The sequence below is a fragment of the Mesoplodon mirus genome (assembly GCF_964341445.2).
Source record: "Mesoplodon mirus genome assembly, chromosome: 8".
Taxonomy (NCBI): domain Eukaryota; kingdom Metazoa; phylum Chordata; class Mammalia; order Artiodactyla; family Ziphiidae; genus Mesoplodon; species Mesoplodon mirus.
In genome coordinates this window covers 66,896,520-66,968,608 of record NC_138984.1, presented here as the reverse complement: position 1 = coordinate 66,968,608, position 72,089 = coordinate 66,896,520, and positions in this window count along the sequence as shown.

The window sequence follows — 72,089 nt, the reverse complement described above, 5'->3', positions numbered from 1 at the left end:
TTTAGTAACGTATTGTTTAGTCTCCATGTGTTTGTGTTTTTTACGTTTTTTTTTTCTCTGTAATTGATTTCTAATCTCATAGCGTTGTGGTTGGAAAAGATGCCTGATATGATCTCTGTTTTCTTAAATTTACCAAGGCTTGATTTATGACCCAAGATGTGATCTGTCATGGAGAATGTTCCATGTGCACTTGAGAAGAAAGTATAATCTGCTGTTTTTGGATGGAATGTCCTATAAATATCAATTAAATCTATCTGGTCTATTTTGTCATTTAAAGCTTGTGTTTCCTTATTCATTTTCCATCTGGATGATCTGTCCATTGGTATAAGTGAGGTGTTATAGTCCCTCATTATAATTGTGTTACTGTCGATTTCCTGTTTTAGAGCTGTTAGCAGTTGCCTTATGTATTGAGGTGCTCCTATGTTGGGTGCATATACATTTATAATTGTTAGATCTTCTTCTTGGATTCATCCCTTGATCATTATGTAGTGTCCTTCCTTGTCTCTTGTAACAGTCTTTATTTTAAAGTCTATTTTATCTGATATGAGTATTGCTACTCCAGCTTTCTTTTGATTTCCATTTGCATGGAATATCTTTTTCCATCCCCTCGCTTTCAGTCTATATGTGTCCCTAGGTCTGAAGTGGGTCTCTTGTAGACAGCATATATACGGGTCTTGTGTTTGTATCCATTCAGTGAGCCTGTGTCTTTTGGTTGGAGCATTTAATCCATTCACATTTAAGGTAATTATTGACATGTATGTTCCTATTACCATTTTCTTAATTGTTATGGGTTTGTTTTGTAGGTCTTTTCTTCTCTTGTGTTTCCCACTTAGAGAAGTTCCTTTAGCTTTTGTTGTAGAGCTGGTTTGGCGGTGCTGAATTCTCTTAGCTTTTACTTGTCTGCAAAGCTTTTGATTTCTCCATCTAATTTGAATGAGATCCTTGCCAGGTAGAGCAATCTTGGCTGTAGGTTCTTCCCTTTCATCACTTGAAATATATCATGCCACTCCCTTCTGGCTTGTAGAGTTTCTGCTGAGAAATCAGCTGTTAACCTTATGGGAGTTCCCTTGTATGTTATTTGTCATTTTTCCCTTGCTGCTTTCAATAATTTTTCTTTGTCTTTAATGTTTGTCAATTTGATTACTATATGTCTTGGCATGTTTCTCCTTGGGTTTATCCTGCCTGGGACTCTTGTGCTTCCTGGACTTGGGTGGCTATTTCCTTTCCCATGTTAGGGAAATTTTTGACTCTAATCTCTTCAAATATTTTCTCAGGTCCTTTCTCCTTCTGGGACCCCTATAATGCAAATGTTGGTGCATTTAATGTTGTCCCAGAGGTGTCTTAGGCTGTCTTCATTTCTTTTCATTCTTTTTTCTTTATTTTTTTCCACAGCAGCGAATTCCACCATTCTGTCTTCCAGGTCACTTATCCGTTCTTCTGCCTCAGTTATTCTGCTATTGATTCTTTCTAGTGTAGTTTTCATTTCAGTTATTATACTGTTCATCTCTGTTTGTTTGTTCTTTAATTCTTCTAGGTCTTTGTTAAACATTTCTTGCATCTTCTCGATCTTTGCCTCCATTCTTTTTCCAAGGTCCTGGATCATCTTCACTATCATTATTCCGAATTCTTTTTCTGGAAGGTTGCCTATCCCCACTACATTGAGTTGTCTTTCTGGGTTTTATCTTGTTCCTTCATTTGGTACAAAGTCCTCTGCCTTTTCATTTTGTCTTTCTGTGAATGTGGTTTTTTTCCCACAGGCTGCAGGATTGTAGTTCTTCTTGCTTTCGCTGTCTGCCCTCTGGTGGATGAGGCTATCTAAGAGTCTTACGCAAGCTTCCTTATGGAAGGGATTGGTGGTGGGTAGAGCTGGGTGTTGCTCTGGTGGGCAGAGCTCAGTAAAACTTTAATCCACTTGTCTGCTGATGGGTGGGGCTGGGTTCCCTCCCTGTTGGTTGTTTGGCCTGAGAGGACCCAGCATTGGAGACTACAGGTTCTTTGGTGGGGCTAATGGTGGACTCTGGGAGGGCTCACGTCAAGGAGTACTTCCCAGAACTTCTGCCAGTGTCCTTGTCCTCCTAGTGAGACACAGCCACTCCCTGCCTCTGCAGGAGACCCTCCAACACTAGCAGGTAGGTCTGGTTCAGTCTCCTATGGGGTCACTGCTCCTTCCCCTGGGTCCTGATGTGCCCACTACTTTGTGTGTGTCCTCCAAGAGTGCAGTCTCTGTTTCCCCCAGTCCTGTCTAAGTCCTGCAGTCATATCCCACTAGCCTTCAAAGTCTGATTTGCTAGGAATTCCTCCTCCCATTGCCGGACCCCCAGGTTGGGAAGCCTGATGTGAGGTTCAGAACCTTCACTCCAGTGATTGGACTTCTGTGGTATAACTGTTCTCCAGCTTGTGAGTCACCCACCCAGCAGTTATGGGATTTGATTTTATTGTGATTGTGCCCCTCCTACCGTCTCACTGTGGCTTCTCCTTTGTCTTTGGATGTGGGGTGTCTTTTTTGGTGAGCTCCAGTGTCTTCCTGTCGATGATTGTCCAGCAGTTAGTTGTGATTCCGGTGCTCTCACAAGAGGGAGTGAGCACACGTCCTCTACTCTGCCATCTTGAACCAATCTCTCAAACTTGCTTTTAACAGATAATTTGTATAATTTATTGGAATGTAAGAGTTTCAAAATGTTTTGTTATCTCCAGTGACTTGGTGTAAACTGGATGGTGATGGGCCAGAAAATGATTCTCCCAGCCCCACAGAACTCACCACGTGGCTCACACCATGACTGAGGTGAAGGCAGCTTAAATGTGTTTGACTCTCGTGCAGTTTGTCATTCTGAAATAATTATAATAACCTGCAGATTTGAAGTGTACTCTGTTCAGTGGGTGACAGATCTCTTACTAAACATATTTCTTCATGGAGCAAATTCCTAGCAGGGTTTATATTTCTTAACTACTCTTTATAGTAAACATCAGCCCATAATGGTTGCATTTGCATGTCAGTAGTAAAAGTTGTTTGTGTGTGTGTAAACACAAAAGTACATCTCTACTTTTTTTTTTTTTTGAAACCACATTTTAATTTATTGATTGCATAAATTTATGCTACACAGGCATATCACAAATCATCTAGTTTTGAATATTTAGATTACTTTCAAACTTCACTATTTTATTATTATTTTTTTATTTTATTTTATTTTTTATTTTTTTTATAACAAATTTAATCAGTTATACATATACATATGTTTCCATAACCCCTCCCTTTTGCGTCTCCCTCCCACCCTCCCTATCCCACCCCTCCAGGCGGTCACAAAGTACCGAGCTGACCTCCCTGTGCTATGCGGCTGCTTCCCATTAGCTATCTACCTCACGTTTGGTAGTGTATATATGTCCATGCCGCTCTTTCACTTTGTCACAGCTTACCCTTCCCCCTCCCCATATCCTCAAGTCCATTCTCTAGTAGGTCTGTGTCTTTATTCCTGTCTTACCCCTATGTTCTTCATGACATTTTTTTTTCTTAAATTCCATATATATGTGTTAGCATACAGTATTTGTCTTTCTCTTTCTGACTTACTTCACTCTGTATGACAGACTCTAGGTCTATCCACCTCATTACAAATAGCTCAATTTCATTTCTTTTTATGGCTGAGTAATATTCCATTGTATATATGTGCCACATCTTCTTTATCCATTCATCCGATGATGGACACTTAGGTTGTTTCCATCTCCGGGCTATTGTAAATAGGGCTGCTATGAACATTTTGGTACATGTCTCTTTTTGAATTATGGTTTTCTCAGGGTATATGCCCAGTAGTGGGATTGCTGGGTCATATGGTAGTTCTATTTGTAGTTTTTTAAGGAACCTCCATACCGTTCTCCATAGCGGCTGTACCAATTCACATTCCCACCAGCAGTGCAAGAGTGTTCCCTTTTTTCCACACCCTCTCCAGCATTTATTGTTTCTAGATTTTTTGATGATGGCCATTCTGACTGGTGTGAGGTGATATCTCATTGTAGTTTTGATTTGCATTTCTCTAATGAGTAAAGATGTTGAGCATCCTTTCATGTGTTTGTTGGCAGTCTGTATATCTTCTGTGGAGAAATGTCTGTTTAGGTCTTCTGCCCATTTTTGGATTGGGTTGTTTGTTTTTTTGTTATTGAGCTGCATGAGCTGCTTATAAATTTTGGAGATTAATCCTCTGTCAGTTGCTTCATTTGCAAATATTTTCTCCCATTCTGAGGGTTGTCTTTTGGTCTTGTTTATGGTTTCCTTTGCTGTGCAAAAGCTTTTAAGTTTCATTAGGTCCCATGTGTTTATTTTTGTCTTTATTTCCATTTCTCTAGGAGGTGGGTCTAAAAGGATCTTGCTGTGATTTATGTCATAGAGTGTTCTGCCTATGTGTTCCTCTAAGAGTTTTATAGTGTCTGGCCTTACATTTAGGTCTTTAATCCATTTTGAGCTTATTTTTGTGTATGGTGTTAGGGAGTGATCTAATCTCATACTTTTACATGTCCCTATCCAGTTTTCCCAGCACCACTTATTGAAGAGACTGTCCTTTCTCCACTGTACATTCCTGCCTCCTTTATCAAAGATAAGGTGACCATATGTGCGTGGGTTTAACTCTGGGCTTTCTATCCTGTTCCATTGATCTATCTTTCTGTTTTTGTGCCAGTACCATACTGTCTTGATTACTGTAGCTTTGTAGTATAGTCTGAAGTCAGGGAGCCTGATTCCTCCAGCTCCATTTTTCGTTCTCAAGATTGCTTTGGCTATTCGGGGTCTTTTGTGTTTCCATACAAATTGTGAAATTTTTTGTTCTAGTTCTGTGAAAAATGCCAGTGGTAGTTTGATAGGGATTGCATTGAACCTGTAGATTGCTTTGGGTAGTAGAGTCATTTTCACAATGTTGATTCTTCCAATCCAAGAACATGGTACATCTCTCCATCTATTTGTATCATCTTTAATTTCTTTCATCAGTGTCTTATAATTTTCTGCATACAGGTCTTTTGTGTCCTTAGGTAGGTTTATTCCTAGATATTTTATTCTTTTTGTTGCAATGGTAAATGGGAGTGTTTCCTTGATTTCACTTTCAGATTTTTCATCATCAGTATATAGGAATGCCAGAGATTTCTGTGCATTAATTTTGTATCCTGCTACTTTACCAAATTCATTGATTAACTCTAGTAGTTTTCTGGTAGCATCTTTAGGATTCTCTATGTATAGTATCATGTCATCTGCAAACAGTGACAGCTTTACTTCTTCTTTTCCAATTTGGATTCCTTTTATTTCCTTTTCTTCTCTGATTGCTGTGGCTAAAACTTCCAAAACTAGGTTGAATAAGAGTGGTGAAAGTGGGCAACCTTGTCTAGTTCCTGATCTTAGTGGAAATGGTTTCAGTTTTTCACCATTGAGGACGATGCTGGCTGTGGGTTTGTCATATATGGCCTTTATTATGTTGAGGAAAGTTCCCTCTATGCCTACTTTCTGCAGGGTTTTTATCATAAATGGGTGTTGAATTTTGTCGAAAGCTTTCTCTGCATCTATTGAGATGATCATATGGTTTTTCTCCTTCAGTTTGTTAATATGGTGTATCACGTTGATTGATTTGCGTATATTGAAGAATCCTTGCATTCCTGGAATAAACCCCACTTGATCATGGTGTATGATCCTTTTAATGTGCTGTTGGATTCTGTTTGCTAGTATTTTGTTGAGGATTTTTGCATCTATGTTCATCAGTGATATTGGCCTGTAGTTTTCTTTCTTTGTGACATCCTTGCCTGGTTTTGGTATCAAGGTGATGGTGGCCTCGTAGAATGAGTTTGGGAGTGTTCCTCCCTCTGCTATATTTTGGAAGAGTTTCAGAAGGATAGGTGTTAGCTCTTCTCTAAATGCTTGATAGAATTCGCCTGTGAAGCCATCTGGTCCTGGGCTTTTGTTTGTTGGAAGATTTTTTATCACAGTTTCAATTTCAGTGCTTGTGATTGGTCTGTTCATATTTTCTATTTCTTCCTGATTCAGTCTTGGCAGGTTGTGCATTTCTAAGAATTTGTCCATTTCTTCCAGGTTGTCCATTTTATTGGCATAGAGTTGCTTATAGTAATCTCTCATGATCTTTTTTATTTCTGTAGTGTCAGTTGTTACTTCTCCTTTTTCATTTCTAATTCTATTGATTTGAGTCTTCTCCCTTTTTTTCTTGATGAGTCTGGCTAATGGTTTATCAATTTTGTTTATCTTCTCAAAGAACCAGCTTTTAGTTTTATTGATCTTTGCTATCGTTTCCTTCATTTCTTTTTCATTTATTTCTGATCTGATTTTTATGATTTCTTTCCTTCTGCTAACTTTGGGATGTTTTTGTTCTTCTTTCTCTAATTGCTTTAGGTGCAAGGTTAGGTTGTTTATTCGAGATGTTTCCTGTTTCTTAAGGTGGGATTGTATTGCTATAAACTTCCCTCTTAGAACTGCTTTTGCTGCATCCCATAGGTTTTGGGTCGTCGTGTCTCCATTGTCATTTGTTTCTAGGTATTTTTTAATTTCCTCTTTGATTTCTTCAGTGATCACTTCGTTATTAAGTAGTGTATTGTTTAGCCTCCATGTGTTTGTATTTTTTACAGCTCTTTTCCTGTAATTGATATCTAGTCTCATAGCATTGTGGTCAGAAAAGATACTTGATACAATTTCAATTTTCTTAAATTTACCAAGGCTTGATTTGTGACCCAAGATATGATCTATCCTGGAGAATGTTCCATGAGCACTTGAGAAAAATGTGTATTCTGTTGTTTTTGGATGGAATGTCCTATAAATATCAATTAAGTCCATCTTGTTTAATGTATCATTTAAAGCTTGTGTTTCCTTATTTATTTTCATTTTGGATGATCTGTCCATTGGTGAAAGTGGGGTGTTAAAGTCCCCTACTATGATTGTGTTACTGTCGATTTCTCCTTTTATGGCTGTTAGTATTTGCCTTATGTATTGAGGTGCTCCTATGTTGGGTGCATAAATATTTACAATTGTTATATCTTCTTCTTGGATCGATCCCTTGATCATTATGTAGTGTCCTTCTTTGTCTCTTCTAGTAGTCCTTATTTTAAAGTCTATTTTGTCTGATATGAGAATTGCTACTCCAGCTTTCTTTTGGTTTCCATTTGCATGGAATATCTTTTTCCATCCCCTTACTTTCAGTCTGTATGTGTCTCTAGGTCTGAAGTGGGTCTCTTGTAGACAGCATATAGATGGGTCTTGTTTTTGTATCCATTCAGCCACTCTGTGTCTTTTGGTGGGAGCATTTAGTCCATTTACATTTAAGGTAATTATCGATATGTATGTTCCTATTCCCATTTTCTCAATTGTTTTGGGTTCATTATTGTAGGTATATTCCTTCTGTTGTGTTTCTTGCCTAGAGAAGTTCCTTTAGCATTTGTTGTAAAGCTGGTTTGGTGGTGCTGAACTCTCTCAGCTTTTGCTTGTCTGTAAACGTTTTAATTTCTCCATCAAATCTGAATGAGATCCTTGCTGGGTAGAGTAATCTTGGTTGCAGGTTTTTCTCCTTCATCACTTTAAGTATGTCCTGCCACTCCCTTCTGGCTTGTAGAGTTTCTGCTGAGAGATCAGCTGTTATCCTGATGGGGATTCCTTTGTGTGTTATTTGTTGTTTTTGCCTTGCTGCTTTTAATATGATTTCTTTGTGTTTAATTTTTGACAGTTTGATTAATATGTGTCTTGGCGTATTTCTCCTTGGATTTATTCTGTATGGGACTCTCTGTGCCTCCTGGACTTGATTAACTATTTCCTTTCCCATATTAGGGAAGTTTTCAACTATAATCTCTTCAAATATTTTCTCAGTCCCTTTCTTTTTCTCTTCTTCTTCTGGAACCCCTATAATTCGAATGTTGGTGCGTTTAATGTTGTCCCAGAGGTCTCTGAGACTGTCCTCTGTTCTTTTCATTCTTTTTTCTTTATTTTGCTCTGCATCAGTTATTTCCACTATTTTATCTTCCACCTCACTTATCCGTTCCTCTGCCTCAGTTATTCTGCTATTGATCCCATCTAGAGTATTTTTTATTTCATTTATTGTGTTTTTAATCGATGCTTGATTCATCTTTAGTTCTTCTAGGTCCTTGTTAACTGTTTCTTGCATTTTGTCTATTCTATTTCCAAGATCTTGGATCTTGGAAATAGAATCTTGGATCATCTTTACCATCATTATTCTGAATTCTTTTTCAGGTAGAGTGCCTATTACCTCTTCATTTGTTAGGTCTGGTGGGTTTTTATCTTGCTCCTTCTCCTGCTGTGTGTTTTTCTGTCTTCTCATTTTGCTTATGTTACTGTGTTTGGGGTCTCCTTTTTGCAGGCTGCAGGTTCGTAGTTCCTGTTGTTTTTGGTGTCTGTCCCCAGTGGCTAAGGTTGGTTTAGTGGGTTGTGTAGGCTTCCTGGTGGAGGGGACTAGTGCCTGTGTTCTAGTGGATGAGGCTGGATCTTGTCTTTCTGGTGGGCAGGTCCACGTCTGGTGGTGTGTTTTGGGGTGTCTGTGGACTTTTTATGATTTTAGGCCACCTCTCTGGTAATGGGTGGCGTTGTGTTCCTGTCTTGCTAGTTGTTTGGCTTAGGGTGTCCAGCACTGTAGCCTGCTGGTCGTTGAGTGAAGCTGGGTGCTGGTGTTGAGATGGAGATCTCTGGAAGATTTTCGCCGTTTGATATTATGTGGAGCTGGGAGGTCTCTTGTGGACCAGTGTCCTGAAGTTGGCTCTCCCACCTCAGAGGCACAGCACTGACTCCGGGCTCCTCAATTTGGGATGATTTGTTGTCTATTCATGTATTCCACAGATGCAGGATACATCAAGTTGATTGTGGAGCTTTAATCCGCTGCTTTTGAGGCTGCTGGGAGAGGTTTCCCTTTCTCTTCTTTGTTCTCACAGCTCCTGGGTCTCAGCTTTGGATTTGGCCCCGCCTCTGCGTGTAGGTAGCCGGAGGGCGTCTGCTCTTCGCTCAGATAGGACAGGGTTAAAGGAGCAGCCTCTTCGGGGATTCTGGCTCACTCAGGCCGGACGGGAGGGAGGGGCACGGAGTGCGGGGCGAGCCTGCAGTGGCAGAGGTCGGCGTGACGTTGCACCAGCCCGAGGCGCGCCGTGCGTTCTCCCAGGGAAGCCGCCCCTGGATCCCGGGACCCCGGCAGTGGCGGGCTGCACAGGCTCCCGGAAGGGCGGTGTGGGCAGTGACCTGCGCTCGCACACAGGCTTCTTGGCGGCGGCAGCAGCAGCCCCAGCGTCCCACGCCCGTCACTGGGCTCCGCGCTTTCAGTCGCGACTCGCGCCCGTCTGTGGAGCCCCTTTAAGCAGCGCTCTTAATCCCCTCTCCTCGCGCACCAGGAAACCAAGAGGGAAGAAAAAGTCTCTTGCCTCTTCGGCAGCTCCAGAGTTTTCACGGACACCCTCCCGGCTAGCTGTGGCACATTAGCCCCCTTCAGGCTGAGTTCTCGCCGCCAGCCCCAGTCCTCTCCCTGCGCTCTGACCGAAGCCCGAGCCTCAGCTTCCAGCGCTGCGCGCCCCGGCGGGCTAGCAGACAAGCCTCTCGGGCTGGTGAGTGCCGCTCGGCACCGATCCTCTGTGTGCGGATCTCTCCGCTTTGCCCTAACCAGGTATGTGGGGAGTTTCTTGCCTTTTGGGAGGTCTGGGGTCTTCTGCCAGCATTCAGTAGGTGTTCTGTAGGAGTTGTTCCACGTGTAGCTGTATTTCTGGTGTATCCGTGGGGAGGAAGGTGATCTCCGCGTCTTACTCTTCCGCCATCTTACCCGGAAGTCTCTACATCTCTACTTTTATATTTGTTTTCCTTGTATCATCTAAGATTCACTCATCTTGAAAGGATCAGTGATGCAGAGTAATATATAATCAAAATAATAATAATTTTATTAATTTCAGGGGTAATGCCTGGCTGATTCATTCATATGGTGATTTAAACATTTTTTATTATCTGGATAACTTCAATTGCCCATGTTACAACTCCAAGCTCAGAAGAAGGAGGTGTGAATTTAGGAGATATGGCAGATAAGCTGCCAGTGATTGATAACTAGCATGTATTCAACTAACAAAGTAGACATGGTGACTTACCATTTCCTTTAGGTCTTTAAAAATGCTTACTTTGAACGTTTCTTCCTGATTATTTTTTTCCAAAATTTTGGAAAGCCTCAGTGTCATGATGTCTGGCCTGCATATTAACAACCACTTCAAAATCATATATACACGAACAGTTGCACTGTGGTTTTGTGAAAGGTTTTGAAGAATAATAAAATCTAGGCCAATCATAATTTAAAAAAATCATCCTTATGTGTATTTTCTCTGCTGCCAGAATTTCAGAGATGTTACATAAAGTGAAAACCCTATAGGGCTTCTGGTTACCATCAGACCTTTGGAATTTCAATAGAAACCAGAAACGGTCTGTGTAAAAAACTTTGTAATATTTTATGAACATGTTTAACTTCCTAAAATTTTTTTTCAGAAGGTGTGTTTATTATTTCCTATCTGACTTTCCTCAGAATGTAGCAGTAAAATTCTGAAAATGAGAAGAGTCCATAATTTTTAGCCCAGATCACCTTTCTAAGTTCTAGACGCACAAATACAGCTGCCCATGTGCTGTGTCCACATGGGCGACTCTCAGGGGTCTCAGGGCCACAACCCTCAACGGGTCTCTTGATTCCTCCCACAACTCTCACTGATACCTGTCCTACTCTGGGCATCCCCAGCTGAGAAAAGAATGCTGCTAGCCCCACAGCTGCCAAGCCAGAAACCTTATATAAACATTTGTATTCAAGTATAGTCTACTGAGCATAAAGAGCATAAAATGTATACATGTGTCCAGTCAGAATGGCCATCATCAAAAAATCTAGAAACAATAAATGCTGGAGAGGGTGTGGAGAAAAGGGAACGCTCTTGCACTGCTGGTGGGAATGTGAATTGGTACAGCCACTATGGAGAACAGTATGGAGGTTCCTTAAAAAACTAAAAATAGAACTACCATATGACCCAGCAATCCCACTACTGGGCATATACCCTGAGAAAACCATAATTCAAAAAGAGTCATATACCACAATGTTCATTGCAGCTCTATTTACAATAGCCAGGACATGGAAGCAACCTAAGTGTCCATCGACAGATGAATGGATAAAGAAGATGTGGCACATATATACAATGGAGTATTAATCAGCCATAAAAAGAAACGAAATTGAGTTATTTGTAGTGAGGTGGATGGACCTAGAGACTGTCATACAGAGTGAAGTAAGTCAGAAAGAGAAAAACAAATACCGTATGCTAACACATATATATGGAATTTAAGAAAAAAAAAATGTCATGAAGAACCTAGGGGTAAGACAGGAATAAAGACACAGACCTACTAGAGAATGGACTTGAGGATATGGGGAGGGGGAAGGGTAAGCTGTGTGACAAAGCGAGAGAGTGGCATGGACATATATACACTACCAAACATAAAATAGATAGATAGTGGGAAGTAGCCGCATAGCACAGGGAGATCAGCTCGGTGGTTTGTGACCACCTCCCTAGAGGGAGGGTGGGAGGGAGATGCAAGAGGGAGGAGATACGGAGATATATGTATAGCTAATTCACTTTGTTATAAAGCAGAAACTAACACACCATTGTAAAGCAATTATACTCCAATAAAGATGTAAAAAAAATGTATGCATGTGTTTGAAGCATACAGTTCAAGAAATCTCTACTTATGAATACACTGGTGGTCATTTTCAAGATACCAGAAGGCTCCTTTGTGACCCTCTGGGAGTCACTGATTCCTTCTGCTCTATATCTAAACGTTCAAGTCATGACTATTCTTCCTCCACAATTTTTCTTGACTCTTTTCCCTTTTCTCCATCTCCACTGTTCTCACCATGACCACCAATAACCTGGACGACTCCAATAACTTGTCTCCACACTTCCGCTTTTGCCAACTCCTTATCTCTACAGAGTGATCTTTAAGAAACCATAACCATGATCATTGCACTCCCCTTCTTCATGATCTTCCCTTTATATTTAGAATAAAATGGAAACTCATTACTGAGGCTTACAATGAATGCCCTTAAAAGTGGTCCCTTGTAACTCTTCCAACCTCTGCTTCACTGTAACCCAGGCCTCCTAGGTTCCCTTCCCCACCCCCAAATCTACCCCTCAGCCTCCACCACAACTTCCACCGTTTCTTTAAAAGCCCTTAAGGTCTTTTACACAGGCTGTTCCATTGGTATAAATGTTTTTCCTCTTCTTCCTTCCTCACTTCCACTCCATACTCACACCCACCCCTACACACTCTCTTCACATGGCTGGTTCTTTCTTATCCTTCTTTCTCAGATTAAATACCTCCTGGTCATAAGGTTTTTTCCTGTCTCCATCTAAAGGGCAGCCCTCCAACTACTCTCAGAGAGCCTTTTCCTTTACAGCAGTTTGCAATTTATATATTGAAGAGTTGCTTCTAGTTGTATATTGCCTAACTTCTCTGCTAACTGAGGCTCCATTAGGGAAGGACCAAGGATGCTATTTCATTCCTTCCTCCCTAACAACTAACAATGCACCTTACATGCAATAACTACTTGGTAAATAATTGTTGAATGAACGAATAAATCAATGAATGTGTACTTGTCTCTGAGAATAATGAAAAAGGGGAGAACTGAGAGGAAACAGAGGCTGGTATAGACAGCCTCTCTGAGAAGTTAAACCTGAGAAAGAGGTTATTGTTTTTTTCTCAATTGGATGCATTTCAGAAATGGATCCTGGGAGATCCCCTATCTTCCTGAGCCAAGTATCATTCTAAGGAATGTCTCCCTAGGACATCTCTGGAGAAGAATTCAGCTGGCAAAAGTCAGTTTCTCTCCTGGTTGACTCCTATGCCTTTTGACCCCTCAGCCCATCTTATTCCATAGGGTCTGGCACCAACTGGGGAAAGATTTTTGCAGACATCTCACTGGTTCATTTCTATAATTCCTATAGAATCAGTAGATGATCCAAATCCTGGAACACAGGGAAGCTCAACACAAAGGATAGGATGGGGTGGGGAGGCTTAAAAGAGAGCTGGTAGGAAATATTTTTGGAAAGAGTATGAGGTTGGATTCTTTAAGTAGTGATTTTTAATCTTATTTTCTTTTGCACTGCAATTCACATCTGATAGTGTCAAGCCTTAGTAAGATTTTGTAAATACATTACCTGGTGCTTATTGTGCTTTGGAAAACTCAGGGAGGATATTGAGTCAATATATACTGTAGTGCCTAGCCATATAAGGCAGAACAGCAACAGCCTGGAGCAGGGTTGTAATGTGGAAAGAGGAATCCGGCAAAGATGTTCAGAGCAGCAGATCAGAGCAAAAACTGACAAATCACTACAGGATGGATTTGTCCGACATGTCACCATTCCTTAGGAGGTGCAGAAATGCAATGCAAAGAAAGCTGACATCCCAGGGCTGTAGAGAACAGGGCACATTCCATGTCAGTTGGTATTAAATAGCTGAGTGATCCCTGAAGCCTGGAGAATGTGGGGACATTTGGGTGTCTCTCCTTTGGTCACATGACTTAAAATTCTCTCACTCAGCCATTCCTACCTCAGAGTAGATCTCAACTCAGACAAATCCACTGCATTTTACGCTGAAAGCTGATTCATTAAAAGTGTGAAAAATCTGGCTGAGTTACTGGACTACTAATTGTGAACACTTTGGACTGAATTAGCTCAATTTTCTTTCCTCAAAATGCTTTACGTGATCCGTCAACTTAGGAAATGGGAAATTTAATGGGTATGCAGGGGGATAGTGTAGGGAAAGGTCATTTTGGCCCCAGCGCTCTGTCAGAGTGTATGAGGGTGACAGGGCTGGGGCGCTTAGGAATCAGTTACAAAAAGGGACTGGATGTTTAGGGTCTGAAGAAGTGAAAGACGATTGGAGAATGAGAGGTGAGATACTGCCACAAAGAAATTCTGCTGACTTTGTAATTTTGCTTTTCCTATATTCAATCATCTTTAAATGAGCCAGTGATGTAATTGGACACAGTTGTTAAAATAGTCCAAATAAAGTCAGCCCCACCACATGTGAATATTTCAGAGGAGTGAGAGGGAAAGAGAAGATGTGAAATACGTGGCTGGACTCCTCAAACCACTGGCAGAGCCTGCTCTGCAGGTTTGATTTGAGTTCTGAACAATAAGGATGGGGTTGTTTCCCTGGCTTTGTTGGATAATTAGCCTAAATCATCTGTTTATTTCGTGAAATACTGTGCCTCGATCTAAGAGGAAATACTTTAAAACATTTCTTTCCAAGTAGAGATGCCTATGTGTGCTGTATTTAGTTGGAATATGAGCTCAGTGAAAACAGGACCTACCTCTATATTCATGATTTAGAACAGTGGGCAATGTTTATCAGGGATCAGGGGCTCACCATGTGCCTGGCCCTGTGCTAAGAACTCCACTTGCATATGTCGTGTCATCCTCCCTACAGTCCCTTGAGGTGGGTACCCACAGATGAATAAAGAGATGTTCTGAGAGGTTGGGAGTTTTCCTGACCTACCTGAGTCCTCACTGCTAGTAAGGGATCAGCCAGATGTTGAGTAGGTCTGTATGAGTCCACAGGCCATGCACTACCCACCAGGCTTTACTACATCAGTAGTAGCAGCCATCACTGCCATTATGTACCATTGGTATATAGTAAAATGATCAAAAGGACGAGAGGGCCTTTAGTGCTAGAAATATTAACCAAGTGGATTGTCATTCATTCACAGTCACACATGGTCAATCGCAATTACATACCTGATTATGATGAGATGTGAAACGGTGACCTAAGCCTGAAGTCATCACTCGGGGTACTGGTCCCGGCTCCTGCTGTGAGGTCTCAGACAAGTGATTTAGGCTTCCTGGGCCCAAGTCTCCACCTCATCTGTGATATAAAGAAATTAGATGATTTTATAAACAGTAGAGCTTTTTCAGCTCTAACATTCCAGGAGTCTACAAGTCTTATGAGAATACAAATCCCTCCCTTCTGTAACACATGGAATTAATTTGCAGCATGTACTATGGCAAACTCCGAGGGTGCCTGCCTGATGACGTAGCTCTTGTAAATGGACCTGGGCCAAAGAAAAAGAAAAAGGTATCAGCTGGCCACTTGGCAGCAGAGGAGAACTTGCAAAAAGGTGGACAAGAAAATATTTTTTCTACCGTTGCTCTAACACATTTCCCTTTGATGTCTTTCCTCTCACAGATTATCTCAAGGTGCAAGCCTCTGGGGTTTCTAGATGGAATCCACATCCTGGCTGGTCACAGTTCTCCCAGTGACCAGTCCTCTGTTAGCAAGTCCCACACCTGGGAACGTTTGCCAAGAAGTCTGAAGTGCAATTTGTATGTGCCTGTGTTTATTTTTTATGAATACCTTTATACATTCTGAGCTAGGGAGCCTTATTCTCTCATAGATAGGGTTGCCGGGTAAAATATAGAATGTCAAGTTAAATTTGAATTACCAATAAACTAAGAATAATTTAAATGTCCCCCAAATTACATGGAACATACTTATACTAAAAGATGATTCTTTGCTTATCTGAAATTCAAATTTAACTGGGTGTCCTGTATTTTTATTTTCTAAATATGGCAACCATATTCACAGAAGAAAGGATATTTTATTTAGCTTTTTGGGTGGGATTTCTGTCCAAGGTATTATAAACTGGAACACCAACAGTTTGGACTTCTATTTATTATTTTGCCCATCTTAAGACTCTGGTGTGAAAATCTGCTATGATATCAGTGCGTTTTCAGTGGGTGTATTTGTGTTCAAATTTCTCGAGTTATAAGTCTCTCCTTTTTAAAGGAAAAAAATCCCCCCACACACAATGTGAAACATTCATAAAAGTAAAGAGATCCTAACCATTGATATGAGAACTTCTGAAGGAGGTAGCATATTTTGGCCCACATCTGTGTCTGTGCTCTTTGAACTAATTGGGAAATATTGTATGCTGGCAGGCTTTAATGGAGAAATGTGTTTCCCCTTTAGGGTGATTTGTCTAATTGGCTGTAGAAATGCTTTTTCTCTGATTCAGAAAGCTTTTTCCCATTTGCTAATGGTACAGCCTTCCCACGTTCCCCCACTCCCAAAGCCGAAGCTACCCTGAGCTCACTGAACTCTGTTCAGGATTCTGTGATAAAGCCAAATGAGGTCTCAGACCTGAATGCAGCTTGAAACAAGGCATTTCACCTTTCTGGGCTGCAGTGACCCAGAAAGTGGAAATGTTTTAGAAGAGAGCATCTCTGAGCTCCCACAGTCTACCATTTACTGGTCCAAAGAAGAGATGAGCCCGGGGAGCATGAAGAGGGTAAACCAAGAAAGTAAAAATAAGGTTTCAGTTATGGTTTTTTTGTTTGTTTGTTTTGTTTTGTTTTGTTTTGCGGTACACGGGCCTGTCACTGCTGTGGCCTCTCCCGTTGCGGAGCACAGGCTCCGGACGCACAGGCTCAGCGGCCATGGCTCACGGGCCCAGCCGCTCCGTGGCATGTGGGACCCTCCCAGACCGGGGCACGAACCCGCGTCCCCTGCATCAGCAGGCGGACTCTCAACCACTGCACCACCAGGGAAGCTCCTACGGTCTCATTTTGAAACCCCCTTTCTCAGACTCTTTGGCTATGGTGAGACTGAGTTACCCAAAGAATTCTTCTATATGTTTTCCTCGTTCAATGATAAATACCTTCTGGATTCCAAAGAATTTAACATTTTGCAATTAAAACATAAAATTTAGCTATAACATTAGAGAGTCGAAAGAGATTTTTCATCTATGTGGTCCTAAATATCTAGGGTTTGAATCCATCTTAATGTTTCGGTAAAATGTTCCGGCTGATGCTTGGCAAAGGAAAGGTGAAATCCATGAAGTCACACAAATGAACAGAGAATCGAGTTCAGGTAACTCTATTAAATATGGAGAGCCAGACAATTGTTTAGGTCAGGAAGCAAATGAGTCATAGTGACTCATATTTTCACATCATTGCAAATCTGTTCTCAGATCAGGTTCATTTCTAGTCTATGACCTTCTTTATCCTTCACACCATAGATAGGACAGTGATGTCATAACAGGATGCTGCAGAAAAACAGGTGAAAATAAACACTGATGTCCTTCATCCGCTTAACAGTCAAACCTCAAAGCAAAAAGAAGGTGTGAGTCTCGTTACTTCCTTTCAGAGGGTGAAATCAAGGCTATTTCATTGTATTTTCCATACATCTATGTTGGTGAGAAAATGGTTTTGGTTTCAAACCCAAAGGCATATGGTTAATGTCACTGCAGAATAGTTAAAAGCATGTAATAATACTTCCTAGAAATAAAGATTCTATATTCTGCATCTATAGCAATGATTTGTAGCTCATGTTTCATCTAAAAAAGAAACTTTATTCATTTGCTTAAAAGTGTATTATTAGGACTTCCGGGTAAGATGGCGGAAGAGTAAGACGCGGAGATCACCTTCCTCCCCACGGATACACCAGAAATACAGCTACACGTGGAACAACTCCTACAGAACACCTACTGAACGCTGGCAGAAGACCCCAGACCTCCCAAAAGGCAAGAAACTCCCCACATACCTGGGTAGGGCAAAGCGGAGAGATTCCCGCACAGAGGATCGGTGCCGAGCGGCACTCACCAGCCCGAGAGGCTTGTCTGCTCGCCCGCCGGGGCACGCAGTGCTGGAAGCTGAGGCTCGGGCTTCGGTCAGAGCGCAGGGAGAGGACTGGGGCCGGCGGCGAGAACTCAGCCTGAAGGGGGCTAATGTGCCACAGCTAGCCGGGAGGGAGTCCGGGAAAACTCTAGAGCTGCCGAAGAGGCAAGAGACTTTTTCTTCCCTCTTGGTTTCCTGGTGCGCGAGGAGAGGGGATTAAGAGCGCTGCTTAAAGGGGCTCCACGGACGGGCGCGAGTCGCGACTGAAAGCGCGGAGCCCAGTGACAGGCGTGGGACGCTGGGGCTGCTGCTGCCGCCGCCAAGAAGCCTGTGTGCGAGCGCAGGTCACTGCCCACACCGCCCTTCCGGGAGCCTGTGCAGCCCGCCACTGCCGGAGTCCCGGGATCCAGGGGCGGCTTCCCTGGGAGAACGCACGGCGCGCCTCGGGCTGGTGCAACGTCACGCCGACCTCTGCCGCTGCAGGCTCGCCCCGCACTCCGTGCCCCTCCCTCCCTCCTGGCCTGAGTGAGCCAGAGTCCCCGAAGAGGCTGCTCCTTTAACCCTGTCCTATCTGAGCGAAGAACAGACGCCCTCCGGCGACCTACACGCAGAGGCGGGGCCAAATCCAAAGCTGAGACCTAGGAGCTGTGAGAACAAAGAAGAGAAAGGGAAACCTCTCCCAGCAGCCTCAGAAGCAGCGGATTAAAGCTCCACGATCAACTTGATGTACCCTGCATCTGTGGAATACATGAATAGACAACACATCATCCCAAATTGAGGAGCCAGGAGTCAGTGCTGTGCCTCTGAGGTGGGAGAGCCAACTTCAGGACACTGGTCCACAAGAGACCTCCCAGCTCCACATAATATCAAACGGCGAAAATCTTCCAGAGATCTCCATCTCAACACCAGCACCCAGCTTCACTCAACGACCAGCAGGCTACAGTGCTGGACACCCTAAGCCAAACAACTAGCAAGACAGGAACACAACGCCACCCATTAGCAGAGAGGTGGCCTAAAATCATAAAAAGTCCACAGACACCCCAAAACACACCACCAGACGTGGACCTGCCCACCAGAAAGACAAGATCCAGCCTCATCCACCAGAACACAGGCACTAGTCCCCTCCACCAGGAAGCCTACACAACCCACTAAACCAACCTTAGCCACTGGGGACAGACACCAAAAACAACAGGAACTACGAACCTGCAGCCTGCAAAAAGGAGACCCCAAACACAGTAACATAAGCAAAATGAGAAGACAGAAAAACACACAGCAGGAGAAGGAGCAAGATAAAAACCCACCAGACCTAACAAATGAAGAGGTAATAGGCACTCTACCTGAAAAAGAATTCAGAATAATGATGGTAAAGATGATCCAAGATTCTATTTCCCAGATACAAAATCTCGGAAATAGAATAGACAAAATGCAAGAAACAGTTAACAAGGACCTAGAAGAACTAAAGATGAATCAAGCATCGATTAAAAACACAATACATGAAATAAAAAATACTCTAGATGGGATCAATAGCAGAATAACTGAGGCAGAAGAACGGATAAGTGAGGTGGAAGATAAAATAGTGGAAATAACTGCTGCAGAGCAAAATAAAGAAAAAAGAATGAAAAGAACAGAGGACAGTCTCAGAGACCTCTGGGACAACATTAAACGCACCAACATTCGAATTATAGGGGTTCCAGAAGAAGAAGAGAAAAAGAAAGGGACTGAGAAAATATTTGAAGAGATTATAGTTGAAAACTTCCCTAATATGGGAAAGGAAATAGTTAATCAAGTCCAGGAGGCACAGAGAGTCCCATACAGAATAAATCCAAGGAGAAATACGCCAAGACACATATTAATCAAACTGTCAAAAATTAAACACAAAGAAATCATATTAAAAGCAGCAAGGCAAAAACAACAAATAACACACAAGGGAATCCCCATCAGGATAACAGCTGATCTCTCAGCAGAAACTCTACAAGCCAGAAGGGAGTGGCAGGACATACTTAAAGTGATGAAGGAGAAAAACCTGCAACCAAGATTACTCTACCCAGCAAGGATCTCATTCAGATTTGATGGAGAAATTAAAACGTTTACAGACAAGCAAAAGCTGAGAGAGTTCAGCACCACCAAACCAGCTTTACAACAAATGCTAAAGGAACTTCTCTAGGCAAGAAACACAACAGAAGGAAAAGACCTACAATAATGAACCCAAAACAATTAAGAAAATGGGAATAGGAACATACATATCGATAATTACCTTAAATGTAAATGGACTAAATGCTCCCACCAAAAGACACAGAGTGGCTGAATGGATACAAAAACAAGACCCATCTATATGCTGTCTACAAGAGACCCACTTCAGACCTAGAGACACATACAGACTGAAAGTAAGGGGATGGAAAAAGATATTCCATGCAAATGGAAACCAAAAGAAAGCTGGAGTAGCAATTCTCATATCAGACAAAATAGACTTTAAAATAAGGACTACTAGAAGAGACAAAGAAGGACACTACATAATGATCAAGGGATCGATCCAAGAAGAAGATATAACAATTATAAATATTTATGCACCCAACATAGGAGCACCTCAATACATAAGGCAAATACTAACAGCCATAAAAGGAGAAATCGACAGTAACACACTCATAGTAGGGGACTTTAACACCCCACTTTCACCAATGGACAGATCATCCAAAATGAAAATAAATAAGGAAACACAAGCTTTAAATGATACATTAAACAAGATGGACTTAATTGATATTTATAGGACATTCCATCCAAAAACAACAGAATACACATTTTTCTCAAGTGCTCATGGAACATTCTCCAGGATAGATCATATCTTGGGTCACAAATCAAGCCTTGGTAAATTTAAGAAAATTGAAATTGTATCAAGTATCTTTTCCGACCACAATGCTATGAGACTAGATATCAATTACAGGAAAAGAGCTGTAAAAAATACAAACACATGGAGGCTAAACAATACACTACTTAATAACGAAGTGATCACTGAAGAAATCAAAGAGGAAATTAAAAAATACCTAGAAACAAATGACAATGGAGACACGACGACCCAAAACCTATGGGATGCAGCAAAAGCAGTGCTAAGAGGGAAGTTTATAGCAATACAATCCCACCTTAAGAAACAGGAAACATCTCGAATAAACAACCTAACCTTGCACCTAAAGCAATTAGAGAAAGAAGAACAAAAACATCCCAAAGTTAGCAGAAGGAAAGAAATCATAAAAATCAGATCAGAAATAAATGAAAAAGAAATGAAGGAAACGATAGCAAAGATCAATAAAACTAAAAGCTGGTTCTTTGAGAAGATAAACAAAATTGATAAACCATTAGCCAGACTCATCAAGAAAAAAAGGGAGAAGACTCAAATCAATAGAATTAGAAATGAAAAAGGAGAAGTAACAACTGACACTACAGAAATAAAAAAGATCATGAGAGATTACTATAAGCAACTCTATGCCAATAAAATGGACAACCTGGAAGAAATGGACAAATTCTTAGAAATGCACAACCTGCCGAGACTGAATCAGGAAGAAATAGAAAATATGAACAGACCAATCACAAGCACTGAAATTGAAACTGTGATAAAAAATCTTCCAACAAACAAAAGCCCAGGACCAGATGGCTTCACAGGCGAATTCTATCAAGCATTTAGAGAAGAGCTAACACCTGTCCTTCTGAAACTCTTCCAAAATATAGCAGAGGGAGGAACACTCCCAAACTCATTCTACGAGGCCACCATCACCTTGATACCAAAACCAGGCAAGGATGTCACAAAGAAAGAAAACTACAGGCCAATATCACTGATGAACATAGATGCAAAAATCCTCAACAAAATCCTAGCAAACAGAATCCAACAGCACATTAAAAGGATCATACACCATGATCAAGTGGGGTTTATTCCAGGAATGCAAGGATTCTTCAATATACGCAAATCAATCAACGTGATACACCATATTAACAAACTGAAGGAGAAAAACCATATGATCATCTCAATAGATGCAGAGAAAGCTTTCGACAAAATTCAACACCCATTTATGATAAAAACCCTGCAGAAAGTAGGCATAGAGGGAACTTTCCTCAACATAATAAAGGCCATATATGACAAACCCACAGCCAGCATCGTCCTCAATGGTGAAAAACTGAAACCATTTCCACTAAGATCAGGAACTAGACAAGGTTGCCCACTTTCACCACTCTTATTCAACCTAGTTTTGGAAGTTTTAGCCACAGCAATCAGAGAAGAAAAGGAAATAAAAGGAATCCAAATTGGAAAAGAAGAAGTAAAGCTGTCACTGTTTGCAGATGACATGATACTATACATAGAGAATCCTAAAGATGCTACCAGAAAACTACTAGAGTTAATCAATGAATTTGGTAAAGTTGCAGGATACAAAATTAATGCACAGAAATCTCTGGCATTCCTATATACTGATGATGAAAAATCTGAAAGAGAAATCAAGGAAACACTCCCATTTACCATTGCAACAAAAAGAATAAAATATCTAGGAATAAACCTACCTAAGGAGACAAAAGACCTGTATGCAGAAAATTATAAGACACTGATGAAAGAAATTAAAGATGATACAAATAGATGGAGAGATGTACCATGTTCTTGGATTGGAAGAATCAACATTGTGAAAATGACTCTACTACCCAAAGCAATCTACAGGTTCAATGCAATCCCTATCAAACTACCACTGGCATTTTTCACAGAACTAGAACAAAAAATTTCACAATTTGTATGGAAACACAAAAGACCCCGAATAGCCAAAGCAATCTTGAGAACGAAAAATGGAGCTGGAGGAATCAGGCTCCCTGACTTCAGACTATACTACAAAGCTACAGTAATCAAGACAGTATGGTACTGGCACAAAAACAGAAAGATAGATCAATGGAACAGGATAGAAAGCCCAGAGTTAAACCCACGGACATATGGTCACCTTATCTTTGATAAAGGAGGCAGGAATGTACAGTGGAGAAAGGACAGTCTCTTCAATAAGTGGTGCTGGGAAAACTGGATAGGGACATGTAAAAGTATGAGATTAGATCATTCCCTAACACCATACACAAAAATAAGCTCAAAATGGATTAAAGACCTAAATGTAAGGCCAGACACTATCAAACACTTAGAGGAAAACATAGGCAGAACACTCTATGACATAAATCACAGCAAGATCCTTTTTGACCCACCTCCTAGAGAAATGGAAATAAAGACAAAAATAAACACATGGGACCTAATGAAACTTAAAAGCTTTTGCACAGCAAAAGAAACCATAAACAAGACCAAAAGACAACCCTCAGAATGGGAGAAAATATTTGCAAATGAAGCAACTGACAAAGGATTAATCTCCAAAATTTATAAGCAGCTCATGCAGCTCAATAACAAAAAAACAAACAACCCAATCCAAAAATGGGCAGAAGACCTAAATAGACATTTCTCCACAGAAGATATACAGACTGCCAACAAACACATGAAAGGATGCTCAACATCTTTACTCATTAGAGAAATGCAAATCAAAACTACAATGAGATATCATCTCACACCAGTCAGAATGGCCATCATCAAAAAATCTAGAAACAATAAATGCTGGAGAGGGTGTGGAAAAAAGGGAACACTCTTGCACTGCTGGTGGGAATGTGAATTGGTACAGCCGCTATGGAGAACGGTATGGAGGTTCCTTAAAAAACTACAAATAGAACTACCATATGACCCAGCAATCCCACTACTGGGCATATACCCTGAGAAAACCATAATTCAAAAAGAGACATGTACCAAAATGTTCATAGCAGCCCTATTTACAATAGCCCGGAGATGGAAACAACCTAAGTGTCCATCATCGGATGAATGGATAAAGAAGATGTGGCACATATATACAATGGAATATTACTCAGCCATAAAAAGAAATGAAATTGAGCTATTTGTAATGAGGTGGATAGACCTAGAGTCTGTCATACAGAGTGAAGTAAGTCAGAAAGAGAAAGACAAATACTGTATGCTAACACATATATATGGAATTTAAGAAAAAAAAATGTCATGAAGAACATAGGGGTAAGACAGGAATAAAGACACAGACCTACTAGAGAATGGACTTGAGGATATGGGGAGGGGGAAGGGTAAGCTGTGACAAAGTGAAAGAGCGGCATGGACATATATACACTACCAAACGTGAGGTAAATAGCTAGTGGGAAGCAGCCGCATAGCACAGGGAGATCAGCTTGGTACTTTGTGACCGCCTGGAGGGGTGGGATAGGGAGGGTGGGAGGGAGACGCAAAAGGGAGGGGATATGGAAACATATGTATATGTATAACTGATTAAATTTGTTATAAAGCAAAAAAATAAAATAAAATTAAATTAAAAAAAAAAAAAAAAAAAAGAAAAGAACAGTGTAAAGCAACTATACTCCAATAAAACTTTTTAAAAAAAAAAAAAAATAAAAATAAAATTTTCTTTTCTTAATTAAAAAAAAAAAAAAAAAAAAAAAAGTGTATTATTAGATACATCACTGTTTTGCAGAAATTCAGTATTTAAAACATGAACTGTTTTGGAAATTAATCCCTTGTCAACAGCATCGTTTACAAATATTTCCTCCCAGTCCATAGGTTGTCTTTTCATTTTTTTTTTAAGATGTTGGGGGTAGGAGTTTATTAATTAATTTATGTATTTTTGCTGTGTTGGGTCTTCATTTCTGTGCGAGGGCTTTCTCTAGTTGTGGCAAGCGGGGGTCACTCTTTATCGCGGTGCGCGGGCCTACTCACTATCGCGGCCCCCCGCCGCTGCAGAGCACAAGCTCCAGACGCGCAGGCTCAGCAGCCGTGGCCCACGGGCCCAGCCGCTCCGCGGCATGCGGGATCCTCCCAGACCAGGGCTCGAACCCGCGTCCCCCGCACTAGCAGGCAGACCCCCCAACCACTGCGCCACCAGGGAAGCCCCTGTCTTTTCATTTTGTTTATGGTTTCCTTTGCTGTGCTTTCCAAAAGCTTTTCAGTTTAATTAGGTCCCATTTGTTTATTTTTGTTTTTATTTCCATTACTCTAGGAGATGAATCCAAAAAATATTGCTGTGATTTATGTCTAAGAGTGCTCTGCCTATGTTTTCCTCTGGGAGTTTTATAGTATCTAGTCTTACATTTAGGTCTTTAAACCATTTTGAGTTTATTTTTATATATGGTGTTAGAGAATGTTCTAACTTCATTCTTTTACATGTAGCTGTCCAGTTTTCCCAGCACCACTTATTGAAGAGACTGTCTTTTCTCCATTGTATATTCTAGCCTCCTTAAAATATACAAATATCTCATATAGCTTAATATCAAAAAAACAAACAACCCTATCAAAAAATGGGCAGAAGACCTAAATAGACATTTCTCCAAAGAAGACATACAGACTGCCAACAGGCACATGAAAAGGTGCTCAATATCACTAATTAGAGAAATGAAAATCAAAATGAAGTATCACCTCAAACCAGTCAGAATGGCCATCTTTAAAAAGTCTACAAACATTAAATGCTGGAGAGGGTGTGGAGAAAAAGGAACCCTCCTACACTGTTGGTGGGAATGTAAGTTGGTGCAGCCACTATGGAGAACAGTATGGAGGTTCCTTAAAAAACTAAGAATAGAGTTACCATATGATCCTGCAATCCCACTCCTGGGTGTATAGCTGGAGAAAACTCTAATTCCAAAAAGTACATGCACTTCAATGTTCATAGCAGTACTATTTACAATAGCCAAGTCATGGAAGAAACCTAAATGTCCATTGGCAAATGAATGGATAAAGAAGATGTTATATATATATATATATATATATATATATATATATATATATATACACACACACACACACACACATATATATGTACATATATATTACAATATTACTCAGTCATAAAATAAAATGAAATAATGCCATTTGCAGCAACATGGATGGAACTAGAGATTGTCATATTAAGTGAAGTAAGTCATACACAGAAACACAAATATTATATGTTATCACTTATATGTGGAATCTAAAAAAATGATACAAAGGAACTTATTTACAAAACAGAAATCGACTCAAAGACATACAAAACAAGCTTATGGTGACCAAAGGGGATAGTGGGGGCAGGGAGATAAATTAGGAGTTTGGGATTAACATATACACACTACTATATATAAAATAGATGATAAGGACCTACTGTATAGCACAGGGAACTATATTCAGTATCTTGCAATAATCTATAATGGAAAAGAATCTGAAAAAAGAATATATATATATATATATATATATATATATATATATGATATATATATGTATAACTGAATCACTTTGCTGTACGCCTGAAACAGCACAAAGTAAATTAACTATACTTCAATTAAAAAATGGTTAAAAAGATCACTGAACACAGATTACCATAAAATATAATAATATTGAAAAAGTTAGAAATATTGTGAGAATTACCAAAATGTAACACAAAGACACAAAGTGAGTAAATGCACTTGGAAAAATGGTACCCATTGACTTGTTCAATGCAGGGTTACCACAAACTTTCAATTTGTACAAATCGCAGTATCTGCAAAGCACAATAAAGAGAGGTGCAATAAAATGAAAAAATAAATAAAATGAAACAGAACCATTAGCACAATACTTCTTCCACCTGGAGAAGTCTCAAATATTCCTTTAAAAAAAAGTACATCGAGTATATTTGACTCAACCATCTACTGAGGAAGAGGAGGAACACAGTCCACGGGAGGAGCAGTCCTTGGAGGGGGGCGTGCAGCAGCAGGGTTACTGTTAGAAGTAGCTCTGAGAGGCTAAAAAGTCATCCCTGCTGGGCCCACTGCATCTCTGAAGTCCCTTCAGCATTGAGTTTTGCCTAATTTTTCACTTCCTCTCTTTTCCTTTCCCTTCCCTGAAAATGACAGACAAGTGATATAAAAGGGATAAAACTTGTCACATCAAGAGGGAAAAAGCCCCCCCGGGCCATTCCAATGATCATTTATCAATTACCAGGTGAGTGATTATGGTTGAAAATGTTTTGGTTTTAGATTTTAGTGTCCCTTGGGGGTTTTTTTGTCCCTTGTTTCCTTGAGAGAGACAAGTTTTTTAAAAACAGTGGTGTTGGGAAAGATGGATGATTTGCTCTGATATCCTGTGATAGCGTGTTCCTATGAACTTTTCTTGTTTCATTAGAGTTTGAAAAGGTATCTAATGAGGTCTTCAGTTAAAAATTCAGTAAAAAATAATTTTTTGGTATCTAATTTTGGGTTTATGCTGAATTTTTGTCTTTCTTTTAAAGATGATCCCTCTTCTCATCCTCCACATCTTAACCTTATCAACTTAAGGAAAAACAACTCAGTAGCACTGCATTTTGCCTTCTGGATTTTTTGGGTTACTGATTACAGGATTCAGAAATTCATGAGGAATCAAATGCTTCCCTATCATTGTCACCAACTAGCTTTGTCTGAGGGATGAAATTACACTTAATATGAACAGAGTTCTAAGGAAGAGACGGTTCATAATTCTTACAGAATCAATGACCATCTCAAAAGATTTTTATTTTAATGTTTGGCATGGTATTGAACTTTTAAAGTATAGACCTGTACATTTTTTATTAGCTATGCCAGCCATACATATATACTTGTAAAACCCAAAGACATTCAGTATGAACCTAATATAAGAAAAAAACATGGCACTCCACTTTGTATTTATTGTGTTCCTGGGTACCAGTATTTGATGATAAAATTCTGATGTTATGCCTAAAGAGAACAATATAATGTTTTCATAAATAAGAGACTATTGAAAATGAAATAAGTAGAAAGTAAGTATTTTTAAATGGTAATGCTAATATTTCAAAATGAAAGATAGCTCAAACCAGCAAGAGATTATAAGTATAGATTTATTTCTGTTTTAAGAATAAGAATAGGCTTATTCTTCTGACAGATAGGAATAATCACTAAAAAAAAGCTTCTAGAGAAATAATTATATTAGTCCTATGCCAGTAAGGTGAAGTGAAAAACTAAAATAGTTATCAATTTGAGTCAACCCACCCTATCTTCCACATCCAAAAATAAAAACAAAAGCAAAAATAAGCACACAAACACACACAAATACCCAAAGTAAGACCTCAAACATTCCAGATGACAGACAGAAAAATAAATGGCCTTTGAAATAAAATTAAATGCTTTATTTTCTGTAAAAGCATTCTTGTGAAGACCAGAAAAAAAAAGCTAGTGCCTAATTCAATAAACATTCAAATATTTTGTGTTGCTTCTAGATCATATTCATACACATTTTCATTTGCTTTCCTGCAATAAATTCAGGTGAAAAAATGTGGAGTTGGCATGAAAGCATGATGGGATACTCTTTTATACATTTTTTTCTCTTGGTAATTGTCTGAAAATTCACTTCTGCAATTTATGTTGAAAACCTATTAGCATAATATGGACTGCTATTGCCCTCCGGTATTGATACATTTTCTCTTTGCTATCCAACCCTGCTTCCCGAACTCTCTCACATTCTTCTCAACAGAAAGAGGTAGGACTAAACATGAGTGGATCACTTTGTCTCTTATAACATTGACCTGAATGAATATTCTGAATAAACGATCAGTAAATTGGAAATCCAGTTGGGATGGTCATGATTGCCACCTTAGGGACATCTTCTGAAACACTCATTACCTGCACTTTATGGACTTTATGGCCCTGTTGGTCTCTGCCCTTCATTCAGTAATTTCAGTCACTCACATAATGAAGACGCAGACCTCTCTCTTCTCAACTTGCTAATTCCCAGGCCTTAAAAGTCTGCCATACTGACATTAATAAGTCCTAGCTTTGTATGCAGTTTGATCTTGCTCTGGCTTCAAGCTGGGAGGAGCATGTTAAACAGCGTGGAGGCACCAGCTCTTGTTTCTCTGGAAGCCCAGGGCACAACACAGGGCAAGCCTCCTGGCAGGTACCCTATTTTTTCCATCTTCCCATTCCCCACAAAGAAATCAGAGAAATTCGAAACAAGATGATGCCCTCTATGGGAACAACATTGGCCTGTTCCTGCAAATTCCCTTCTTTTCCTTTCTCCAGACATTGGCATCCTCTGTGTTTATTAGGCTCCAGTGCTAGGTCCCTCCCAATTTATTTACAATCCATTAAGAAGGTGAACATTTGGAAGCAAATCCACTGTAAGTATTGGAAGGATTCATGGTTCTAATCAAGATATATTGACTTAGACTTCACAAACTCAAGGCATGCCTTTTGGTATTTCTTTTTTTTTCCCCCTGAGGACTCTGTCTAGACTACACACACACAGTCAAGAAAATGGGTCTGTGTTCAAGCAGGAAACATCAAAATAAAAGAAGAATGGGGTCTCTGAAGAAAGACCATAAGAGCATCTTCTTCCCCAACTTCACTGATTTTAGAATAGCTTTAGGGCCCTGGGACTGAAAAAAAGTTTCTTTTTTCTGATTACAAAGGCAATACATGCTCATGAAGAGAATTTTGAAAGTACAGGGAGAAAAATCAAGGGAAAAAAGGGGAATACAATCTCACCACTAGAGAAAACAACTCTTGAAATATAGCTATATTTCTCACATATAATATGGTAATTTTAAAAGTATAATCACTCTATAGATTCAATTTTATGTCCAGTTTATTTTTTTTTCCTCTTAGCATTTTATAATGAGCATTACCATTGCATACTCAGCAAACACATGTAAGCCATGCCATAGTTGTACTAGCATTCATTTAGCCATGCCAGGAACTTTAAAACATTGGCTTTTCTCCCAGGAAAAGAATTTCTTACATATGAACAGTCCTCTAAAGGCCTTTCAGATGCATTAGCCAATTTAGATCCTCACCAGATCAGGAAAGATACCATATTGTCTTCTCCATCTCTCAGACGAGAAACTGACTCCTGGAAGATTTGTGTGACCAGCCTAAGACCAAAGGGATCGGAACCAGTGCTCAAGAGTATCTATTCCTCCACTGCAAGTGGTACTAGAAGCAATCAGAGGAAGCAGAGGCTAAGCACACCAAAAGGCAGAAAGTGAACCAAGGACCATCCCCAATCTCTCTCGTGCTTCCTGCTTCTGTTAATGGTGCCTCCTAGGATCCAAACTTGGGTATCATCTTTAAGGCATCCTTCTCCCTTATCCCAATATCAAATATTAAACTGCCAGGAAAAGTAGCTCTTTGTTGACCACAGAAAGATTATAAATTCCGTGGCCTGAAGCCAAGGCTGTCTGGAACCTGGACCCTGCCTCTCTCCCGCATCTACCCCCTAAACACACAATGCAAGTTTTTCTCTAAGTAGGGACTGTGATCCCTTTGCAAAAAATCCGTTTGTAATGATGATTAAAAGACAGGTTTTTGAAGGTGGACCCTGGAATCTTCAGCTTTAAAATAGTTGAGGATTCATGAGGATGAGAACCTCAGCTACACTCCAGGCAAACTGAACTGTTCTCTTTCTAAGTACACTGCTCACATTTCCCCGCTTTCGTGCATTTTTCAGATTGTTACTTCGATACAGAAAACCCCTCTCTTCACTTTCTATATGTTCAGAACCTGCTTGCCGGTCCAGCTGAAATGGCAGATCTATCCATTGTACTTCCCGGGCAGCCTTTTCCATCTCTGGGCATTCACGCACTTACTCCTTATTAAAGGAAACAGCCCTGCTCGCCACGTCTTACTCTCCTACTGTACTTCAGAAACTGCATTTGTCAGAGTAACTCTGTCACATATGCTTTAAATTAGTTATGAAACTTAGGGCAACCTTTTTTATCTGGAGGAATTACGGAGCCTCTATTTATGCTCAAGAGTCTTCGTTTTCTCACAGTTGGTCATTGTCTTTGGGTACATAGACATTAATTTGAAGCTGTTGCCAAATTTACTAGCTACCCAAAGGTAGATTTTTCATGAGGAAGTAATGGCTTGTATACTTCTCAGGACTCCCTCATGGGTATTTTAAGAAACTAAAAGATACAGGACTACCAAGGTAATCCCAAGATTGTGCCCCTTCTGGCTGACAAACTGGGAGGTGTTGTAGTACAGTCTAGTACAGTCCTGGAGCACATGCACCAAGACTGTACTAGAATTTCCAGGTCAGCTCTTGTGGGCAGCAGGGGAAGTGGTAAGTGATATCCAAAGGAGACAGCATGGCTTAGAGCAGGGATCACAGTCCAAATTTCTGTAGAAGCCAGACAGATAATGCAGATGAAGGAAGATGGTTCAGGTGAAGGTGCTCCATAGCTCCAATCACTCAGCCTTAGTGTTATACTCAGACTGGGGCAGAGCAGAGACGTGGTGACCTGGAGAATGCATGCCCCGTGCCAAGACTCAAAGCTATTCCAGCCGACTGGCACCATGTGGAAAGGCGGGCCCGGTGTTGCCAAATAGTCAACATTTTCAAGAAAAAACATACATAGATTTTTATGGGACATCCTCTCACTTTTTAAAACACAGATAACTAATTCACATTTAAAACACTGGGTAAGCCTGTAGGCCAAATACATCTAGCGGTAATTATCTCCTCCTGTACAATTTTAATTGTGACATAAACCAGGACTCCACTACTCTCTCTTCCCCTGAATCCTAAATCCATGTTTGAGAGTCAGCACGCTCTGTCTAGAAAGTATGAGTGGAAGGTAGAAATGATCTCAAAAGAGTTCCCAGTCCAGTCAGAAAAGAGGAAGACAATTCTGGAAGGCCCTAGAATTGGACATTCTAGACACTCTGAATTGTAGATGCTGTCAGTGGTCTCTTATGTGGCAGAGGCAACAGGCTGTCTCTCAGTAGACCGGGGTGGGGACCTTGCTTTGGCAGAGCGCACCCCTCAGCAGGTGTGAGTGACTGAGGAACCGTGTGCTGCCAATACCAGAAGTCCAAGCCCAGGAAACCAGTTCACGCCAGGCCAGGGATGACCTTCTGAGGCCTCCCTGACACCTTCCAGCTTCAAGCTGCCACCTGAGGACCGTGACTGTGTTTTGTAGCTTTGATGATAAAATGACAGTTAACAAATGGAGCGCTGTTAGTATTTCATTTTATAATTTGATTGACGTACTTATAAATATTGTTTATCACTGTAAGTGATGTGCATTTACTAATATATTGGTTATAGCTGTGGGAGGAAGTATTTTGTGGGCCTTTGTAAGCCCCAGGAATCCCAATAAACGAGAGAGAAGGAATTGGTTTCAGTTTTTTTGATGTCTGCAATTAGAGGTCACTGTAGGAGTTCCCGTTCTCCTAGGGTTATCACCTCCGTGCTCCTGTGGACACATATGGAGAGAGCTGTACTTTGCTCAAGGTCAGTCAAATCTGAGTGCGATGTATACAGTGAGTGCAGTTAAATTTGTGTGTGGTGTCCTTTCCTAAGGGCGACCCTTTGTCCACGACACTTGACTCTTCATGATGCAGTTCACTGAAGTTCAGGGGTCTCTTCAATGGCAATTTTCTTTGAAGGTTCCCAAGTATTTTAATAGCACTTTCTGTTGTTTAGACATATCATTATTCATCAGTAACATGAATTCAAAGCACGTGTGCAGTTTCTTTTGTACTTGAGCAAATCAAGAAATCAAGACACAACTGCCATCATCAAATCTTAATCTTCAGAGAAAAACAGCTCCGTTAAGGTTGGCCTGAAGATGCTCAGATTCTACCAGTCATTGAGGCGTTCCGTATTTAAATAGTGTGGGCCCTGCAGTTACTTTCACTTTTTTTCTGAAGTTATTTTTTGGATCTTTCTGGTAAGGTTTTTCTCTTACTTCTTGGTAGATGAACACACTTCCTTCCCCAAAGCAGTGGGGGCACCAGCTTTTCCCTCCGGCATTGGGTAAACCAGGCGAAAGTGGTCTTGACATTGTGCTGCTCCACAGCCCGGCTTTCCTCCTGGAATCAGGACATGCTTACCTCCCATCTTTCAGATCAGGAGTGCAGGGCAGGGCAGGGCTCTCCTGGCAGCCTGGAGGAAATTACAGGAGCCAACAAAGCCTGAGCTTCCTCATTCCTACACCACATGCTGGAGACACGGCATTTAGCTAATTGAGCTGAGTAGCAAACCAAATCTCTAATCCTTCCTAGAATGTAGAAAGAGGTCATTTCTTGCCTCACCTCATAAACTAGGAGCCAAGAAACAGGGGGAGGAGAGACAGGACAATGCCTGGTAGTTGCTGTGACCTGCCTTGCATTTCAAGCACTTGAATCATCCCCATACTGGCCCAACAATTAAGGATCTACTTTCTTTGCTGCTGTCTAGATGACTAAAGATCTTTTTTTTTTTTTTTTTTTGCGGTACGCAGGCCTCTCACTGTTGTGGCCTCTCCCGTTGTGGAGCACAGGCTCCGGACACACAGGCTCAGCGGCCGTGGCTCACGGGCCCAGCCGCTCCACGGCATGTGGGATCTTCCCGGACCGGGACACGAACCCATGCCCCCTGCATCGGCAGGCGGACTCTCAACCACTGCGCCACCAGGGAAGACCAAGATCTTATTTTTAATAAAATAAAACTTTTAATAAAAATCTTTAATGGAATAAAAAATTTAATTTTTAATAAAATGAAACAAAGGAAAAAATTTGTTTCATAAAATTTATTTGAAATTTTATTTGTAATCACATCAGGACATTTTAAGAACAAATTTCGCGTTTCTTGGTTTTGTTCTCTGCAGAGCATCCAGTGAGACAACAGCATGGACTGGCTGAGCAGAGATCACAGGACTCAGAATGTCAGTGCAGCAGAGAGAACCATGGTCTGCTGGTTTTCTTCTATTCTGTGAGTCACTTCTCTCCTTTTGACTTCAACCCCTTGCCTTGATTTTGTACTTCAACCATTTTAACCAGGATTACAACTCTCTCTAGATTTGTCTTCAGAGCAGGAAACTGTGGAATGGCCACAATATCATTCAAGTTTAGGAGGCTTAGGGGCGTGTGCAACCCTCCTAGAAGGGTGACATCCATCAACCCAGAGTCAAGAGGAAAGTAGCCTAGGGTCCCTGGGCAGAGGGGAGGAGAGTCAAGATCCTTTATGGGACGTGTGAGACCAGGAGACCCCACCTCGCTCCTGTTCCACCATGGTAACCCCTCCAACAGCCAAGGAGAAACTTGATGAGAATCTGGTGTTTCAGCCATGTTCCTGGTTGGAAAGGATCCAGAGAGACAACTGTTCTGACACTTTGAGTCAAATCCTCGATCATACCTCTCCAGTACCATGCTTCAAAGCTCTGCTCAAGAAGCTACATTTCCTCACTGAATGCCTGCCCTCTAATGTTGCCATTTTCTGACCTTTCCCACTCCATTTCTGCTTTGCCAAATAGCCCCCAGTTCACACTGCTTCAGCCTTTCCTTTACTCAGCACTTTTATTATCAGGGTTCAATGTAGAGTTTTTACGAATTGCTTCATTGTCTCTTATGGATATCAGACAATGAACAGAGGTTCTCTCTCTTTCTTTCTTTTTTTCCTCCTTCTATGTTGAATAAATAGTGGACATCCAAGAAGCATGAGTTAGATCCATTCATGCTCAACCCATTAATTTAGGGGGAATTGTACAGAAAGAATCTGGTCTTTGCCACGTATTAACTCATCTCATGCGCCTATCCAAAAATACTGGAAAGTTTTTCCACAAGTGAGGATATAGTCATCAGAGAGAGCATTTACTTAAAGATTCTTTGTGATTGTGCTTTGTTGATTATAGTTTGCTTAGAAATATTTACTAGTCTTCAGTGGTGTGTGTGTGAATTCTTCTTACACTACTCTCAAAGAGTTTCTTATCAGTGTAAAGTCTTAGAATTGCTTATATTCTCTTTGAGGGGTAGACCGATACATACATCCTTTTTCTTTCATTTCAGTTTAAATCTTGTTTGCAGCAAACTGAATAGAAAAATGCTGTCACTCTTGAAATAACAGAAACAGCTTTCCATGGCTTTGACTTCCTTCCACAGGATGGCTAGGACATCCCAACAGAGGAACACTGTCATGACCTTTAATGTTTCTCTTTAATAGGGTGGGGGGAATTTCAGAGAATGATATGCCAAGAAATTCCTGCTGAGAACTCTGAACTCATGAGTTTTGCAGTCTTTCAAGCTAGGTGACTCTATTTTGTTGAACACAAAATAATCTTATACTTATTTATAGCAAAAAAATGTCCTTTGTAAGAAATGTGACTGGGGACTTAATCCAGAGTCTATAGCTGAGAGAAGCAAACTTTAATGTGGGTTTCGTGGTCCAACTGTCTCCCCCACTACTCTGAAATGTTTGCAGTCACATAGGGTTAAGATAATGGTCATCAGGCCATTCCATTCTTCACAGTTCTGGTCAGAGATAAATGAGAATACGCTTCCCTGCTGTGCAAACATCCTTTTTATTAATACTGGGTGAACAAGAATGTAAGCACATTTGGCTGCAGAGAAAACTAACAGAATTGGAAATGCAGAATATTGAAGCTCGGAGTCTAACATCAGGCTTTCAAAGGCCAAGTGAATAAAAAGAAAACAATTACAGGGCTTCCCTGGTGGCGCAGTGGTTGGGAGTCCGCCTGCTGATGCAGGGGACACGGGTTCGTGCCCCGGTCCAGGAAGATCCTACATGCCGCAGAGCGGCTGGGCCCGTGAGCCATGGCTGCAGAGCCTGCGTGTCCGGAGCCTGTGCTCCGCAACGGGAGAGGCCACAACAGTGAGAGGCCTGCGTACCGCAAAAAAAAAAAAAAAAAAAAAAAAAAATTACAGAATAAGCAGCAGAGCTGAAGTGAAAATGGATCAGCATATTAAAACTGAAGTGTGACACCAATGTGTTCCACGGGCGTGCCCAAGTGGCCAGGGCATGGTTTGCTCACATAGGAAACAGTTACATTGTCTCCAAAGTGAGGACTGCTCTCATCGTCCCCCAGGTACAATATTTAATTTGAGCTCGTGCTCTTCATCTGAGTGCATAACAATTATTGTTTATGCAAACATTTGGCAATGAACCTCCACCACAGTGTCTAGTGATACATATTATATTCTCATATATTGTAATTTAGCTCTTAGATTATTGTTTTATTTTATATGTACATATGGCATGTCTTCCTAGTTAGAGCCTAAATGATTTGAGGTCAAGGACTGTGCCATATTCATTTCCATAGGACCTATCCCAATTCCTTGCATGTAGTGGGCATCAGGACCACCGCATTGCAAACTCCAAGGGCATTATTCACATTATGTTGGTGATGCTCCCTGGTGTTATGCAATCCAGGGGGTAGACACACAGTGGGTACTTTTGGATTTGATGCAATCCGGGGAAGTCTGGTGCAATGAAAAGAAATTCTGTTGTCTTGCTTCCATGATCTGGGGAAAAGGAAAGTCCCTGAACCTTAGTTAAACACAGTGCTGCTGCTTTGAATAAGTGCTCTTTGAATTCTAAAATATAGAGAAAAATCATACTAGTGTCTATTTCTGGGTGCAAAGTAGTCTCCACATTTGCATTCTTATACTAACTAAAGTCACGAATGAGGATCTCTACCAACCACTCAGACAAAAAAACAGAAGCCTTAAGAGGGTTGCTCAAAGTTAGGAAAGTTGTCCTTTTCATGAAGGAAAGTATACATAGCCAGCTTCTATATTCCTGGGTCAGCTTCCCTGCCCTAACGATCTGCTTGGGTCTAGTGAGAATTAGATTTAATACAGACTCAATGGAGTAAATACTGCATCTGGGCAGAGAAGAAAACACAGAGGTTTCTGAATAAGAGGATTCCCACATTCTTCCATCCAGCTGTTCTCTGGAGTTTCTGAAGTTTTATTTCTTCTGTAGAAAATGAGATGCATTCCTCTAAGGTTCCAAAAAAAATGTACAACTCCTATTAAATAATATTAAGAATGTTCTCTGAACACAGCACATGTTAAAGCTGCAAATGCCCACCTGTAATGATGGATTTCAGTGATCAAATCGATAATGGCCGATGGCTTTCTAGGAATAAAGCAATATGTTCAAAGCTGACTTTATAATTAGGGGAATGTGCTGTAATGAAGGGTCCACATCCAGAAAGGTGAGAGAGAAAAGGGACTATTTGGTGGAGAACGATCCTGACTCTTGATTTTGCAAAGTGCTAATAATGTTGGCTCAGTTTGACTTCTCGAGGCTGGACAGAGACCAATACTTTAGTACTGCCGATTGGCTCTGAGGAGAGGTTTCTGAAAGGAAATGAATATGTAGAAGTAAATGAAAACCTCAAACAAAACCTGATCTTCATAGGTCAGCTGTCTGGACTGGAAACCAAATCCTACCTGATCATTCTCTTTGTGCATTTGTCTTTGTTTCCTTTGTTCCTTTTCCCCTTTCTGCTTTCTCTCTCATCTCCTTTTCCCCTTTTTGTAATATGCTTCTGTTAGAATAGTATTTTCATCTTCAAATGCAGCATTTTCAAGAAAATGTGGAATTTTTAAAATACAATAAGCTGATATGCAATCAGTGAATGCACACCAGTACAGGACGGCTTTGAACGGTGCTCACATTCCACTGATGTGAATGGATACATGCAGGAGCCCGGGTCTTTGTAGACTCTGGCAGGACAAGGATACGTAACAAAATAAAGAAAGACTCTCCGTGAACAGTGTGATCTGCAAAGATGAGACAGAGACCCTGGGATCTGAGTGACTATGAAATATCCCTAATGAACTCTCTTGCTCCGTTTCCTCTGAGCCCCCTTCCAGAGCACAGAAGACTACAAAGCAAGCCATCATGCTTGAAAGTGAGGCTACTAGGAAGAAGAAAGACAAAAGTCTGAGGCTGAAGGGAGGTTCTGAATTAGTGATAAGCTGCCGCATCCCACATGCAGAGGCTTTCTTCCATTCCTGGGGAAAGTGTTTTATTAAACACACCATACTCCTTTGCAGTGTCCTTCATTAACTTTCTTTTTCCCTAATATGGTTACTGGAAACAAGCAGCTGAGTTTTCTGTTTTCCTACATGCTATATAAATAGCTACTACCGGCAGGTGAGACAAACAGCAGGGTCACATTTGAAGAGTCGTCTTATATTTATATTGAATCTGGCAAAAAAACACTCACTGGCCACATTCAGAAGCTGTGGAAGCTACTTGCTAAAGATGTGAGCTGGAGGGAACCTGGGGCCGGAACATATTAGGTGTGAATATGGTTTTATCTGTTTATCTTCCCATTACTCACCCTTGCACCTCTCTCTCCCTCTCTCTTCTGAATTTATTTGGTTTCCTCTCTAGAGGTTCTTCCACAAAGATACCATAATTAATTGATTGGATCAGTTCAGGATGAAAATGATTAAATCAACTATTTAGATTCATGTAACAAAAAATTAAAAATAAAAATAAACCACCACTGCCATCACCAGTACCACCACAGCAACAATCAAACTAGGAATTTCACTGTTTTTCCATCTTTTGGTAGTTGTGTCCATGGTACTTGGGAAGAGGCTTTTTCAAATGTAAATTTTCAGCTTCAGGAGTGATTGATTTGGACCAGCTTTTGTGGAGCAGCACATTCATTCAGCCAGGCACTAGCACACAAAGAGCCCCTCTCTGGGCAGAGATCAGCCCCAGGACTGGGACTGGGGGTGAATTACTCACTGCAGAGAACACACAGTCACCAGTGTTCCTGCCTTTTAGAAATTAAGTGTCTGTTATTGGAGAACTACAAAAATCACAGGCACAATGCACTTTACTTTTACAGCACACGTGTGCACATGCACACACACACAAACACACACACAGTAATTTAGAAAATGAATTTTTCTTGATAACTGAGTATCCTGTCTAAGGAAAAGTTTGCCAATTCTCAATGAATTAAACACTTTAGAGCCTCAATATCTAATTCTACAAAGCTACTGAAAACAGTTTTGTCTCTCTCTTTGGTGACTCTAAGGCCTGTGATAGCTTTGTAGCATTTACTAGCTGTGGGACCTGGGGTGTCTCCTCATCTGTGAAATGGAAATAATCACAGTATTTGCCTCATCTGTACACCGTAAGCATTAAGCAGGATGACATACATAGCACAGCACCTGGCACAACATAAGCAGCCAAAATATGTTAGTTGTTGTTAACATACTCTTGTAATGTCTTTCATGAATAAAGAATCTGATGGTCAGGAGTAAAATAACATTAACTTTTTTCTTTGTTTTCAAAACCTTTTTGATTTTGGAATAATTTAAGATTTACCAAGAATTTGCCAAGATATTACAGTGTCTCCAGACATACTTTACACAGTGTCCCCCATGTTACCATCTTATGTAATTGCAGGATATCTGTCAAAACCAGGAAGTCAACACTGATACATTACTATTAACTAAACCCCAGCCTTTACAGAAATGATTCTGGTTTTACCACGAACGCCCTTTTTCTCTTCCAAGATTGCACCCCGGACACCTCCTCACATTTCATTTTCATGTCTGTCTCCTCTGGTCTGGGAGTTTCTCAGTCCTTCCTTATTTTTCATGACTTTGACAGTTTGGATAATACTGGTCTTTTGAAAACCATTCATTTTGTAGAATGCCCCTTAAATTCACTTTCTCTTGTGGTTTTTCCCATGATTAGACCAGGGTCATGGGTTTGGGGAAGAATTCCACAGTGGAAGGGTGCCTGTAGAGAACGGACTTGAGGATATGGGGAGGGGGAAGGGTAAGCTGGGACAAAGTGAGAGAGTGGCATGGACATACATACACTACCAAACATAAAATAGATAGCTAGTGGGAAGCAGCCGCATAGCACAGGGAGATCAGCTCGGTGCTTTGTGACCACCTAGTGGGGTGGGATAGGGAGGGTGGGAGGGAGACGCAAGAGGGAGGAGATATGGGGACATATGTATATGTATAACTGATTTACTTTGTTATACAGCAGAAACTAACACAACATTGTAAAGCAATTGTACTCCAATAAAGATGTTTAAAAAGAAAAGTTACTGGGCTTCCCTGGTGGCGCAGTGGCTGAGAGTCCGCCTGCCGATTCAGGGCACATGGGTTCGTGCCCCGGTCCGGGAAGATCCCACATGCCGTGGAGCAGCTGGGCCCGCGAGCCATGGCCGCTGAGCCTGCGTGTCCAGAGCCTGTGCTCCACAACGGGAGAGGCCACAGCAGTGAGAGGCCCGCGTAACGCAAAAAGAAAAAGAAAGTTACTATTGTTCCCTTTTATTTATTTATTTATTTTATTGTTCCCTTTTAATTACTGTCTTCGTAGGAAGCGGGTAAGTCCAGCCCAAATTTAAGGGGAGGAGAGTTAAGCTCCACTCTCCTGGAGCTTTTGTTTCATTTTGTTTTGTTGAAATAATCTTTGAGATTCTTTTCTAATGAAGATTTGTCCCTTTTTCGCCATTTATGTATTTATTTATTCAATAATTTATTTATATCAGCATGGATATATATATATACATTATATTTTATATATACATTTTATACTTTGGGTTATAATCTAATACTACATTATTCTGGCACTCAAATTCCTCCAGTTTGGAAAATAGAGTTAACCCATACAACAGTTGCAACGAGCCCTAAGGATATCTTTTATAGCACGACTTCAATAACTGTAATTGAAGCTGAGTGGAAAGAAATTTTGAGCAAAATTCCATAAAAGAAACTGCTTGTAAGTATGCATTCAGAAGGCTGCACAAATAGGAAGAGATCGGTGGTGGAGCAGCATTTCATGGTGATGGTTAGAAACATTAATGAAGGTAATAAAAAGTATGATACTTTATGCATGGGAGAGCTGATTCTGCTTGGCTGCATCTAATCACTTTGGAAAAAGGCTTTGTGTCAACTGATAACAAATTTGTGTTTTAGTCTATATTGCTTTGAAGATGACATCTGTCTAAGTAGATCAGAAATAATTCTGAATCACAAACAGTACATAATGTAAATTTTGATTTTACTATCATTCATTGTAATGTAGTGAGAATCAATAACATTTTATTCATTGGGACAATGGAGACACTAAATTATAAGTTACAGTCCAACATATGAATTATTAAGCATAGTGAACTAATCAACTGTGGAAAACAGGTCTTGTAAACAATATCAATGCCTTGTTTTTTATGAGAGAGAAAAAGAAATATAGACAGTTGTATGTTTATCGGCAGTAAGAATTACATTAAATGTTACCAGAGGGAGATAAAAGTTACTAAAATCAGCTTAATTTCCATGCAAACTATAATGTAACATTAAGTTTCATATGTACTGCATATACAAAATTTTAGAATTAATCCATATAGAATAGGTACCTGCCTTCCCCTTTATTTTGCATGTCCCTTGTTATTTTTGAAAATGTCAATGCAGCTATGTTCTGAATACCACCAGGAAGTTTCTTAAAATGTTAATGTTCATAAAAATGACTCGATAAAAGAGGTATTTAAGAACAATGTGTGCACCAAAAACCCCCCAAAAAGCAACAACAAAAAAACCAATGTGTGCACTATTTCTCTGTTATTTTAGGGCACCCAGAACGTTCTTGCCTCAGTGATGTTTACCCATGTTATGCCTTTACCAGGAAAGCTCCCCCACCCACCCTCGATCTATCTTTCTCTCTCTCATTGCCTGGCTCCTATTCATCATTCAGGACTCATCCCTTACTTTCTCATAAAATGTTTCCTAGGCTCACTCTTGTAATAGTTCACTCCTCTTACTTTCTCTTAAAACACTCTTTTCTTGATCTTGGTGGCATTTCTCACAATTTTGCAAACTTGTGTAACACTAGTCTCTCCTACTAGACCTTAATCTCTTTTGGGCAAGCATCTTGTCTAATATTCACCACTGTACACAAAATGCTGTTGGCAAAGAAAAGTATTTTCCTCTATCCTTCTAGGTTCTTCTGGATGGCCTACTAATTAAACTGACATGAGATAGATTAACAGGATGAAAAAAAATACACACAAATTTAATTACATACATATGGGGAATCTGTATCAACATGGGAGGTTCCAAAGACAGTCAGGCAAAGTGAGGTATACATGTCATTTTGGGCTAAGGAGAAGGGGGCAGTGGTCTGGGACTTCAAAGGGAAGGAAGGCAATTCACAGCAAGATGAAAAAAGAGCAAATTTTTGGTAAACAAATATTTGTTGGGCCATGTAGAAAGAATGGGACATGGAGAGGAATTTTAGCAAACAGGCTTTGCTAGGTTCCTCCCTGTCTACCACCTCAAGTTCAAATTATACTATAGATATTTCTGGTGATGGTTCTCTTTCCTGGATTAGCCCCCTATCTAAATTCTTTTAGGTAGTTAAGAGGGAGGTAAAAAGAAAAACTTCCTGAGTCTTTCGTTTCTTCCTCACATGCGAAAGAGTCACGTTTTGGTGCGGCAAATTTTGCTTCCCTACAACACCTAACATAGGGCCTGGCCTCATATATTTATTGATAAATATATGTGTAAATAAGATAGCACTAAACAAAGAATGCTTTTTGATGCTTAAAATAAATAGTCTTTTCCCTGTTTGAGATTTTAGAACAGAACCAAAATACTTTGTTGGAGCAAACACTGACAAACTTTAAATTGTTTATACTCGTAGAACTACTTATAATGTGTAACTTTTACAAGGTGTTTTATAGATTATAAGTCATTTTCTATAGGCAAGTCCAACATGCCCCAAGTTTCTCTAAAAAGTTTCTTCATTTCTCAAAAGAGGAAACTGAATGAGATTGCAAGAGGTTAAATGAATTAGCAGAACAGTAAAATTACTTGGGAGAGCAGTGAGGAACTGAGCACTGCCTTCTGATTTAAGTTTCAAGGGGCAGCTGGCACCTGGCTGATGTGACTCGATGATGATGAGGCATCAAGCTGTCACCCCATAGCATGGAGGCCTAGAGTTTATCTTTTTCTAGTCTGTGGCTTTAGTTTTATGCCTAAAGTCAGAGACACACTCCGTAAGTTCATGCTGACAGTCACTTGAAGCAAAAATTTTCCTAAGTTAGATGTGATCACACCTCCTTCATTGGTCTCAGAGTATGTCATAATTGTTGCATTAGAAATTAGTTTATTATATCATAGCCATATATTTGCATGTATAATGGGTTTCACAAACTTATCCGTATAAGAAATAAATAGCATTTTTTCCTTTGCTTTAAATTTACCAAAGCCCCTTCTCACCCAGCCACTGTAAAGTTGTATCTCACTCCTCAGTGGAAAATGCTCCTTGTCCATTACTGTGTGGAGGTTCCAGCATCTGGTATCCCTCAGAAGATATCAGACAGGTTCTCTGAATACTGATTACTCTAGCCCTGCTTAAGGCCCCAGTCCAAAGGACTGCAGCAGGTAGAAGGACTCTGTTACTCTTATGCTGTGGGGAAGCTAGGAGCCTCACGTGGCTGCAGCTCTGAACTGTTTGCTCTGAGATTCCTCCATCTCCCTGGCGTGCTGCCAAGGAGGGGGCAAGATCAGATCGCCACTTCTCCGTGGAGCCTCCGACCTCAAGCACACACTTCCTCCCAGCTGTAGGAGACCTTCTTCTTCCTTTCTAGTGTTTTCTCAGAGGAACACCCTCTCCCAATTTTCCCCCTGGGACACATACAACATCTCTTTGACGGGTTTAGGCATTTATAAAAGGCAAGAAGAAACACTGACATCTGCTTCTTCTGTGTCCTGCCCTAGAAAAATCCCCAAAGCAATGAAGTAATAAGGAATTAGTAAGCCATATGAGATAGAGGAAGAACAAAATATCAGGAGAACAAACATGCTATTTTTAACATGACATCCTACTATAGATTTCTTTTCCCCACTACAGCGTGAGCATCTTGACAGTAGTAAATGTATCTTTTGAATTTTGATATTACTATGCATAGTCTCTGATATAGTAGGTCCTTACATGTAGTGGAAGGAAAGAAAAATGGAAAGAACAGAGGAAGGGAAGGGAGGAAAAAAGGCAGGAAAGAGAGGGAGAGGAATATAAATATTGTATCAATGCAACAAATGTGCATCGGACAAAGAAAGTATTCCAAGTATGTTGCTAAATACTATTGGTCACATAGAAGTGCATCAGCAACCCAGGAGCTCAAAAATGAGAAGACAAAAAACAAACAACCCAATCCAAAAATGGGCAGAAGACCTAAACAGACATTTCTTCAAAGAAGTTATACAGATTGCCAACAAACACATGAAAGAATGCTCAACATCATTAATCATTAGAGAAATGCAAATCAGAACTACAATGAGGTATCATCTCACACCAGTCAGAATGGCCATCATCAAAAAATCTAGAAACAATAAATGCTGGAGAGGGTGTGGTGAAAAGGGAACCCTCTTGCACTGTTGGTGGGAGTGTAAATTGATGCAGCCACTATGGAGAACAGAATGGAGGTTCCTTAAAAAACTAAAAATAGAACTACCATATGACCCAGCAATCCCACTACTGGGCATATACCCTGAGAAAACCATAATTCAAAAAGAGTCATGTACCACAATGTTCATTGCAGCACTATTTACAATAGCCAGGACATGGAAGCAACCTAAGGGTCCACTGACAGATGAATGGATAAAGAAAATGTGGCACATGTATACAATGGAGTATTACTCAGCCATAAAAAGAAACGAAATTGAGTTATTTGTAGTGAGGTGGATGGACCCAGAGTCTGTCATACAGAGTGAAGTAAGTCAGAAAGAGAAAAATACCGTATGCTAACACATATATATGGAATCTAAAAAAAAAAAAAAAAGTGGTTATGAAGAACCTAGGGGCAGGACAGGAATAAAGACGCAGATGTAGAGAATGGATTTGAGGACACGGGGACAGGGAAGCGTAAGCTGGGATGAAGTGAGAGAGTGGCATGGACATATATACACTACCAAATGTAAAAGAGATAGCTAGTGGGAAGCAGCTGCATAGCACAGGGAGATCAGCTGGGTGCTTTGTGATCACCTAGAGGGGTGGGATAGGGAGGGTGGGAGGGAGACGCAAGAGGGAGGAGATATGGGGAGATATATATATATATATATATATATATATATATGTATAGCTGATTCACTTTGTTATAAAGCAGAAACTAACACACCATTGTAAAGCAATTATACTCCAATAAAGATGTTTAAAAAATGAGAAGACGAGATACATGTATATATATATAAATATATATAAATAACTTTAAAACAGGATGGATGTTGAGACATACTCTACAAGATACCAGGAATCTGCCGCACGCACAGCCTCTCTAAAAAAGACCATTCTAAGGCACAGGTACTTTGGCCAATATCACTACCAACTTCCAGTCCCAGACTGCACTGGAGGGGACACCTGACCCAAAGGCATTTAGCCAGCAAACTGAGATGGTGCCTTTTGTGAAAACATGAGCTGAGCTGATGTTGTGTATTGATTGGATCTGACTTCAAATCCACTTGCTTATGACTTAAATGATGTTGTTTTAATCTATTTGTTTATGACAAAGAAAAAAGGTTGTCTTTAGAAGTTGTTTTGACATAAGAATGGAGTTGTGTACGGTTGACATCTCTCATTTGTTGTCCTTGCTAAGCACTTAGTAACTCAACTGCTGGGGGGCCCTCCTGGGGGCTTATGGATAAGAACACATGGAGAAGCAACTATGGCAAGGGGACATTTGGACTGTAAATACTGTGAGTTTGCAAGGAATATCCCTGAGTTTCAGTCAGGACAAAGTTACTCTCTGCCGATCGAGTTCTCCGAAGATCTTGAAACGCTTGCTCCTGTCATGGCTAAGGTGACTCTTTGATGGGCAGTGGTGTTAAATTATGCAGCAGTCTCAGGAAGAGAAGGGACGTCTGTTCCTTATAGGCAGTGTCACAAGCCATGCAACGGTCCCCTGGGGTGATAACCCTTGGAGCAGTCTAGCCTGTCCACAACACCAGTGCCACTGTCCCCCAGCAATGTGCTCTGGCAACAAGGGACTTTTATTTTTGCCCTGCCTCTGGACAGCTTTTGGTTGGCCAAGCCCTCTCTCCCTAGAAACTGAAACTCATAGAAAAGGTACATCTCAACTGGATTTGGACTTTATTTCTGTCATCTCCCCTGGAACAATAGGATAATTAATCTATCATGGGTTCAGAGTATGTTATTTATTTCTTGGCTTATTAAGAGTCATTATCCTGTATGATATTAGCTTGTGAAATCATTTTAATGAACTTGTGTTAAATAAACTACTGGCAAAGACAGTCTCGGTCTCTAAACATAATGTGCCACCCATCAAAAAAAACATCCAATCAGATTCTCTCTCAGGAGGCAAGCAGCTACATCTTTGCATATGAAGACAGCCCTGAGCATCATTAGCCTTTACAAAAGGCTCCACTTTTTGCTTTATTTTGTGTGCTTGGAAAACCTACAGTTCCTGACTCTTTACAAGATGTATCATGATGTGAATTGTTTTGGTGTTAATCATGTTATTAGGTACCTATACAGCCCAACCTATGAGCCACCCTTATTTCTAATCATCAGCTTTATTCAGTATCCCCTTCCTTTTTCAGCTTTTGTTTTTTAATTTATTGAATATCTACTATACTCCAGGAATTGAATTTGCAGCCTAGCTTAGGGGAGGATGACCCATATACAGAGGTAATAACAAGTCAAAAAATGGGTGGTATATGTCAGAAGAATGATGACATAAAGTTAAGTGTACTGAAGTTGTAAGGTAATGTCTGGTGAAATAGCTGATTTTAAGATTTCTTGACTTGTTCAGATGGTTCTCAATTTTTAATTCTCTTTTTAAATCCTCTCTTCTTCCCTGAGCTGACTTCAGCACTGGTGTGGTGATAAATATGTGAAGTGTTCCCCACTCTGAGATACTTTCCAAATGCTTCTGTGATCAAAATATTTACTTATAGTCAGTGTAATTAAATAACAAAGGAAAAGCGCATGCATTTTCACTGGTACCCAGTCCAAAAGGGGGACATAGATAAAAATATCATATTTAGGTGATAGGATATCCCTGGAAACAAGTAACAGTCATATCGAATTGTGATTCAATTTGGTAAATATTATCTGACTACTGGGAAATCATGAGACATATTGTAGCAACAGAGCAGCATGTCTCCTGCAATAACCTTTTTATTTATTTAATCCAGCTCATTAATAAAGATCTTCTTTTCGTTTTCCTGATGTACGAATGCTCCAAAACCACAGGCTCACATTTTGACAGCTAATTTTGCAGGATATAACTTTCCTGCTTAACCCAAGAGGAAAAAGAGACGGATGATTGAGATTAATCATTTGTAAAATTGTAATTCTGTCACAGATAATAATTTGCAAGATCTTTCCCTTTCCTGAAATCCCCAGAATGCACCATAAATTGTCACACTTTGTAACCGACCGTGTAACACATTCAGGGACTCCTAATGAAGCAAGTCTGCTAAAAAAACAAACCAGTTGCCTTATAATTGGTATGTTCCCCACGTGACTATTCTCCTGTGAAGGAATGTTGTGCCGTGGGTGAAGAAGGGTTTAAAAATTATTATTAAAGAGGTGGTTATCTCCATCTCTTATTACCATTTGAGCTGTAATAAATGGTATTTCTTTACCTCGAGTAAGCCTGTTAGAAGACACCATTGTGTACCCAGGTGAATCGGTCCCATGTGGAAAAATTAGCAAATTCAGAAATTTTTCATTATTTTCAATTAAAAAAGACTAACAAAATGGCCATATAAAAGTACTGACTTATTGACAATGGATATGTGAGTTCAGGGTGCACAGGGTTTACTCTTGTACTGGCAGATCTCTCTGTAAACTTTCCTTTATTTTCTAAATCCACTTGATAGGCATTTAATACTGTTCCAACAACAAAGGCAAAGGAACTTCAAGGATTTTTTTATGAGGTTGGCAGACAGTACATAGACTGTATAAGACTCTATGGAAGGGGCAGGGGGATGGGGCATGGCTCTCTGTAGTTCATGGCCCACATTTAGCTAAATTGATTAGGGCTGAAGTTAATGAGATCAGGGTCATGGGTTCAATGTCTGGGTGGGCCAGCTAGCTTTGCTCTGTTCACATCTGCAGACTACACTCAAATCCCACCAGTCCCAGGATAAATGCTGAAAGGGTACAGGCTAAGAGAGTTTGAATGCATCAAAACACTCCCATCCCTAATTCTTCCTTAAAAATAGCACCTAAAGGCCTATTTTGCCAAGAGTTGACCACTTCTCCCCAAGCCCACAGCCTCCATTTTGGTTGGACCCACCACTATCTTTTGCCAAGATTATTGATGTAGCTTCCAACTCCTCTCCCTGCTACACCTCCACCTCCTTCAGATTATTCTCAACAAAGATGCAGAGCAATCCTGTTAAAATGAAAGTCATGGTACACCACTCATGCTCAAAACCCTCTAATAGCTTCCCTTCTAACTCCAAGTAGGAGCCGAAGTCCTCGCAATGCCCAATGAGACCCTAGACAATTTGCGATTTGCACCCCTCGTCTTTCCTCAACCCAACGGAAACCCTCTCCTCCCAACCCCTCTTCAATGTCTGGTGTATGCTCCATAATAAGCTTAGGCTGTCACAACTTGTAGGGGGAAAACTGTTTACCAGAAGATACTGTTTTTTGAGCTAACACCTGAAAGAAAGAAGGGGCAAAGGTCTAGCTTTCTTCTTAAGAACTAGAAAAAGGAGAAAGATAGAGAAAAAAGCCATAAATTCATCCCATATGTTTTCTTTGACAACAATAAAAGCAAAACATAAATTAACATCTCAAATATCTCAGTAAATACAAATTATCCCACTACACATAAAAAGTAATCTCCTGATTGCCTCAAAGAAAGAAAATACTTTCCTAAATTTTTTGTAAGTACCCAGTCCTAGAGAGACACTAGTGTAGAGTGTAACACAATTTAAAGCAGGAAGTTTGCTTTGATCTTCAGAGCTCAATGTCAGTTCGGGGAAGACAGAAATATACAGAACCAGGATGAGGATCCCTAGAATTTTTGGAAGAGAATTATACAAATCTTTCCCGAGTATGTTCTGGCAAACTTAATCAAGGACGTCACATTATAGAATTCATTTCAGAAGTTAGCTGTCTAATAAAAAATAATGATTTACATTTACAGACTCATACAATATCTCATTTGAGTATGTGGTACACATAAGGCATTCATTCATACACTTAAGAAACATGTAATGAGCACCTATTATAATGTAGGCACCGTTCTGGGTGCTGGTGGTAGATCAGTGAACAAACTTAACAATAGCACTGTCTTCATGGGTCTTATATTCTGGTAGGAGGAAACTATAAAAAATATAATAAATACTTTATATACTATATTACAAGCTGGAAAGTGCTATGGATTAAAGGAAAAATGGACTTTAACAGGGGAAATCAAGAATGCTGGGGGTAGGGATGGCATAGGGAGCAAGGTATGTAGCTGCATGTTACCTATGTTATAGGACAGCAAGAAGGACATCATTGTCTCCACTCCACGTGTCTTGGAGGTAAATGACTTCCCCAGGGGTAGCTGACAATTAGCTAGCAGATACAGTTCTGAAGCCCAGCTTTAACAAAGAAATCCTTTAACTTTTTTTTTTGTCTACACCTTGCTGACTCTTTAGATAATGGAATAGCATTGTTTTGATCAGAAAGTCCCTTCAGTTATACTTAATATCTTGCTTTAAAAGCATGGTTCCATCCCAAGCGCCCAAGGCCAGACCTACATCCATATGTTAAGGTTTTATCTCTGTCCACCCATGATTTCTCTATATGCCTCTATCCTACCATGCCTGCAGGAGAAGCAGGTAATGGTGGAGAGGCAAGTGACCATGTTTTGTTGAGATCTGGAGATGATCAGTTCAGTCTCTGTGGCCATGTACTTTATATAAGTTTTTTTTTAGACAACAAAAAATGACAAGCAAATATGATGAACAAATATATGGCAATATTTTATTACGATGTGGTATTTCAAAAGGGTCTCTAGAATTTCTCACTTACATTGAATGTCTACAACATTTCTTGGTAGAAAGTGTTGTGACTGCACTTAGAAAATGTGTATTCAAAGGTTCTTTCAATTAAAATAAGGTAGTGAAATGAAAAAAGAAAAAAAGGCAGACAATGAAAAAGAAAGAGATCGGCACCTACTAGGACACCTATATGTTCACTGACTTTCTCAAAAGGAAAAAGGATAGTACAGAAACAATCCACCCAAGACAAGTAAATTAAACATGATTTAGTGATGGTAATTGAATCTGTGGCAAAAGGACAAGTACCATTTATTTTCTGTTTTGGGCTGATGTCTCAGAAAATTTTGATTTTTAGTTGGGGTTAAGTAAGGGGAAATTGAAAAACTGCCTGGTATGTGGCTCAGTCTTGATCTTCTATGATATGCAAAAATGATTTGACCTTACCCTTCAGATGACTATCTTCCTGTAGCCACTTGCTTTTCACTGTTGTTTTGTTGTGGCTCCTCTGTCATAAGGATACGAAATACCCCAGTATCTTTACAATCAATGATTGTCCTTAACATCTGGATTTCTTGGACATCTGCCTGCGACCACTCACCACTCACAAGACCACCAGGCCACCTCTACCACAAACACTCATGCAGCCCTACTCACAGTTAACTGATACACAGAGATAGAAACTCATCCTGGGCTGGAGAGTCACGAGACAAAGGAATCAGATGTTGGCTCTAATGGAAAAGTTAACAACCTCTGCTCTGGTTGTCTATATCTTCTTTGTTTGGACTTTCTGGAAGTCTGTGCTTCTAAACTAACAAATGAAGCTATGATCACATAATCCAAACAACTGGTGGAAAACTGGAAAATTCAATCAGCCAGGTGTTTTGCCTACACAATCTCATGGCCAGTTTGACTAGCTGTTTTCCTTACGTTGATTATTTTCTTTGTGAATAATTGTTTTTTCCTATTATGTAAGGTAAGGTATATTCATTGTGGGAAATATACACACTATATTAAAGCACAGCTGTGAACATTTTTTTAACTCCAGAATTTCTATACTTTTAATATTTTTGTATATGTTTTACAAGTCTTTAAAAAATTTCTTATCTATCTGTGTGTGTGTGTGTGTGTGTGTGTGTGTAGTTTTTTAGATATATGCTCTACCTAGAATTTGGAATCTGTTTCTCTTACCTAAAAATAAATCATGATTATTTTGCTAGATTATTAAATATTATCTTCTAGCATGATTTAATTATTGAATAGCACCATAATTTTCTTTAACCAGTCCCCTGTTGTTGGGCAACTAAATTGCTTCTAGTTTTCAAAGTTATAAATACATAAAATACTGATGAATAATTCAGGACATTTTGTACAGATATTAGATTATTAGTAATGATTATAATCTGAATGAATTTTTGCTGAATAATATTGATGAACTGACAACGAATTGCATGAGAGAGTCCAAGTAAATCTGCTAAATGATTACTTATATTTTTTTAGTTCAGTGGGACAAAAAACCAGCAGAATAACACCATCTTAAAATTTTATACTGACATATTCAATGGCATGCATTTACATACTTAACTCATTTTGATAACAATACTCACATCAGCTCTCTGAGTTTACTAGGAGCAAAGTAAGAGGACCAACACTTCTTGGCTCTGTGCTAGTCTTTGCATACGTTATTATGGTGTGATTTAAACTGGTGTCTTAGACTTGATTAACATATTACTAACTTAGGCTATTGAATGTATACTGATTAGAGGCACTTCAGAGACAGGAGTGTTTGAAGCTCTGTCTTCTATTGAATGTAAGTCTGAAAGGAGATGTGTCATTAATTCAGGAAATCTCCCTGAGAGTTCTTGTTTTGGAAATTAACTACCTCTAAAGAAGCATAGATATTTATTGGTTGGGTGGACCTTTCTTCAGATTTCTACAAGGAAATCAGAATTTGTGTTGGCCCAATCAACTAAATACCTTTGGATTCTATATGAGTCACTGTGTACACCCTTACGGCCATATTACCCAAACCAAGAACAACTTCTCCAGGTCACTGCCCTGAACAAGATGTGGCATGGGGCTTTTGAAAGGTTTCTAGGGGTCCAGCTGAGCTGGGTTTCTAGAATAGCATAGCTACTAGATGTCTGAGTCTCAGTAGAAATACAACTCAGAGGGACACCAAGTCACAAGGCCTTCAGTATATCTTTTCCTAATTCAGTTCCCATAATCCCATTACTTCTGATGAAAGCTATTACTTCCCAAGGCTGAAGTTACAACATTACTTCCCTAGAATCACCCTGGCCTTCTGCTGTTCTGCACTGTTTAGAACCTGGAATGCAAGAAATTTCTCTTTGGAGGGAAATAAGTCAATTTGTAGCATATCTCAACCTCTTCTGCAGAAGTCTGGAGGAGACTGAGTCTGTTTTGCAGTCCTTCGTGGAGAGGGCTGCACGTGGAGACCAACCATGGACTTCTGATATCTGTTTCTATAGAACAAATCCTATGCTTGATCATTATCTGTTAGTAGAGACTTGATTGTACAGGAATACAGTTCATCTTGGAAAAGATTGACTGTTTTATTGATTATGGAAGGTAATCACTGGATTGGAAAAATGCTAGTTATAATATGTCCATATACATTCTAAACCAGTACCAGAAAAATAGTATAAAAACAGGGTAAAAGAGTATATTCAGGGCTTCCCTGGTGGTGCAGTGGTTGAGAGTCCCCCTGCTGATGCAGGGGACACGGGTTCGTGCCCCGGTCCAGGAAGATCCCACATGCCACGGAGCGGCTGGGCCCGTGAGCCATGGCCGCTGAGCCTGCGTGTCCGGAGCCTGTGCTCCGCAACGGGAGAGGCCACAACAGTGAGAGGCCCGCGTACCGCAAAAAAAAAAAAAAAGAGTATGTTCAGCAATACCTAATTTTACACCAAGTATTTCTATTAACATGGCAGGATATTCAGTAGTATTCACTGGTATTTTGAGTGGTGAAGACTTCAGAGTAACTGCTTTTTTTATACTTCAGATCTGGGTTATTTAGACTATTACCAGAGAGAGAAATGCTCAATAATTTGATCCCTTTAGGGGCCTAGAAATGTGAAGCATGTAAAGAAGAAAGATAGTTTAAGTTTCTTTTCAAGTTTCTGCATAAATCTACATGGCTCTTTAGTAATTAAAGTATACCCTAATTGCTTGAGGCCATCCAACTAGAATAAACATTGGGAATCTTGACCACTTCCTGTGGAAAGAATCAGCTCCGCCCCAGTGTGAGAGAATTGAGGGAACCCACGAGGAGGCACTCACTCTTTGACATCCACTGATGTAGGCAATTGGGCCATCCCACAAGCCCCCCTTGCTCAGGGAAGTGAAGATAAGAACTGCGTACCGTAACCATAGCCATGAAGAATCTTACAATAATAAACAAGCAGAAATGTTCTTCAACGTGAGTCATGGCTTTCAATGTGCAGGTTCATGCAGGAAGAAACATAGTAATGGTTAGAGAATGAATATGTGAGATCAAAAATGTACTTTCAGATTTAAGGGTATTCTTATATACGACATTACATCTCCAACAAGGAGTGAGTTCTGCTAGAAAAATCACATTGCTCAGTTGCTACCTTTAGAAGTTACCAGTTCATTTACTTTATTTTTACCAATTATGCTACGTTTGTACCCCTTGGCTTGTCAGCAGGTCTCTGTGTGTACACCAATGACTCCAGTTGGTTTGTTTTACTGGTTTAACCTGGGAGTCCTAGAATTCTATTGACTGCATTTCTTGTTAAAAACAAAACCAAAACCAAAACCAAAAATCAAACAAACAAAAAACTGGCATCACTTTAAGGGACATTTGCTGTCCTATCAGACCACTGATTTGAACTAATACAAGACTGTATAGTTTTAGCATTAGGTTTAGTAATTACATGTGCGCATCTTTTTTTTTTTTTTTTTTTGTGGTACACGGGCCTCTCACTGTTGTGGCCTCTCCCGTTGCAGAGCACAGGCTCCAGACGCACAGGCTCAGCAGGCATGGCTCACGGGCCCAGCTGCTCCGCGGCATGTGGGATCTTCCCAGACCAGGGCACGAACCCATGTCCCCTGAATCGGCAGGCGGACTCTCAACCACTGCGCCACCAGGGAAGCCCATATGTGTGCATCTTAATTAAACCAACTGATATTCTCTCAGGGCCTACTAGAGCCTATAAAGCTTGGAAGCCCAAATTTATTGCACTGTCATTGGAAGGAAAATAGCATACCTCGTAAGGGTATATTGTACTTTGGTTTGATGTTTATTACAGCCAGGATTGTCACCCTTGGTTCTGAAACCTGAGGTGAATTGGGACACATTTCAGTTCATGGATAGTTTTAACTTGTAAAATGAAACAATCTGATCTGACTCTATTTAAGAAACTAATGCAAGAAGGAAAGATCATAGATTTGGAAATTAAGTAAACTCAACAACAAAGAAAATATCTGTTAGTGATCAGAATAATCCTCCTAAATGGTGGTCTGAGTTGATAACCTAAATGAATTTATGCCTAGGAAATTAAAGCTTTGCTATGATGTAGATGAACCAGACAACCTCAAGTCAAAATGTATTAAAACTTTAAAAGCATTGCATCCATCCATTCTCTATCAATAGAAATGCTTTATATAAGTTACATAAAGGAGAGAGAATGAAAACATGAGATATTCATCAAAATATTTATACCTTGCTCTGTCGTGAGAACTGTTACACGCTGATATTTTATCATATTTCTGTTACAAAAGACAGGAAGTCCTCACCTCAGGGCCCCATACAAGAAATGAGATAGGATTGGATGTCATCACTATCAATCATTCAGGTATAAGAGAGGGAGGTGGATCATCTGCTTCCCAGTGAAGTGAGACCAGAAGGTACCTGTGTCATCTTTGTCAGCCTCTTTACTGCTTTAACTTTTCAATATAATTCAAAGAAAGAAACCTCCCAACAGAGGGATGGCTGTGAATCCAAAGTGAGAAATATGTGAATAATAGCTAGTATTATCAAGAGCAGAAAATAAAAGAGCTTGTAGAAGATCCTTTTTGTTTCACCTTGGAGTTTTGAAGTTTTCTTTCAATGCTTATAAAATGAGCAAATTAATTAAGGGAGGACCTAGAAAAGAGAAGAGACTCTCCCCTGATCTTTAGCCAAGAATGCTGTGTAAACACTCCCCAGCAATCTGGCAAGGTAGCATTATATCATTATTATTTCACAAACAAAGAAATTGAGACCAAGAAAGATCAGACATCTCTTTCAATATCACCCTGCAGGGAAGTAGTAAAATGGGAAACCTTATCTGCGGGCTCTGTCAATGCTTTTTCAAATAGCAGGGTGAGAATGACAAGATAATCTTGAAAGATGTGAAAATAAAGAATGTATATTTAGATGGTTAAACAAAATCAATGATTTGAAAACTGTAGGTAAAGTGACTTATATATCACTGCTATAAACCCCAGCCCTCCTGAAGGCAAGAGCAGGCATCTGTCTCTACAAAACAGAAATGAGATGTATTTAGAGAGGAAGCTCTTAGGCTTATTTCCCTATCCTACAGTAAACTAAGGGGGCGACACCTCCTGAGAACAAGGGTATACAATGGTAAACTCCTGTCGAATTGCTGAAATAAATATGAAGTTACTTAGTTTTCTGGATTTGGACTTGTTTGGGTTCCAAGAGCCAAGTTCCTTCTGACCGTGCAAACATGTGAGGCTTTGGTAAGCCATGAAGCTTTTAACACTGATGCTAACAAAAGTCTGCACATTTTTGGAATCTTTTTTGGAGTCAACCTTAGGAATATTTCTGGAGGCAGATGACATAATTACCCTCATTTTTTAGTCAACCACACCCGATTGATTATTGAACAACAAAAATGTTATTAGTCATACTGTAAATCCTCTGTAGAGCCCAAAGTGGTTCCAAATTATTTATATGTAGTAAAAACTTGGGACACTTTCAGAGGACAAATATCTGACCCCTTAGTATATTCAAAATAATATCCCAAAGTCTAGGAAGACAGTTTCTAAAAAAATGAGCTCCACAATTAGAGAGCAATGTCAGTGTAATTTGAATAGTGGCCTCCAAAGTGACTACTTAAATGACTTCACTCATATGGATATTTGGGTCCAGAAATGTTTATATAATTAATTCAAGAATTCTTCTCATAGGGAACTTTCTTCAAATAAGATAATGGCTTAATGTGTCATTGATTTCAATAGTAATTTCACATTTTGATTATATATTATTCACTCCTATGATTTTTCTTTCTAATTGAGATATACCTTACAGTAAAGGACACAGATCTCATGTGTACAGCCTGGAGAATTTTAACACATGTATGTATATTTCTGGGTAATGAACACCAAGATCAAGATATAGAACATTTCAGGCACCCCACAAGGCTCCCTATATCCCCTACCAGTCTGTATCCCCACCTCAGGCTGACCACTGATCTTACCTCTAACCACAATAGATGAGTTTAGCTTACTTTTGAATTTCATATAAATGAAATCATAGAATTGTACTGTTTTGTATCTGACTTCTTTCACTTAATATCATGTCTATGAGATGCACCCATGCTCCTGTGTGTAACAGTATTTTTTTTGTTTTGTTTTTAAAATTTTTATTCATATATTTATTTTTATTTTTTGGCTGCATTGGGTCTTCGTTGCGCATGGGCTTTCTCTAGTATCTCTAGTTGTTGTTCTCTAGTTGCGGTGAGCAGGGGTTACTCTTTGTTGTGGCTCTAGGCGTGTGGGCTTCAGTAGTTGTGGCACATGGGCTCAGTAGTTGTGGCTCGTGGGCTCTAGAGTGCAGGCTCAGTAGTTGTGGCACACGGGCTTAGTTGCTCTGCAGCATGTGGGATCTTCCCGGACCAGGGCTCGAACCCGTGTCCTCTGCATTGGCAAGTGGATTCTTAACCACCACGCCACCAGGGAAGTCCATGTAACAGTATTTTGTTCTTTTTGTTGCTTTGATATTCCATTCTGAGGTTAGACCACAATGCATAGACCCATTCTACTGCTGGTAGATGTTTGGATTATTTATGTTTGGGGCTGTTATGGATAAAGCTAGCATGAGCACTCTTATATGTGCTTCTGGGTCCTCATTTCTGTTTGGTATGTTGCCAGGAGAAAAACTGCTGTGTCAGACCTATTTTAACTTTCATAAGCACTGTCAGAAATTTTTTTCAAAGTGTTTATACCAATTTACACTCTGGTGTTTGTTAAATGACATAAAAGGAAAGACCATTTAAGCTGTTGACCTTCCTTTATTCATCAGTATTTCCTTACATGAGCTGTTCTTTTTTTCAAGAGAAGCTTGGAGATATTAAAACAAAATCACTGCCATATTATTTTCCTCTTCGCTCTCCTGGACTATTTCTAATCCATTGAATTTGTAAAGTCTCCATCTTCTTTCTTGCTATTTTCGCTGGAGACATAAGGTGATTCCTTTATGGCACTTCACTGTTGATTTGTGTGTCTTGTATTGGCACTTGGGGTGAATGGCTGGCAAGAGAGTGTGCCATGCTCTCCTCTCTCACCTGCTGCCTGTGTGGATAAGACTATGATCAGCCTCAGAGGTGGAAGGCCATGACTTGCTCTGTGTGTGAGCAGACATGAGACCCAGGAGGTTTGACAAAGGCAGTGTGATATCTTCCATAGCATCTCATAAAATTCAGAGAAGTATAGTGACAAATTCAATTCCAAATCCCATGGTCACCACTACCTGAGCCTCCACCTTGTCATCACTCAAGATTTCATCATTAACTTGCCCAGATAATTACCCTTTGGTAAGGCCAAGGTTCTAATTCTAGTCAAGAAAACAAAATATCACTGGCAGTTCTTCCCAGCTGTATGTTTTAGTGATTCCAGATGTGCAAATCAAAGAAATGCTGGCAACAGTGTGCTGTCCAAAAAAGGAAATGAAATGTGCAGACTGTTTTCTAAACATTTCAAAGACTCTGGAAATCCAGCTGACACCAAAATCAATATTTGCATTTTAATCTTTGCTTAATTTGAACTAATAGAGTCTGTACCAAAGATAAAAGCCATTTGAAGTTGAATTTATTTCTTTTCCCCCATTATTATTTTTGTCCCTACTACTTTTTTGTAAAACATTTTGGAGGAAGCAGATATTTGATTTAAATCCTTCATTTTCAAAATAAATATCTTTCTTTGCTGGGAACACAGATCAGGAATCCTGTATGGGGAGTTCTGTTTATAATATATTATCGTATTATGCATGGCTTAACAGTTCTTTATTTTTTTTAATTTAATGAACCTGAACTAAAATCAATTGGTACTAATTTGTACTAATTTGGTACAAATTTCATATGTGTGTACTGGATATAACTCAAATAACAAAATAAAGCTATAATAATTAGCAAAATGCTATAATATGATATAGTTTTAAATTTTTTACCTCATTACAAAATAAAAAGAATAATAGTAAAATAAATTATACTATGTGTTCATAATTACAGCCCATGTTAAATCAAAACAATAGCCCATGTTAGTTTATAAGTTGGGTCTCTGACGATTTCACCCAACTAGAACATGAGAATGAGAAATTTAAGAGGAAATAAAGGGCCATTATGTAGGCTAAATAGACATATCAAAAGTCATAAAATCATGTGCATCTATAAATTTCTTAGATTTTTTCCCCAGTTTTATTGGGATGTAACTGACATACCTCACTGTATAATTTAAGATGTACAACATAATGGTCTGACTTACATATATAGTGAAATAATTACCATGGTAAGTTTAGTTTAGCATCCTCAAGTGCTTTTTTTTAAGATGTTGGGGGTAGGAGTTTATTAATTTATTTGTTTATTTTTGCTGTGTTGGGTCTTCGTTTCTGTGCGAGGGCTTTCTCTAGTTGTGGCAAGTGGGGGCCACTCTTCATCGTGGTGCGCGGGCCTCTCACTATCGCGGCCTCTCTTGTTGTGGAGCATAGGCTCCAGACACGCAGGCTCAGTAGTTGTGGCTCACGGGCCTAGTTGCTCCGTGGCATGTGGGATCCTCCCAGACCAGGGCTCGAACCCGTGTCCCCTGCATTAGCAGGCAGATTCTCAACCACTGCACCACCAGGGAAGCCCCCTCATGTGCTTTTTAAAAATTATTTCGGGGAACTTCCCTGGTGGCACAGTAGTTAAGAATCTGCCTGCCAATGCAAGGGACACGGGATAGATCCCTGGTCTGGGAAGATCCCACATGCCACGGAGCAACTAAACCTGTGAGCCACAACTACTGAGCCTGTGTTCTAGAGCCCGCGAGCTGCTACTACTGAACCCGCACGCCTAGATCCCATGTTCCACAGCAAGAGAAGCCACCACAATGAGAAGTCTGTGCACTGCAACAAAGAGTAGCCCTGGCTTGCCACAACTAGAGAAAGCCTGCGTGCAGCAACGAAGACCCAACGCAGCCAAAAGTAAAAATTAAAAATTAAAAAAAAAATTATTTCAAGCTTCCACTCAGGGCCTATTTACTTTTAATTTACTCAAAATCCTAACCAACCATGCAAAGCAATTGATTTTCAAACTTATGGTAGAAGTGAAACAGGTTAGTGAGATTTTGAAACAGTGCCACAGAAAAGCCCATGAATGGCAGTAAGAAATGATAGCTAATAACAACAAAGTAATAGTTACACAAAGTACAAAAGCGACAGTAATTACTTTATAATTATTACTGAAAAAGCATGGCTGCTGCAGCCATTTTGTTTAAAGAAAACAGCTAACCTGCCTCAGGTACATCTTTCTGCCTTTTTACTCTAGTGGGTGCAGCGCTGGCTTCAGGCGGAGGTAACCTGAAAGCCCCTTGCTAGGGTTGCATCACAAGGATCCCTCTCTGCCCTCACGCTTCCCTGGTGTTGCACATGATCACCAAAAGGAGCTCATTTGGCCATTCTTATGCAAAGCAAACCTGGATTTATCACTTCTGGAGGTCACACTTGACCCACTGGGCAAAGTCAGTGGACAAATAGCCCCCTCTGACGCTTGGGTGGACAAAACTGCAGTTCACCCTCAGAAGTTCCCAAGCCGAGATGGAGCCCAGTCGCCCACTATGTGAGCAGCATGAGAATGACCTACAGACTGGCTTTCCCCACTTCCCAGTTCCATTCTTCCCAGACTCTGATCTCGGTTCCTTGGGATTGCTTCCCAAAGTTAATGACTTGCATGCAAGTCCTTTGTCTCAGGCTGTGTTTTTCCGGAAAAACTTACACTGAGACAGTTAATACCTAAAAATAACCCTAAAAAGCAGACTCTTAGCATGGGATTGAAGAACTGGGGCACTTGATTTCTAGTTGCAGTACAATTGGCCCTGTCACTTGGCCTACAAGATTCAGCAGATATATTGGTTCTAGAGGTATCCATGGTGATTGGATGCCATTACTCATACAAGAGTCACAGCAGAGATTAGCAGTCTAGCGCAAGGCTGGGCCTCATGCGGCATAAAACTACTCCCTGTTGTCAAAGCAGCTCCTAGCCTAGCAGAGTGACTGTGTAATCCAAGACTACATGCTTCCATCAGATTCCCCAAGTCACAGGGTCAGACAGGTGGCCCAGTAGTTTATTGTTAGATAGTAATGGTACATGTGCTAGTTGGGCCCAAGCAGATCTGGATAGCAAAAGTAAGTTGATGAGCAAGTTTTCCTTTTTCTGTATCACCTCCCTCTGTTGTGTTACTGCCTCTCCCTCACCTTACACTGCTGGCCTCAGAGGTTTGCAATACCCAACCAACAGAGGAGGAAAAACCTTTGCAACAGAAATGGGTCAGCTTTTTGTATTGGTACAAGCTAGAAATGCACCACAGTTCCACTCACAGAAGGCCCTGGAATGATGGTGATGGTAAATCCTCTCATTTGGCAGATCTATGGGCCAGGAAATTCAGTCTCTAAATGGGGAGTATGGATTTGGGTGGACAGCTAGCAGTCTTATCTACTCCTCCCTATACCCTCCTTACAAATGATTTGGTACTTACTATGTGGCAGGCATTATTCTATTCAACTTTTACATTCAACTCTGCAAATTAGGTATCATTCTGATATATGAGTTTTGTTTTTAAGTAACTGAGATAGGTTCAATTATTTGTTTAAGGACACAGCTGTTCAGTGGGTTGTTCAGTATATGCCATGGACTACACAGTCTGTGCTCTTTCTACTATATTGTATTAACTATCAAGTATAATAGTATATATTGTAGTCTCCAAAATGATGATTCCAAGCCAAAAAAGATTAAAATTCATTTAGCACACTGTTTAAGGACACTAGGAAATGTGCAATATACTTTAGAAAGATTTTAACTCAAAAGGTCAAGATTAAAAGCTTGGCGTTCAGAAGTGTGAGTCTCCCAATCTCAAAAAGAAACCCAACTGTTAGGAGTGTAGTACAACTTGTGAATTCAAGAAGATATGGATCTAGCAGGAGAACTTAAGAAAATAGGGAAACTGGGAACACCAAATTAAAACTGGTTTTCATCTAGACCGTTTGCAAATTATATTCCAGGGAGCCCCCGGATGATATAATTGTCCTTCAGAGTATATCATGGGGTTAGAGGCACTTAATACAGCTAGGTAGCAGTTTGGGCCCACTTATTTCCTTAATAGCATGTTTACTTTCTATTCTAAATGTTGAGGTTCTACCTAAAATTACATTTGAAAAACGGAATTTACTACTATAAAAATAAAATTTGTGAACCACAACTGGAAAGCTTCACATATACCATAGGGATATATCAAATTACTGGGCTTCTCCATGCTTTGGAGGTAATGCACAAATTAGTTCTTTGAAGTACCAACAATTTCTAGTCCAAAAATAAGCTATTATCCTGTACCTAGCTAACAGGATCTCCGCCATTACATGATAACATCAGAGTCAGCTGGGCTACAGTATTATAATAATGTTCTTATCTAGTAATATAAATGTACACTTCTCTGGAGTAACTCTATATCCAAATCCAGGCTTGGGCCTGGTTTTTTGTGGTTGTGGGAATAAAAAGGTTCAGATAATAATATTTAAAATTAGCATAACATTCCCACCTGCCCTTCCCCACCTGCAGTAAGAAGTGCCTTGCAGAATTATGTCTTGTGTCCCTGAACTATGCTAGGCAGATGGGGTTTGATTGGCCTCTAGGCCTAAAGTGCTCAGAAAACACTTCAACAAGTGGAGACAGGAAGGTCTTTGACACTGAGAGTGGTTATTTGAAGGTGATGCACTGCAGAATGTGTCTGAGAATCGAAGTTAGAGCTTAGTAATAGGGAAGGCCGTCTGCAAAATGGAAACTCATTTCTCTAAGCCGCGGCCTAACAAATCCATTTGGGGGCCCGAGTTCTTCAAATGGCCTTACAGTTGTTAGAAGACAGACTCTAAGGTCATATTGAGTTGTATCAGGCTTCAGGCTCATTCATTCTTTGGAAACATTATAAGAGCCATAGCTTAACAATAAGAACAAGCAAAGTTTTCAGGTTTTATTCCTGCTGGATTTTTTCCCCAAGGTTGTCTTTTTTATATTTCTTTCCTCTCTTCCTGTTAAAGTTATAGCTTTTCTCTAAACCAGGTGAGCCCCTATTGGATAATCTGCCCTCTAATAAGATCAATTCATCTTTCACTGACCTCTGCATTCAATTACACTGCTTTTAAAAGCTCCCCAAGTTAAAATTTTCAAGATCTGTTGATAAATCATGTCATTAAATGAAACCTTCAGATATTTAAAAAATATCTTCTGCTTAAAACACAATATGAGCATAAACAACAGTAACGAAAATTCCATCCCCCCTCTTTGATAGCCCAGCATCCTCCCCACAGTTTTTGAGGAAAATGCAGCAAAGCCAAATACAGTGTCTGTTCTCCACATCCCATCCCTGCCCCCAAGCTCCAGGGTTTCATGTAGATTGGAGTCATCAAGGAGTGGGGGTAGGAAATCTCAAGAAGTGAGGAGAAATTAGTTTGGACTACTAAAATTTACTCCCAAAAAGGAAAAAAAAAAAACCCCGAAAAGCTGAAAGAGAAAAGGCCATCAATAGGAGGCATGTCAGAAGTAGTCTGAGTAAGGAGAGAGGCAGGGAGTCGTAGTCACCTTGCATGGGCGAGTTGGAGAGGCAGAGGATGGAGGACGAGTGGGAACAGAGGAAAGTTCAACCGGTGCATGGGAGTCCAGGCTGAAGAAGTGGCCACTCTTCATCTGAAGCTATGTCCCCCAGCCCCTAATCCCCTTGCCAGTGCCTCTCAAATTCTGCATTTGTTAAAATGCAGATCTGATTCCATGGATCTGAAGTGGGGCCTCAGATTCTGCATTTCTCACTCCCAACTTGATACTGCAGGGCTAGGAACCAAACGTTGAGTTACAAGTTTAACCAACCACTGTTCCTCAGAATAGAAAGCCCAGAAATAAATGCACACACCTACGGTCAATTAATCTTCAACAAAGGAGGCGAGAATACACAATGGGAAAAAGATAGTCTCTTCAGCAAGTGGTGTTGGGAAAGTTGGACAGCCACATGTAAATCAATGAAGTTAGAATACACCCTCACACCATACACAAAAATAAACTCAAAATGGCTTTAAGACTTAAATATAAGGCAGGATACCATAAAACTCCTAGAAGAGAACATAGGCAAAACATTCTCTGACATAAATCGTACCAGTGTTTTCTTAGGTCAGTCTCCTAAGGCAATAGAAATAAAAGCACAAATAAACAAACGGGACCTAATCAAACTTACAAGCTTTTGTATAGCAAAGGAAACCACACACAAAGCGAAAAGACAGCTGATGGACTGGCAGAAAATATTTGCAAATGATGCAACTGACAAGGGTGTAATTTCCAAAACATACAAACAGCTCATACAACTCAACAACAAAAAAACAAACAACCCAATCAAAAAATGGGCAGAAGACCTAAACAGACATTTCTCCAAAGAAGACATACAAATGGCCAAAAGGCACATGAAAAGATGCTCAACATCACTAATTATTAGAGAAATGCAACTCAAAACTACAATGAGGTACCACCTCACACCGGTCAGAATGGCCATCATTTTAAAATCTACAAATAACATATGTTGGAGAGGGTGTGGAGAAAAGGGAACCCTCCTACACTGTTGGTGGGAATGTAAACTGGTGCAGCCACTATGGAAAACAGTATAGAGGTTCTTCAAAAAACTAAAAATAGAGTTGCCATATGATCCAGCAATCCCACTCCTGGATATATATCTGGACAAAACTAAAATTCAAAAAGATACCTGCACCCGTATGTTCATTGCAGTACTATTTATAATAGCCAAGACATGGAAACAACTTAAATGTCTATTGACATGAATGGATAAAGAAGATGTGGTACATATATACAATGGAATACTACTCAGCCATAAAAAAGAATGAAACAATGCTATCTGCAGCAACATGGATGGACCTAGAGATTATCATACTAAATGAAGTAAGCCAGAAAGAGAAAGACAAACACCATATGATATCATTTATATGTGGAATCTAAAATATGACACAAATCAACCTATCTATGAAGCAGAAACAGACCCACAGACATAGAGAACACACTTGCGGTTGCCAATGGGACGGGGAGTGGGGGGGGATGGATTGAGAGTTTGGAATTAGTAGATGCAAACTATTATATATAGAATGGGTAAACAATAAGGTCCTACTGTATAGCACAGAGAACTATATTCATTATCCTGTGATAAGCCATAATGGAAAAGAATTATGAGAAAGAATGTATATATATATATATATATATATATATATATATATATATATATATATATATGTATGTATAACTGAATCACTTTGCTATACAGAAGAAAATTAACACAACATTGTAAATCAACTATACTTCAATAAAATAAATTAAACCCCCCACCTCCCCTAAAAATCAACCACTGGTCTTAATCTCTTAAATGTCCCTCCAGAGGCAATTGCTGAATATACAATCATAACATGTACAAGTTTTTTAAAAGATATAATAACTTACTATATCAGCCAGCATTCTCCAGAGAAATAGAACCCACAGAACCAATCTCTTTATATATAGGGGTGTAGGGGAGGGAGAGATTTTTAAGAAATTGGCTCACCCAATTGTGGGGATTGGTAAATCTGAAATTTATAGGGCAGGCTGGAAATTAGGTAAGAGTACATGTTACTGTCATAAGGCAGAACTTCTTTTCCAGGAAACCTCAGTATTACTCTTAAGGCCTTCAACTGATTGGATGAGGTCCACCCACATTATCAAGGGTGATGTATTTTATTTAAAGTTAACTAATTATAAATATTAATCACATCTACAAATACCTTCAGAGCAACAACTAGATTAGTGTTTGAACAAACAACTGCAGGCCATGGTCTGGACAACCTGACATATAACATTAACTATCACAAATATCAATACTGTATAATTTTCAGTAAATTTGCTTTTTTCCCCCATAAAATGCCTTGGAAATCATTCTTCATTAGTAGCTACATTGTATTCTATTATATGAATGTATCAAAATCATATAAATAGTCTTTTATCATTGGATATTTTACTCTTCACTATTACAGAAATGCTGCTGTGAACATTTTAGAAAAAATGTCTTTAACTACAAGGATGAATACATCTGTAGCATAAATATTTAGATCTGAAAATATTAGTCAAGGGGTGTGTAAAGTTCTACTTTTCATAGCAATTAACCAACTGTTTTTGCAAAAGAGACTTTGCTGATTTATACCCTTACTAAAAATGGGTAAGAATTTGTTTTTACATATTCTCAATGACATGTTATATTACAAAATATTTTCAACTTTGCCATTCTGATACATGAAAAATGTTCATTCAAGTTTTATTCTGTGGATGGTCACTTTTTTTTTTACATTTTGAAATTATTTGCATTTCCATTTCTTCTGTTGCCCACTTTTCTGGAGTCATTAGTATTTTTATTATTGAGTTATTAGAGTTCAATATATCTTATGAATATTAGCCATTTTGTATATATATACCCAATGCAAATATATTTTATCCTGGTGTGTTGTTTGCCTTTTAACTTCATTTGTGGTATTTTTAACCATGCAAATATTAATTTTTTCATTTTAATGCACAGCTATTTGTTGTTAATTTTATGGCTTCTGGATTTTGTGTCCAGACTTTCCCTCCAAGAAAATATGAATATTTTTTTCTATATTTTCTTCCATACTTGTGTGGTATCTCATTTTGTGTTAAAATCTTTGACCATCTTTATTTCGGTGTAAAGAGTGTAATAGAGATAAACTCCCCATTCTCATTCTTTGGACTAGTCAGTTGTTCAAAATCCATTTGTTTGATAATCCACTTTTTATCACATATTAAATTCCACCATGTACTGGCTCTACTTATAAAATATATATCCTGGAAAATCTATCACATAATATCAATATTTATGACCTTTTCTACAATATGTCTTATAATCCTAATAGAAGAGCTAGTCCCCCTCAGAATTCTTATACTTTGAAACTTTTCAAGCCAGTCTTGTAAGTTTGAATCAGTGTATCCAGCATCAGAAATTATTGTTGGTATTTTGATTGGTATTGAATTAAAGTTAGGAATAAATTAAGAGAGAAGGTCTATTTCATGCATTCTCAGCAAGGATATATTACACCTAAAGGGACAAAGACTGGTTCTTGGAGGTCAAAAAATTTACTTTTTTTAAAACTTACTCTTTTTCTGTGTAAAGCACAGGTATATGTATAGTATATAAACAGATATTTGGTGTATCTGTGGTATTAAAATTTAACAGGAGAGAGAGATTAAGAAAAAATATGTCTAAAAAGGGTCCTTTGGAGGCTATAATATACAGTTGAGAAACGCTGTTCTAGTTATACAAAGTTGACTGTTCTTAGCTAAGAACATGTCAGTTCTTGATATGTATTTAAGCCTTTTGGGTTCAACAGAAGAATTTAAGACTTTTCTTCAAATAGATCTGGGCATTTATTTCTAGGTAGTTTATCTTTTCTTAAAATTTACTTTGAGGACAACAATTAATCTTGTACAGTCAATCTAACTGAATTTCTAATTGCAATGGTATTATGGTTGCTTTTACTCATTCTCTAGCATTAATATAATCATCAAATAATGAAAATTTAGCACCATCCTTTCTAATCTTTATGCTTATTATTCTATTTACGTTACTTTAATATGTTCAATCTGTAAATGCTTCACTGATGCAGAAAACCAGCTCAGGAATAAAAAATGTATAAAATACTTCAAAAAATAATATGTGGTATATTATAATATATGCATTATATATATATATTTAGTGAACATATATATAAATATTCACTAAATATATGCCACAGGTGCCCTGAGGTGTTTGTGCTTTATTTTATTTGAAGCACTGAACTGAGTTCAGAGGCCATTCTCCTTTTCAGAGAGAAAGATAAAGGCTGCCAACATTCACAAGGGTTATATCCCAAGATACCTGGAAAAGTCCCAAATTTGCAAACACTTCTATTGAAGTTAATATTCTCTAAGAAAAGCACATGATCAAAACTGTGGCACCAAGGTGGGGATAGATGGCATTCAACTATATATCTCAATAAAAATGATAAGTGATTGCGTGCCTTGACCAAGTGGTCATTAGCAAATAGTAGTGGTTGTTAAATCCAAGGAAGACAAGGATCTCCTGCATATAGAATCTCACTGTCATGTGACAAAACAAGGCATGGGATTATTTCTAAAGTGAGCCAATTGGTTTAAGTTCAAGAGGGAATTTATTCTTGTGAATGAGCATCAGAAGGTAACTTATGACATCCACATTCCCTTGTAACATAGTTCCCAGCAAGCAGCCAAGGGGTGGCATTTGAGTGAGACTCTAGTATTTTATTATAAAGTGGAGAGGAAGTAACACACTAAATAGACTCACTTTTCTAAACCTCTCAGAGTAAAACTTTTGACACAATGCCAAACATCCAGCTGAAAACTGAAGAAAAACAAATACAACTCTCCAGATGTCTTCCCGCAGTAAATGTATTGGGATCACTGTTCTTATTCTTTCTTTTTTGGGAATGACTCCAGCAGCATAAGAGAACAAGGGCCAGATGACATATTAGGGTCAAGAGAGGTCATATTAACCTCTTAACAGGAAAATAGCGCATGTGGCCTTGGATGACGAGGGCAGCATAAGGTGATCACCAAAACCTCACCTTGGTGGATCTAGTAGGTTAACTTTTTAGCCCAGATTTCCCACTCTTCTCTGCATCTGTGCTTTCAGCCATTTAACTCCTAAAACCTGTATTTCCTCCTACTGTGAATAGAGTGCACTTCCCAGCCTCTTGACTTTGGGCCAGAGGGACAGGAGCAGACATGATTCATGCAGAGGCTCGAAGTGCCTTGTGCAGTTAGGCTTGCCCATTGCAGTCATGCCTGGCCACGAGAGAAGCTAGCCCAGGTAGCACACTGGTTCAGGGAAGATGAGAGGCTTGTGGAGTAAATCCGGCCCCAACCTGCAGCTTAGAGTCAATCCCAGCCTAGATCAGCCAATTCCCAGCCAGCTCGCAGATGTGTGAGAGAGAATAAATAATTGTGTTTTAAGCCACTAAGTATTGGGCTGGTTCGTTACACAGAATTATTGTGGAAATAGTTAACCCTTAGCCAAAACAGAGTGAGGATGGGTGGATGTCTCTAACCCAGTGTTTCATGTAGGTCTCAGCCTGTCAATAGTGACGCTATTGGCTAGGACTACCTGAGGCACGAAGCTAGGCCTGTACTACTTGTGTTGGGGTCCCCACAGATCTTTCCCCAACCGGAGCCAGTGCTGGGGCTGGACTGGTTCCTGTAGTTCTTATTACAGTTGTAACATGCACCTCTGCAACAAAGGAACTTTGAAGAAAGAAGGTTTATAAACCACTGAGGGTTTAGAGCATGCCTGAGGGCCATACAGCAAGGTCACGGATAGAGACAGAGTGGGGATCTTGGGCTCTGCTTTTATTGGGGCTGACAGCGGCATGCCTAGGGCTTTGTGGGTTCACTTTTTATTGGAGAATTTATAACAGAAGAGCAGAAATTAAGGTGCAGGAAGGGAAAATGCGGTCACTCAAGCAGTTATCTAGGATACCCAGGGCTTTTAAAAGGGAAACTTCCTGGGTAGATCAGCCTGGGTCCTTATCTAGTTGCTTAGGTAGAAGCTGTGTCATACAGGTGGCAATACGTTTATTTGAGGTGGATGTCTTTGAAATGGATGTCTTGGTAATCAAAGGCTCAATGTCAGGCACTTGCATTATAATCAAAAAAGCTCCTTGTCAGGTACTTACACTGCTCAGACTCAACATGAGGAATCAAGTCTCAACAAAGATGCAGACCTGAGCCTCGTATCTCTCCAGTCTCCCTGCCGAATATGCTCCATTTCACTTTTTGAGTCTGTCAGAACACTCTTCCTCCACTTTCTCAGATATGCCAAGTATGTCATACCTCAAGGTCTTGCACATGCTGCTTTCTCTCCCTGTACAGCTTATCCTGTTCACCCTCCTGCCCACGTCCTGAATATCTCAACATAGCCACGACCTTTTTGGGTAATGGGACACCTTTGTTCTCAAAGTGTGCTGCCCATGGCCTTGAAGAGGAAATTTAAAATATATTGACCTGCAAATCAATCAAGATGACTCCATTGATCAAAACATAATCTGTACAATTTCTCTTAAGTTTGAACATGATTTAAATGAACACATATGCAACAGCATAGTCTCATGGTGAAAATACTCAGAACTACAATAAAGCATTATTTTTATTTATTATTATTTTTTTGCGGTACGCGGGCCTCTCACTGTTGTGGCCTCTCCCATTGCAGAGCACAGGCTCCAGACGCGCAGGCTCAGCAGCCATGGCTCACGGGCCTAGCCGCTCCGTGGCATGTGGGATCCTCCCAGACCAGGGCACGAACCCGTGTCCCCTGCATCGGCAGGTGGACTCTCAACCACTGCGCCACCAGGAAAACCCAATAAAGCATTATTTTAATCTAACTGGCCAGGACTTTGACCAAATTTATTTCAGCTTTCTACTGTGAGAGATATATCACTAAAAAATAAATTAATAACTAGGATTTAATAAAACATTCACCTTTGAATAAGGCCTGAATTTTCATATTTGAACCTCCTAGTGCTATGGATATGTAGAAGACAGAAACTATGACTCACTGACAGTCCTAAACCAACACTTAAACGTCCAAGGAAGAAATTGTCAGTTAGACTTGACATCCTTAAGCAGAGAAGTGGGCAATTGTAGTTTAGAATAATTTAATACAGTTTTTTTAAAGTAAATTTGAGATTGATCCTCAGTTAACTAGAAAATTCCTGTAACTTTATTAACTTGTGGTTTGATTGTAGGGTTGTAATACAGGGTGTGTGTGTGTGTGTGTGTGCATGCACATACACACAGTTGGGGCAAGTAAGAATTAGTATTTATTGAGAGCTTATTCTTGCCAAGAACTGCACTGAGAAATTTACAGACATTATCTCCTTTGATCCTTATAACCTTGGAACATATATAAAATCTGCTCATCAATGGGTATAGTAAAAATGCTAACTTGGGCCTGAGCAGTTTTTAAACGACATTCTAGGGCAGTGGGTCTCCACCATGGCTGCACAACAGAATCATCTGGGTGCTTTTAAAAATCCTCATACCCAGGCCCCATCCAGGAATGTGTGAAGGGGGGATGCAGGCATCAGTATTTTTAAATTCCCCAGGTGACTGCAATAGGCAGCTAAGTACATTTGTCAATCACTGGCTTTATAAGCCCAATGATGAGTTGATTTTATTTTTTTATTCTTTTATTTGTTTGGCTGCGCCTTGTGGCATGCAGGATCTTAGTTCCCCAACCAGGGATTGAGCCCTCACCCCCTGTAGCGGAAGCACGGAGTCTTAACCACTGGACAGTCTTAACCACTGGACTGCCAGGGAAGTCCCCCACTGATGAGATGAGAGCCTGGATGCTCAGTAATATATGTTTGGTCTTAAACACGACTGCATTTCTGCTGCTGTGAGAGAGATGTTAGCAACACAGCAGTCCTCAGCACCCATGTCATAGTGGCAGGGGCATCAGCTGTGCCTGCTTCAAGTAATTCAGACTCAAATTCAGACCGTTTCCCTCAGGTGATCACTAGGCTAAAGATGCTTGAACACATATTTCCATTATCTCCTAAGAGCAGGACTAATCCAGTACCACTTTAAATCCTTTTCCTGGTTGGTTAGCATTTGTCCTAGCCAGGCAGAGGTGGTGGTCTGCATTTCATATTAGCTATGTCAGACAAGGACACAATGTCAAGGCCAGATTAAAGATGAGTTGCAGTTTCAGAGTCAGAGCACATGCACTTAAACATGTGGCCACTCCTGCTAGGGTGTTTCCAACTGCTGAGTCATCTGTAGCCACACCTTCTTTGACCATTCTGGGTATCCAATCTTTCTGTGAACAACTCTGGCTTCTGTGCTGCTGCCCCCAGAAGCTTGGCATCACAGGCATGAGTGAAGTCTGCAGGGTCCCTGACCTTCCTTCAACCTGCGCCAGTCACCAGCGGAGGTAAGAAGGGAAACCAAGGGATCCGGTTCTTTAGCATTCTCAGTACCATAACCAATCAAACATAAATTTGTGAACGACTACAGAGACAAGAGGACCTGAAAGCTGGATTGGGAGTGACTACTTTCTAAATCCTCTTGATTTTATGGCAGTAGGAATTTGTTACCCAGCAAAGGGCTCGCTGCCCAATGCACACAGAAGCCAATACTGTGGCATTGGCTTCTGAGGGAAAAAAAAGCTTTATTGCGAGGTCAGCCGGCAAGGAGACAGGAAGCAGAGCTCAGATCTGTCTCCCAGATTGGGGGTTCAGTCAAACTTTTCAGAGTTGGGGGAAGAAGGCTGGTATGTGGAAGCACTGGCAAGCGAGTTTCCATTGGAGGGCTTTGGAACTTGGCCCTTTAGGGTAAAGTATGGTGAAGGGGCTTCAGCACTGGATCTTCCTGGACAGAGGACCCTTCGCTTCTGAAAGGGTTCCATTGCTCAGGTTCCTAGCCCTTTGGCTCTGTGGGGGTGAAACACTGGTTCCGGGTGTTGTTTGAGGTCAAAATTTTCTCCTCTACACATGCTTTGGCTGCATGACTTGCAGTTTTGATCTACTGTCTCTAGAAAACAGCTCAGTACCTTAGAAGCAGGATAGGGCCGATTTGGGGCTGGTTCTGCAGTTACATAAATAGGCTTTTGATTCATTTTGCAGGAGAGGCTGTTTAGTGCAATGTATAAAAGCACAGACCATAGATCCAGGCCTTTGTATCCATTTCCTCATCTGTCCAATGAAGGTACTTAATTATACTTATTTTTTGGTGTATGATTTATATGAGTAAATAGATGAAAAGTATTTAGAACAATATCTGCACATAGTAAGAATTAGTAACTGTTAGCTCTTATTATTTATGTATTCTTTTATTCATGCAATCATTTATTAATTTTTTGGGGTAGAGTGTGTGACACAAGCCCTAATATTTGTCAGACACTATGTCAGGCTCTGGTATTGCAATGGGAACAAGATAATATGGTCCCTATATTCTCAGGAAAAGAGATAAAGACAGACATGTAAAAATTATCTAGTATCACGTTAGGAGTTTAGTAGTCACTCTAATTATATCCCTTGGGGGCCAGAACAGGAGCAC